Source organism: Poromitra crassiceps (genome assembly GCF_964638095.1).
Source record: "Poromitra crassiceps genome assembly, chromosome: 4".
NCBI classification, from domain to species: domain Eukaryota; kingdom Metazoa; phylum Chordata; class Actinopteri; order Beryciformes; family Melamphaidae; genus Poromitra; species Poromitra crassiceps.
The window spans coordinates 25033470-25105558 of NC_139626.1; the positions used below are offsets into that span (position 1 = coordinate 25033470).

General features: G+C 42.7%; 4 protein-coding genes across 4 annotated transcripts in view; 1 reads left to right on the forward strand and 3 right to left on the reverse strand.

Moving 5' to 3' along the window:
• Positions 1-9740, reverse strand: part of atp2a1l (ATPase sarcoplasmic/endoplasmic reticulum Ca2+ transporting 1, like) — a 13479-nt gene extending 3739 nt beyond the window's left edge. Inside the window, exons 1-17 of the mRNA XM_083635580.1 lie at positions 9533-9740; positions 8332-8349; positions 7789-7871; positions 6265-6369; positions 5378-5516; positions 3920-4005; positions 3736-3816; positions 3291-3588; positions 2993-3159; positions 2746-2834; positions 2534-2636; positions 2270-2401; positions 1491-1607; positions 1153-1371; positions 921-1032; positions 432-655; positions 2-222 (exon numbers count right to left, since the gene is read on the reverse strand). Of these exons, the coding sequence (XP_083491706.1) occupies positions 2-222; positions 432-655; positions 921-1032; positions 1153-1371; positions 1491-1607; positions 2270-2401; positions 2534-2636; positions 2746-2834; positions 2993-3159; positions 3291-3588; positions 3736-3816; positions 3920-4005; positions 5378-5516; positions 6265-6369; positions 7789-7871; positions 8332-8349; positions 9533-9650 (2312 nt within the window). The 5' untranslated portion in view covers positions 9651-9740. The remainder of the gene's footprint in view (position 1; positions 223-431; positions 656-920; positions 1033-1152; positions 1372-1490; positions 1608-2269; positions 2402-2533; positions 2637-2745; positions 2835-2992; positions 3160-3290; positions 3589-3735; positions 3817-3919; positions 4006-5377; positions 5517-6264; positions 6370-7788; positions 7872-8331; positions 8350-9532) is intronic.
• A 16681-nt stretch (positions 9741-26421) lies between these two features.
• On the reverse strand, positions 26422-40205 carry LOC310775447 (serine/threonine-protein phosphatase PP1-gamma catalytic subunit B). Its single transcript, XM_083635596.1, has 7 exons — positions 39843-40205; positions 36269-36400; positions 35305-35535; positions 34182-34286; positions 31148-31371; positions 28718-28852; positions 26422-27824 (listed from the first exon to the last, which is right to left on the reverse strand). Exons 1-7 carry the CDS (start codon positions 39895-39897, stop codon positions 27729-27731), a joined length of 978 nt encoding a protein of 325 aa, XP_083491722.1. The 5' UTR covers positions 39898-40205; the 3' UTR covers positions 26422-27728.
• Positions 40206-40717: 512 nt separating this feature from the next.
• On the forward strand, positions 40718-55230 carry pelo (pelota mRNA surveillance and ribosome rescue factor). Its single transcript, XM_083635589.1, has 13 exons — positions 40718-40918; positions 41583-41675; positions 46514-46664; positions 47660-47750; positions 50373-50536; positions 51059-51119; positions 52479-52640; positions 52729-52775; positions 52880-52953; positions 53670-53741; positions 54041-54115; positions 54249-54280; positions 54680-55230. Exons 1-13 carry the CDS (start codon positions 40878-40880, stop codon positions 54769-54771), a joined length of 1155 nt encoding a protein of 384 aa, XP_083491715.1. The 5' UTR covers positions 40718-40877; the 3' UTR covers positions 54772-55230.
• A 507-nt stretch (positions 55231-55737) lies between these two features.
• On the reverse strand, positions 55738-58693 carry LOC310775451 (progestin and adipoQ receptor family member 4-like; the record flags this gene model as incomplete). The annotated part of the gene is made up of 3 exons (XM_083635602.1): positions 55738-56171; positions 57027-57245; positions 58528-58693. 3 exons carry the CDS (start codon positions 58691-58693, stop codon positions 55738-55740), a joined length of 819 nt encoding a protein of 272 aa, XP_083491728.1.
• Positions 58694-72089: the final 13396 nt, after the last annotated feature.

Below are 72089 nucleotides of genomic sequence, written 5' to 3' on the forward strand. Positions count from 1 at the left end.
CCAGACGACCTCACCAACGTTGGAGGAGATGAGGTAGCGGATGAACTGCTTCATGTTGTTGTAGATAGCTCTGCCCTCCTCAACAGCGGACACGATGGAAGAGAAGTTGTCGTCAGCCAGGACCATCTCAGAGGCAGACTTGGCAACGGCGGTGCCAGAGCCCATGGCGATGCCAATCTCGGCCTTCTTCAGGGCGGGGGCATCGTTCACTCCATCACCAGTCTGGGTTGGGAGGAGAGGAGGCGTAGGTTCAGCACAGACTTCTTTAACTACACATTTGCACAGCTAACAGTTAATTAGTGAAGAAACACTACTGGGCATAAAAGCAGTGATGGAATTATTGACAAAGACTTCAAAAAGACAGAGCAACGTACAAGTAACACCTGTATGCCAAGTTTACATTTGATCACATGCTGTTGAGTTCTCCTCACCATGGCAGTAATGTCATCATGAGCCTGCAGGAACTCAACAATCTTGGACTTGTGGGCTGGCTCCACACGGGCGAAGCAGCAGGCCCTGACCACAGCATCGGCCTGCTCGTCACTGGGCAGGTCGTCGAATTCACGTCCGGTGTAGGCCTTGCCAGTCACATCCTCATCCACAGTGAAGATGCCAATACGACGGCAGATAGCAATGGCAGTTCCCTTGTTGTCACCTGAGACAATCAGCCATTTAGTGAGTAGCCAGTGAGATGGATGAAACCATTTCTCATGGTATAAAATGAAAATCTCACACTACAAGGGCAAAGACTAAAGGAGCAGATGCAATTGCTGTAAATGTAGATTTAAAGGGTTTTAATGAACATTTAAAAAAATATATTTTCTGTTTCTCAGATAGATTACATACATCAAATATCTAGGCAATACACATCAGCCAGATATAAGAAATTATGTCCCAAAAGGTACAAAAAGGACACTAACCAGTGATCATGATGACACGGATTCCAGCAGCTCTGCACAGCTCAATGGCAGGAGTGACCTCCTTACGAGGGGGATCCAGCATACCAACGACGCCAACGAAGGTCAGGTCAGTCTGGGGAGAGAGAGTGGGGTGAGGATGGGCTCATGGAAACCGTATGTAATTTTACCTATAGTCTATGCATATAGCGTGTATTCAATTTCCCAACAACTTCATGATATCTTTAGTTCTCACCTCGTAGTCAGCGAACTTGGTAGCATCCTCAAGGACCATCTCCTCAGGCTTCAGGGGGGAGTCACGGGTGGCCAGAGCCAGGCAACGCAGTGTGTCAATGCCGCAACCCCAGTCCTTGATCACAGCCAGGATCTTCTCCTTAATGGCGTTGGTCAGGGGGACACGGGTGGCGCCAACACGAACGTATGCGCACCTATCAATCACACCCTCAGGGGCACCCTGTTGGACAAACGGTTAAAGAAATGAATGGTTTGAAGTTGCAACTCGATGATATGCACTTTTGGCAAACTGTATGTATCTGGCCAAAGATTGTGCCGAGAAGGAGAGAGGGAACTAACCTTCACAAACATCTTGGCACCACCATCACCCTTAGCAGGGGTGCAGTACACAGACATGGACTTCCTGTCACGGGAGAACTCAAGGGTGAACTTCTTCTGCATCAGCTGCTTGACAACCTATTGGAAGACACAGAGATCACATGGTTAATCGTCAGACAGATAGACAGGCAACCTGGCTACATGCTGGAGTCTCTTAACTTGTACCACTTTGCCACCCCGCCACCCCCCCCCACACACACACACACACACACACACACACACACACGCTCACACACACACACACACACACACACACACACACACACACACACACACACACACACACACACACACACGGCTGGTTTGATATTATTAAATGGTGATACCATTTCAACTCGTAGTATCTAAATGCTAAGCTTGTTATGTCTTTGTGTAAGTGATTTCCTACAAGAGTAGGGTGGTGTTGGGAACTTGCATACAGTACTTTTTCTGAATATGTAATTCTGAGTCGTTCAATTGGAAGTTTTCAATGACTCACAATGAGATGCATTAAAGGTTACAGTTTAAGGATACATAAGGGTGTGTTAGTTGTATAGGTGTAGCAGGACATAATGAGAATTATATAGATGGTTTTCACAGAATTGTGTTGCTAGGGAACAGTTTGGAACCTAGCTTATGTCCTGTCATTGTACTAGCAAACACTGCAACAGGAATGGCAAGCTGGGGGAAATGTAGAATGTTTAAGTTGTCGAGTTGAAACCGTCTATAAATTATGTCGCAGATGGTAAGAAGGATCTTACAGTGCAGCAAGCATTGGCTCTGTCAATCTTGCTCAGATTCTTCACGTTGCTGTTGAACACGTTCATCTTCTCAACCAGGCAGCTCAGGGCGGTCTCAGTAGCCTCACCGACCTTCTCATAGATCTTCTTGGTCTGGAGAAAGGGAAGACAGGGTTAAATGGTGAACGGTAAAGAGGCTGAGCTCTAGCAAATATACTGTACATTAAGAATGAGACGATGGATGTCATTGTTGTTCAGAAAGTAATTTCAAAACAATGATTTTACCTCATTGTAGTCCAGAGAGGAGTCATTACACAGGGCGCAGATGGTAGAAAGCTCAACAAGGCCGTCGTATGCACTGCAGTTGGTCTTGGCACCTGCCTGGGAACTGAAATATGGAGAGCGAATAGCAAATGAATGAAAGATGGAAAGTGCACTTCAATGTATGCCTGAGATTGGCTTTGAATGATAATACACGGTATTAAAATCAAACATACACTTCGCCCTCAGGGGTGTACTTGGAGCCAGAGATGTCGAAAGCATCAAGGTCAACATGGTTGCCATCAACGTTCTTGATGATGAACATCTTTGGAGCAAGAAATAAATAATGTTTCCATTGTGTCATAAGTACAGATCTTTACATCTGTAGATGTACAGGCCACACATATATGAGGATATACATTTGCCTATATGATGCAATGAGGGATACAATGTGTTTTCTTTTTGTATAAAATGGGTACCCACCTTGGTCACACACATCTGGTTGGTGGTGAGTGTGCCAGTCTTGTCGGAGCAGATGACGGAGGTGCAGCCCAGGGTCTCCACGGAGGGCAGGCTCCTGACAATAGCGTTCTTCTTGGCCATACGGCGGGTGCCCAGGGCCAGGCAGGTGGTGATGACAGCGGGCAGACCTGAGAGACATTGATGAAAACTGTGAGTGTAGTGAACCAGCAATGGAGGAGAAAATTGAGACGGCACACACATTCAGAACTGTCCTAATCTATCTGCCCATCCACTATCTCTCGGATGTCCCCCTCCTCACCCTCAGGGATGGCAGCCACAGCCAGGGCGACAGCAATCTTGAAGTAGTAGACGGCGCCACGGATCCATGAGCCTCCATGAACGGGGTCGTTGAAGTGGCCAATGTTGATGGCCCAGACGGCAATACAGATCAGGGTGATAACCTTGGACAGCTGCTCGCCGAACTCGTCCATCTTGGCCTGCAGAGGGGTCTTCTCCTGCTCGGTGGCAGCCATCTGGTCACGGATCTTGCCAATCTCAGTGCCGCCTCCGGTAGCCACAGCCACACCAATGGCCTTGCCAGCGGCGATGTTGGTGCCCTATGGATGAGAGAGGTAGATCGGGATAAGAAAACAGGTAATGGTCAACTTCAGGAAGGGTGGAGCAATGTGAGGAAACTAGCGATGAAGCAGGGCAAGAACGGCAAACAAGGAGGACAGAAGAAAATATCGTGGTATGGCACTTACAGAGAAAAGCATGTTCTTCTTGTCCTGGTTGACGGCTCTGGGGTCGGGGACAGCGTCAGTGTGCTTGATGACACTGACGGACTCACCTGAGATGGAAAACAGAAAGTTATCTGACATGTGGCGATGGACAGCGGACGGAAACACACCGATCGGCAGACCTAAAACAGTTCCGCTTTCTAGTAACCTCACCAGTAAGGATGGACTGGTCAACACGGATGGTGGTGGACTTGATGGAAACAAGCCTGATGTCAGCAGGGACTTTGTCACCAACTGTGGGAATCACACAGAGACAGAGATGCCATCATTAAAATACATACATAAAAAAACAAAAAACAATGATAATAAAATACATAAACATTATTGAACATAAACATAAAACCAGCATAGCTACTGTGACTACTTCAATTTGAGGGCTTATTTCTTCCTAAATCAGAATGTTGCACCTCCATAACACCTAAGTGATTCTAATAGCTGCAAATAGTACAATTCTGGTCATTTATCTCTGAAAACACAAACATTCCGAATAATAGTAGAAATTATTCCCAATGTTAGAGTCAAATGCACAGAGGAGTAGTTAACTTCCTGTAGATAATCCAAAGATTCCAAAGAGGGGCAGAGCCTCAACTGGCACATGCTTGCAAGTTGGCGCAATCAGAATGAATCAAATGGGAGGGGGGGAGGGTCTGAAATGAGAGCAGCCAGCCTGAGGGGGCAACAGGCGTACATTGATCAATGAACAGGACTGGGCAATGGGAGAGAGGGGAAGAAGAAGTGTGGCAGGTGCTAGTGGGGGTATTTATACCCATGATTTTGTTTTCCTTCACTCAGCATGTTTTCACAGCAGTGCTACTCCACTCTCCCTCCCTCTTGTCGCTTTATAAAGACAGGAGGCTTCCCCGTCAGTCTGCCTTCTTCACGCACAGACTCTCTGAATTTCCAGAGGATTTGTGGATTTCACTGATATTCACATCTATCTTTTCATTCTTTTGCTACCAATAGGCATCAGAATCAGAACAACTTTATTGATCCCTGAAGGGAAATTGAGTAATGCTACAGTTGCTCACACTTGGGTAGGGAAAATTATAAACATAGAGACATTATAAGAAGAATAGGAATAGACCACAAAATAATAAAACCGAAGTTTACACTATGTAGCCTATATACAATACAGTGTCAGAAATATGTGCCTTCTCCTACAACGCTTATTAAAGTACCATTGAGTAAGAAATTAGATATATGAGGTACATAATATTAGATTATATACAGCAGTGTGAGTAATAATAATAGTAATTATAATAAGAGTAATTAAGTAAGATAATTAGGTTCCAGTTAGTAAAACGAACATCCGTAACAGTGTGGATTATTTTATTATTGCGCAAATTGCAGTATTCAGCAACAGTTATAGCACATTGAGTTTTTATTGCGCAATCAGATATACCTTATCAAAAGTGGGTTTTTGATTTGTAGACGAGTGGAGTGAGTCCAAGGCTATATTATTGACTGACTTCTTGACTGATTGTTGTCAGTCATCTACCCTGACTGAACATTTACCTATCAGATTGAGTGATTGGGTTCCGCTTTTAAGAAATAACCATTATAAATAGAGAGCGAGAGGGGGGAGGACAGTCTTGACATTTCTTACCGGACACCTCCACAATATCTCCAGGGACAATTTCTCTGGCCTTGATAATCTGCACACTCTTTCTGTCAGAACGGTAAACCTTGCCCATCTCAGGCTCGTACTCCTTGAGAGCCTCGATGGCATCCTCAGCATTGCGCTCCTGTGGCAACACACACACAAATACTTGGCATGGACAGTACAACACAGCACATTCAAGCATGATGACAAAGGGTCTGTTCCCCTCACTGGCTAAAGCCTGACAGCAATGCCAAGTGCCTAATGGCATGACACACATAATCTGAGTCATCCAAAACCTGCAGTCAAAACAGAAACCCAGACGAAACATCAACTATACAGATAGGGACTACAAAGATTAATTGAAGTCATAGAATGATAAAAAAAAAAAAATCACTGATTGGTAAAAATTGTAATCCCTAACAAAACAGTCATTACTGTAAGTGTATGGTCGTGGTAGTGTCATGGTAATTAAATGTTTAATTAATTTGCCCTAATGAAAAATCCCCATACTATTTATATAACACTTGTATAGGGCCATACACAGTGTCTGTGGTACTCAATAATGACTTTGTAACATACTGTGTTTATCTCCACAGCATTCATTCATATCGTAAAGAGCTGATAATGTGCTGTGATATTTGCATAGAATGTACTATATTTGCTGTATTATCAATGAAGGACTGTGTTCAATGGAAGATTACATTTTACAACAGCCCCAAAGTAGCTGACACGGCCTATTTTGAGCTCAAGCTCTAAACGTGATAGTGTTCCCATTGAGCAACTGCTTCTGGGTGGAAAACATGGCAGTAACTCTAAGCCGTGTCCTGTTCTGTCACCCCTGCAATGGATATGTCCCATTGCTCAACAACATGCAGGGCATCATCACTGACCTGCCACACTCCAACAACAGCGTTAGCGATGAGGATAAGCAGAATGACGAAGGGTTCCACAAAGGCGGTGACGGTCTCCTCACCTTCCTCAAACCAGGCCAGCACCTGGGGTCAGGAAGCAGAGCGGTTAACAGCAAATTAGTGCTAGCATTAGCACAGAATGAGTTCCCACAAAGTTTCCAACACTGACTGAACCCTAAGAAACTTGACACATTGCTACCAAGGACCGCTGTGTAATTATTATTGTATGTCTGTGTGTATGTATTATGGATGCAGATTAGACTATTAACATGGTCTAAATATTTACATCGTGCCATAATGAAAGGAATCCCTCCAGCTTCAAAACCTGAAATGTGATGACATAATGGTAAAAGGGTCCATTTTCGAGGTTGTCGTGAAGAGGCAAGGTTATGAAAGGTAATTTATAGTTATGTGTGTGACAGGTGCTTCTGCACTTTTGTTTGTGCTAAACCAATACAAACAACTTCCACACAGTGTTTGGATATGATCAAATAACCTGGAAAAACAAAAGAAAAAGATCGATTTGTGGTCATCTTATGGGCTAGATTATGAAGGTCTTTTCAATTACAATGTATCAGCTCTCTGCAATGTGTTTTTCTCATGCCGTTGTCCAACCTCTGATCAGCTATTCTGATAACTGATATGATAATATTCTTTGAACGCCATAGTGTGATTACATAATCCCTATTAATTTGATCTCAGTGTCCCATAACTCTGTGCTGCGATCCACTTCAACCCTCTCTACATCTTTCTGTGGAAGCTCCTCGTTCCCTCCTTCAGTCCTGACCTTTCCCGAAGGATTCAGTTTCTCTCCTTGGCTTGAAGCTTTCTTAAAATAAACCCTTGCCCCTCAACCCCCCTATACTACCCTGACCCCCGTCTCTCACTCGCTCCTCAATATTCGCCTTCTAAGGCCATCATGACAGCTGCCCGAAGGGGTGGAAAGCTAGGGATAGGGTTTAAAACACCACCTACAAGCCCTCTCAATCTACCTCCCCCTTCCGAAATTCTCCTCCTCAAAAACACAGAGGGGTGGGCGGGCAACAAGCTGTTTGACAAAGTGACAAGACAGCGATGATCAACTACTGCCATGCTGGGCCCATTTGATGAGTTTGTGTTTGGTTGTTACAGCACGGTGGCTTTTAAAGTCAAAAGTCAATTGTAATGAATTGGCCGTTTCAAGATGGCGCTCAAGAATGTCAGAGAGGATTATGGCAAAAGAAGAAAAAAATAGCTTGTTCTGGTAAATAAGAATTGTAAAAGGAGGGCGGAAGTTGTTTCTTCATGTAGGTATTGAAAAGAAAAGTGAAATAGGAATTTCACTATAATGACACTTAGTGGAGAACTGGTCCCGCATAATGAGGGTGTCTTGTGGATGCCAAGGGATTTGTTACAACAAATCCTACTACTATAAGTTTAAAATGATCATGAGAGGAATAAGCACCGACAATGTAGAAACCACTGTCACGATAAAAGGCAATACTAGCAAAAAAAAATACTCACAAAGGAGATGCAGGCAGCCAGCAGCAGAATCCTGACAAGCAAGTCCTCGAACTGCTCACCAATCAGCTCCCAGATGCTCTTACCTGGGCGAGAGAGGGCGACACAGAGAAAGTTACTACATTTAGGTCAATGGATAACAATTAATAAAAAAAGAAATGCTGAAATTTGCATGTGTGGAAATTCCTATAGTACTGTATCTGTCTCTATGATCTCTGTTGCCAAAGATGAGTAAATAATTACTTATCAACTGTCTCTGTGACAAGAGGAATAGTTGATGTCCAATTACAAGTAGGATTAAGCTAGCCTATGGGGAGTGTGCAATACTGTGCCAGACATTTCACAATAAAAATGTTGCATGCATGTTTTTATGACCTCCCTAATTAGATTGATTGTGCTAAGGACAAGGATCAGTTTAGAGTGCTGGATGATGGCTATCCCATCTGCTTGATGTATTTGTAAAGCAGGTACCCTGGGACCGCTAGCAACAATCTTCTGTTTGAATTCTTGGATGCATTTTGTCATTGTGGCCGGATAAACACTTACCCTCCTCAGCAGGCAACTCTGGAGTTGGACACAAAGGTGGAGGGTGGGAGAGGAAGGGGGGCAAAGAGATGGGGGGGGGGGGGTGGTTAGCAAACAGGGTCACTGTTCAGCATGACACAACAATAAACATTTTCAAATCAGATTAGATTAGATTATGGGAGAAAGCATTCTTGGTTCCATTCCCTAAAATTGTTTTTCAACAGTAATTTAAACCCCTTAATATGAGATGATAAATCTGACGACCAGATTATTGGTTACACAAGGTCCATCTCTTCCACATTATTGAACGTTCCTGTGTGCTTAATATTTGATAACTTAAAGCCATACGTATAGAAACATGAACTTAAAAAAGCCACTGTATTGTATTGACTTATTTGAAGTATTCATTGCCATGACCATGTTGCAGACCCTTGGTTTCTCACCTGTCTAGGCCAAATTAAAATTCCTCTAAAGGCTGGTCACTCCACAAATACCTACACACAGCAGTACTGACCTCTCTCTGTCTTTACAACAAAATAACATGTTAGTATTTGTAACATGAGTATGGTCAATGGTAGCTAACTAAATTGTTTGATGCCCACAAAAGGCCAGTGAGGCAAAGAACAGTGTGGAAATAACAAAAATGCAGCAGCTTTTGAGCTATCGCAGCATATTACAATGTCTTTGGTATGTAATTTACCATTCCATTGGCTATTGATTAGCAACTGTATTCCAGATCATTTAGCCACAAGCCATCTAAGGACCTCCCCTTTTTACCCAGCCTAAAATTACCCACCTCTCCTGTTAACGCCCGCCCCATATATCACCCAGGAAGGTTCTTGAGCCATCACCTGTCTCTCTCGCTCTCCAGCCATCTTCTTTTGCTATCTTTAAATAGCTCTTCAAAGCCCTCAAAGTCTCTGCTTCTCAGTGTCTCTGTATTTCTACCAGCTGTTGCAACTCCTCTCGAAAAAAGCATCCAATGCAAAATCACAACCCGTCTGTGTGATATCTCTGAAAACTCCAATGCTGTTGACTACAATCAGGCAGGATAACACTCGGCTATTTCAGATACTAGCTCAGCAACAAGCATTCAACTTTATGCAATATTCTGAATAATTATTATGAAGTGTTCTAGGCAGTCATAGTTAGCAAACAGTGACTATGTCTCACTCTTCCTTCACATGTCCTCCCACCCCAACCTGCATGCCCACACTCTCACCATTGTAGCCAAACTTGGCCAAGTTCTTCTTGAATTGGTCGGGAGTGAGGCCACTTGTCTCGTTCACCCCGAAGTGAGCCAGGCATTCTGCCGGCTCCTTCATGTGTGCGTTCTCCATCCTTGCTGGATAGAGATGTTGCTGTCTGCAGTTTTCACCCTTGGTCCACCACCCTTTCCTTAAAGTGTGGCACCCTCCAATTCAGGAGTCCTGGACTGACAGAAAGAGCGAATAAACACACACACTCTCAGGGTTTTATACCAGCAAAGGGTGTGCGATTGGTGGACACCCACTGACCCACGCCTCCAAATTCCAGCATGGGAGACATGGGGGGTGAGGGTGGGGCCTCGAGGTGGAGCAATGGGGAGGTGAGACGGTGGACGTAGACAGGAACTGTGGACAAGGCTTGGATTTGGGAAGGAGGTGATGCGGGGCAGTTGGTGGGTCAAGGAGTGTGTGTGTGTGTGTGTGGGGGGGGGGGGTTGGGGGTGAGCACAGGAAGGAGGGGGTGTACCCTGGATGAAAATGAGATCTGTTTTTGGAACATGCATAGTCAGTGGAATAAGGAGAAGGGAGAAGGTGAGAGAGCGAGACAGAAGATCATCCAGAGGGGAGGAGGTGGGGGATCATTGATTGACGGCTCAACTGGTTTCTGCTGAGGAAGGGGCCGAGCCAGAGAGAGAGAGAGAGAACTACAGTTAGAGTGAGAGAATGAAGAAGGGAGAAGGAGTAGAAGGTTCATTTCATACAAGTAGTTGGCCGCCGTTCCATGGATAGTCTGGGTTAACCAAGGTGGTACACTGACGTTCATAAGCAAAGACAATGGGACCATTGTGCAACAGTATTGCATAATCTAATATCAACAACAACATGATATGTACATTTATATCTGAAGTTTTCCAGAACCAACGAATGCTCCAGGCCTTTCCAAAGAGCCACGTGGAGACAAACACAGTTGGGGAACCCAGTTAAATGAACTGAAAATAGTAGAAGAGACAGAGGTAGACACTAGAGACAGAGATAGACTGGGGGAAGAAAGTGAGTGTGTCGGAGAGGAATGACTGTGGGGCAACAGGAATGCCAAGAGGAGAGCCAGCGTGTCATACTATCGCACCACAGAGGAGAAACCCCGGCTGCAGATACAGGAGGATCAAGTTTTATTTCTCCTTTTTTTTTTTTTTTTTACAACGAAGGGAAGGCAGTTGGGAGATATGGCATGGCTTAAGTCGATGAGCGACAGATGATCCGGCCACAGTCTGCCATTCAGCGAGGCACAATGGCCTCTTGTGGTGGTTCCAGAGCATTGATTCAGTTACTGGCAAAGTGAAGATACACGATTTAACTGTGAATGAAATGTAGAGATGAAATTGAAGATCACTGCCACATTTACGCCAATACGTGATTATAGCTCTGTTTTAAATGTGCATGTTCCCACCCATTATTCTTGTGCCTTCGATACTGTGTATCACAGAGCGTCAAGGTTTATTATCTCCGCCAAGGAGGTCATGTATTCGGTACCGTTTGTTTGTCAGCAGGAAAGCTACAAACCCGATTTTCGAGAAACTCCGTGGAAGGGTGTAACATGGGCCAAGGAAGAACCAATCAAGTTTTGGAGGGGATCCGGATCCGACTCACGAACAAGCAATAATAGCATGAACATTGGCCTTGGTGAAGGTCTGCGTTCTCCGAGTGCCCTCCTGGAAAGCCCTCCTTTATTATACCTTGTATAATAAATAATAATAATATAATATATATATATATAATAATAATAATAATAATATAATACCTTGTATACTCATTGATGGCTTCACCTGCCCCCTCATAGTCTTATTTGTTTGTACAATTTATACGATTTTCAAGATCCTTATTCCTCCCACCAAGGAGGTTATATTTTCGGTGCCGTTTGTTTGTCAACAGGATTACAGAAAAACTACCGGCCCGATTTTCATGAACCTTCGTGAGTGCATGGAGCAAGGAAGAACCCATTACATTTTGGAGCAGATCTGGATCCGACTCACGACAAGCAATAATAGCACAAACAAGCAATAATAGCGAATCTGACAATCTGACAAACAATTGGTAGAACACTAGACTATTGGCCTTGGCGGAGGTCTGCGCTATACAAGTGTCCCGGAATTGCTTTTGCTATCTGTTCCTAAAGTTCAAACTGGATTACACAAAGTCACTTTTATGTACTTGCTCAGTATAAAGATGATTCTGTTACAAGTACTAATAGGCACGGTGGCTCAGTGGTTAGCACTGTCGCCTCACAGTGAGAAGGCCGTGGGTTCAAATCTCCACCCCGGTCCTTTCTGTGTGGAGTTTGCATGTTCTCCCCGTGTTTGCGTGGGTTTCCGTCAGGTGCTCCGGTTTCCTCCCACAGTCCAAAGACATGCTGTGTTTGTGTAGGATCGTAATGTAATCTAATAAAATGTGTAGTATGTATATGATGTATGTAACCTATGTTGTGTGTAGTAGATATATGATGTAGTATACTGTGATGATGCTATGTAAAGCCCTTTGAGACATGCTTGTGTCATGTGATAAGTGGCTATAAACATAACTGAACTGAACTAACAGCCTACTAATAAAATAGTTCACAATATTACCGTAATCGTTATATTAATACAAATGATGATGCTTGACAATGATTGATGATTAAACGCCTGATATCCAAAGCAACATGGTTTTACTTTTGAAAAGGTTTTGACATAAAACATGTTTTATTTACCATTTTCTGCATGTCAACTGTAAATAGGAATGTAGTAGAGAAGTTTTGATCGTTGCAAAACCCCTTGGAACAATATTATGACAAGTCAACAAATAAGGTACACAACTTTCCCTGTCAACTCTTCCGGCACAGGATTCCCCAAAATCACAAAGCTAGTCACTGACTAATCACTGACAACAACACATCAATAAGTAGTGTTACTGTAAAAAACACGGATGCAAGCTTGAATATTGACTATAACGTTTGATTTACTACTTGTTTTAACAGCAGTAAACAACCTGTCGGGTGGTGCAGATTGTTTTAACAGCAGTAAACGGGGTGCCCCCAACCTGCCGGGTGGTGCAGAATCCTCTGTGGACAGGAATTCAAGTTGCTGTTGCTAATCAATAGGCTGACACGTGTTCCTCAAAGCACCTGTGGTCACTGCTCACTACGTCCGAGAAACAACTGTAGTCTACACAAGTACACAAGCAGTGTTTGCTGGTATCTATTCACTGCATTATGTATGTAATATTATAAGTGTCACAGGATATGAAAATTGATGTGAAATGTATTGATATGAAATTAATGTGAAAATTACTAACACGGTTTTTGAAGAAATAGGCCTACAGGCTAATAACCCTTTGTTGGCAATCACCTTTACTCTCAAAATGCATTTATTGGCATATTTAGTGCACAACTAATTCAAATCCTTGCCAATTTGTTTTGGGGCAAATTCCACATTGAAAAATGATACTGTAACTTGTGACTTCAAGAATGATCCATCTTGATCATCACCCATGATGGATATTGTTGACTGATTTTTACTGTGGTCTGTTTTAATGAATGCATCTCAATTTCAATACATCTATTATGTTGTTTTATTATTTTTCACTCAGTGTGGACAGCAAGTATAGACTGGATATATGGTAACCAAATGCAAGATAGATGCTTTCAGGTAATAGAACGTGCTATCACCCTGTCATGTCAACATGGAAAGGCTACATATTTTTTGACAGTTGCAAAATTCCCCTAGAGGTCAACAGATAAACAGCCAGAGGAAGCCTTGTCCAGCTCATTTGTGTCTGTGTGAAAGGTGGTAATACAGTTAATATTCAAAGCTAATTTACTCATTTGACTCTCAGTGACATAATTTATTAAATCATGTAGTCAACATTAAATAAGGATAAAAGACCAGACAGAAACTCCATAGAGATGTGTTCAAAAGCAAGAAGCTGCAGCATCTGAAGGTAATTTGAACAACCGCCAATAAAAAGAGATGTATAATTGTGCATAATAACAATTAGCAACTTAACCCCTTGCATCCCGAGTTCCCCTTTAAATTAGAATGTCACCTTGAAGCAGATTCAGTAGCTTGCTCAAGGACACTTCAGCAGGGCAGCTGCTTGTAGTCATGAAGACTTGAACCCAGGTCGTCCAGTTGAAGGACAGTCTCTCTAATCACTGGGTTCAGTGAGCCAAACAAATGAAGAGTAATGTTTGGTGGTAAAAGACCAATTCCTTGAAGGTCCAAACACACATTGCGATTCTTGCTAAGCACCAAAGTTGTTGTCCCTGTTTGCTTTCCTGGAATAACTCTGATTATAGGAAATGAGGTACTAGGACAGTTGAGTTTTCCCTCAGATTTTACAATAATCTTGAACAGCTCATTGGGACACAGGTTTAGCCTCAAACAAGCTGTCTCGTGAAATTCTAAAGGATCAGTAAAATCCTGTGTTGCTTTTCTCAACAAATTCATCTATATATAAGCTGATCAACTTCATCAATATATCTTAATACAGCTGATCAACATTCTCAACAAAACCTAATATATATGATTAAATGTGTATGTTACTGTTGGTCAATAGAAAAGACAGGATGTACTTTGTTTTGTTGAGCTTGTCCAACATTATGCTATTTATCTGAACCTCAGACACCTCACAGGAACTACAATACACTATTATATAGGATAGATACAGTATAGATATACATGGCTATGTGAAAAGAAAATATAGATAAATTATATTGATCTATGATAAGAACATGAGCTACCGCCACGTCAAAGGACCTCAGATGAGGCTCATCTGCCCCTCTACATTGCATTACTAAAATGGGACGTTTTTCTGCAGCACAGGCCTTGAAGTATCCAATCAGCTGCTGGTGTAGGTGACCTACTGACCTAACCCCACCCCCACCCCCCCCTGCCTGTTGGTCAGGGGAAATACAATATCCAAAAGGTACAGTAGATCACCCTGAAGTGAAGTGCATCCAAAACGAGGAGAGAATATGTATGTGCTATTCATATTTTGAGTGGTGGCAGCAATGTGCTCAAAAAAGCATCGGACGCAGAATAATCTGAATATCGAAATCCAGAAAAATCCTTCTATGAAGTTATGGCCAATCTATTCCTGTTGCAAAGGAGTCCTAGCATATTTAATTTGATTTAGAATATATTTTGACCCCTTTAGATTACAACTGGCCCTTGATTAGTGTGAATACTTGTGCAAGTTCAGGTAAGCCCACTGTATCCTCTGTACACACTAATAGCAAGGCATCTACAATCCATCAAAATGTTGCTTAGCTTCTACCAGTTAAAGGGAACAGCTTTATATTAATTTACTTTTTGTGTGTGTTCCTGGACATTTAAATGAAACATTCCACACTTATTTTGCTCAGCTACTGCCCCCCCCCCTTCCCTTCCTCCGGCCCTCAGCTGTTGTACAGCCGTTCTGACCTGTGAGATTTGGGGGCTGTGAAAGGGGTCGGCCTGTCAGTGTCTCCCTCAGGGCAGAGCACTGACATTTAACGCAATATCCCAGAAGGATAGGGTTTCTCCCTCGCTCCCCTCCCCGTCGTCCCTCTCTGTCTATGGGTGAAGTGTCAGTAGCCTCTGCGTACAGACTACTACGGTGTAACCCGGCCGGGCCCGGGACACCCGTCAGACCCAACCCCCACCCCCTTGCCGCCACTCTGAGAGTGGTGCTAACGTGCCACACCCTCGTGCCAGGCTGCGGGACCGCCATGTGCCGCCTTAAGCCGTCAAACCCTGCCCCCTGCATGTCTTGAACCCTATGCGTGTTCCCAGTTCTGTAAGTGATAAGTACTGAGGCGGCGCAGCTGTACGCGCAGCTAACTTATGCAACTAAGTCTGTTCCTGCTGACTTGCGAGCAAAGTGAGAGAGGCACAGGGCGATACAGTGGATATTCATCACTCAGAATAGAGGGGCCAGGTTATACTGACATACTTCTCTAAGGAAATCCTTGAAGAAGGTCACTGTCAAACCCAATACATGCTGCATGGAAGCATGAAAGTGTGGGGATATGCTGAAGTGGAGGAACCTCCACTTGTTTGGTCATTGCATTAAAAAAGGGGAAACAGAAGAAGAAGCTCTCACCGATCCAGCCTTATGAAATACAACCCAGGTTGCTCCAAATGGAATTCCTATTCTTCAGTAACACAGATATAACACCCACTGAAATGCCAATGGCTACAAAAGTTGCTTACAGCGTTGTTCAACCAAAGGGCTTGAAGGCCTCTGCAAGGAACGCAGCAGTATCATCCGTTTGCACCGATAGGCATTCGTTTCTTGGGATTTACAACCTTTAAGTACACGCAACATAATTTATTTATTTTTTTCTAAAAATCCCACTAATCAGCCAAACACTTATTAGCGAAGAACCTCTGTGGTATTGACAGTGATGCAGTAGTGGCCAGTAAAGGCAATGGATAAAGAAGCTATAGTGTTGGTGTTAGCAACGTACTTGTTACAGCATTAGCTAATAGTAATAATAGAAGTAGCAGCTGAGTCTATGAATCCAGAATTACTCGCGAGATATAAATAGACCAGGTGAAACTATGCAGCTGGGTATAGCACCACGACAGCTTTGTGGCTTTTTTATTTCAGAATGCCGGACCATTAGTTCAGCCTCGTAAGTCTTACTTTCATCTATAGGTGAGAGAAAGTAAGATAGGTGGACATTTTAGGACACATTTGACTCCACCATGTCATCGATATCCATGTGTTACAGTGGGTTGAAGGGCTCCTCGTTGTTCACACCATTCCATCGACTTAGGGCTATCCTACATACAAGCCACATGGGACCCAACAGGAAAATGAGCCTTGTAGTTGATCAAAAGTTGCTTTCATTTTTGCAGACATACAGTATGTGTCATTAATGTGGCTGGCTCTGCACTTTTAGATGCCTCGCTTCCTAATAACTGGTGACGACTTTTCACCACATTCAATTCTTAAAGGAACACTCTGCCCATTTTCAACCAGCTTTGTATCATTAGAACATCAGTAGTATATCAGAAAACTATAAACGGTTTTGAAGTCTGTCATTTAATTTGACAGTTATTGAGTGTTAAAGTGTGGACCAGTGACATCACTGGTCCACACTAACTCAAATTAATAACTCATTAACTCAAATCAACTCTCAATAACTGTCAAACTAGATGAATGATGAATAGTTTGACAGTTATTGAGAGTTGATTTGAGTTAATGAGTTATTAATTTGAGTTAGTGTGGACCAGTGATGTCACTGGTCCACACTTTAACACTCAATAACTGTCAAATTAAATGACAGACTTCAAAACCGTTTACAGTTTTCTGATATACTACTGATGTTCTAATGATACAAAGCTGGTTGAAAATGGGCGGAGTGTTCCTTTAAGTTTTGAGGCAACGCTGAGATTTGTGATGATCAGGCAGCAGCCTCCTGTTAGCTTGACTGTCTCAGATGAGTTATTAGCACTATACAATGAAGCTCTGTTGGTGTAAAAGGCCACAGAGTAAGTTTCCTAATAGACAGGTTAGAGTTCTGCTTTGGAGAAACTTCTGATTGAAGTGTCCCAGGACAGAGGCTACATGTTACATATACATGTGACTTTGAGAGGTATTCCCCAATTAATTAAGAATAAGGCTAAGGGAAGTCAAATTAGCTGTCATGATGTCCAACAGGTCAATGCAACTAGAGAATTGTCAAGCTCTCATGTGAATAAACAAACCTGCAATTTAGATTACACGGTCAACCTTAGAAATAAATTTGTGGACATGTTCACACTTCACATACACAAAATCCTTCTTGGTTTCATAGTTTACTTTTTCAGACAAGCACCTTATATTGTAGGTTGTAAGCCTGGCATTATTTGAATGTTACAATGTTACAATTTCACTTAGCAGACGCTTTTATCCAAAGCGACGTACATCTGAGCTTCATACAACACAAGCAATTATCTATTTTTTTTTTATTTTTTTATTTTACCTTTATTTATACAGGGAGGGCTCTTGAGAGCGGGCTCTCATTTACAAGGGCGCCCTGGTACAACAATACACATACAGGAAAACAAAATTGCAGACAGACAAGACAAGATTAAATACTGTACTGTACTTAAGTACATTAAATAAAACATGCGCACTCCTCGCGCTTGGTACTCTCGATGTGCGCTTTGAAGGACTCTAGGGGGATGAAGAGTTCCAGTTTCAAAATATCCTGGAGACTGTTCCATTTGTTAGGGGCAAAGAAAGAAAAAGCCGTCTTTCCGAGTTCAGTCCTCGCACGTGGAATGAGTAGTCTGATATGAGACTGTGAGCGGGTATGATGACTTGTGTTGTTCTGAGTAAGGAGTGAAGACAGATAAAGGGGAAGCTTTCCAATTAGTGCTTTGTAAATAAATAAAAGGCAATGTTGCTCTCTTCGAGCCGACAGGGAGGGCCAGCCCACTTTTTCATACAGTATACAGTGGTGTGTACAGAAGCCATCACCTGTTATAAAGCGCAGGGCGCTGTGATACACTGCATCTAACGGCTTCAAGGTGGTGGATGAGGCATGCATGTACAGTACATCTCCATAATCAAAAACAGACATTATTAATGAGTGAACAAGTGATTTTCTCGTATGACACGAAAAACAGGACTTATTCCTATACAGAAAACCAATTTTTCTCCGTAGCTTTTTTGTCAGATTATCAATATGTACATGGAAAGAGAGTTTAGTGTCCAGCCAAATGCCCAAGTATTTATAGGAATCAACATACTGTATTTGTTCACCCTGAAGCGAGTGAATGCCAAAACTGTCTTCGACGACAGGGGATTTAGTGAACAGCATCCACTTAGTTTTTTTTGAATTTAGAACTAATTTGAGTTCAAACAGAGACCTTTGAAATACATCAAATGTAGTCTGCAATCTAGCAGCGGCCTGAGCAGGGGTGGTCCCGAAGCAGTACAAGATGGTATCATCTGCATAATAATGGACGTTACTGTGCTCGAAGGGTAAGGAGATATTATTTATATACAGAGTAAATAGGATTGGGCCGGAGATCGATCCCTGGGGAACGCCCCTGTTGATAGCTGCAAAATTGGATCTGAAGTTGTCGGCAATAACAGCCTGTTTTCTCCCAGACAGGTAATTGGTGAACCATCTGACAGAGAGGTCATCCAGACCGAAGGAAGACAATTTGTTTAACAGGATGGCATGATCTACAGTATCGAAGGCTTTTGATAAGTCTACAAAGACAGTCTATCTAGTCAGAACTCAGAAGATAACAACATGAGTAAGTGCCATGAGGCCAAGTTTGAGTCCGAATGGACCCAGGTGCCACCAGGCAGTGCACAGAGTGAATGGACCCAGGTGCCACCAGGCAGTGCACAGAGTGAATGGACCCAGGTGCCACCAGGCAGTGCACAGAGTGAATGGACCTAGGTGCCACCAGGCAGTGCACAGAGTGAATGGACCCAGGTGCCACCAGGCAGTGCACAGAGTGAATGGACCCAGATGCCACCAGGCAGTGCACAGAGTGAATGGACCTAGGTGCCACCAGGCAGTGCACAGAGTGAATGGACCCAGATGCCACCAGGCAGTGCACAGAGTGAATGGACGCAGATGCCACCAGGCAGTGCACAGAGTGAATGGACCCAGGTGCAACCAGGCAGTGCACAGAGTGAATGGACATACAGTAGGTGCCACCAGGCAGTGCACAGAGTGAATGGACCTAGGTGCCACCAGGCAGTGCACAGAGTGAATGGACCTAGGTGCCACCAGGCAGTGCACAGAGTGCATAGCAATTTTTTTTTGCATCAATCATGACCCTCATTTATCATCATTCATGCAATTAAAATTCATGCACATGTGTGTGTGTGTGTGTGTGTGTGTGTACACATATTCTCAATTAACCAGGACACCCTTTTTGGGTTGATTTCTAGGTCTGGTGGGAATGTTGGGGGGGGGTTTGATTACAAGTTAGATTTTCACTTATCATTTTCACTGTTATGTCATATAACAGTTATGAGGTAACAGCGACAAATCAATCAGGTAACACGATTGAGTCCATTGAGTCAAGGTTGGAGTCAAGCCATGAAGATTGAGTGATCTACAGAATGTTTAGAAACTCAATCTAGTAGAAGTACAAAATATTTTTTTCATTTAGAGCATAATAAAATAATAATAATAAAACCATAATAGCCAATGAGAAACTGTGTACAGAGGATTCTACTCCTGAAGGGGAACAGCCATGGCTGGGTACTGCCACAGCTCTTGACACCCAGTGGCCGACAGACACATTATCAGTTTAGCACTGAAATGAGAGAGCATGCTTGCACAGTTATGGCCTACTAAAGGCAAATTTATGGAGCTCTGACTTCTTCAACTTCCTTCCGTCTTACCAGATCCCTTTATGTCTAAAAGCTGACTGGGGTTTCAGACGCTTCGATTTTCTACTCATTTATGTGGCGTTAGGGAATTAGTGGGTAACAATTTCTAATAATTGTAATTTCTAATAACTGTACAATTATCTTGCAATACAAACTGATATGTAATATATATCATACGGCAAATTAGTTTATTTTAATCTAAACAATGCCGTCAGCTTTCACCCTATTGGACTTTCTAAAAAGGGTATAATTATTTCTATCAAATGAAGGTTAAAAGTGGCAAAAATGATAGAAAATTAAACTAAGTACTACATACAAAAATTTAAGCAAATTACCCCCCCCCCCCCCCCCCCATACCCTTCAACTTTCACCGTATTATGAAAGGAAGGCAGAATGATGGACAGAGCGTCCTGAAGGAAGGGTGTTGATGACAGGAAGATGAATGAATGAAAACAGAGCCTGAGAGATGCCTTAGCAAGAAATGTGATCTTTTCTTGATAAATATAGAAGGAAGAACATGAAAGAGACATCCAAAGTTTTCAAGAGTTTCTGCATAGCAACAGATGATCAATATAATCCTTAACAAATGAGGCAAGCTGACATCAACTTGTCAGTTAATCTTTTTTTAATCTCTTGCAGACTAAAGCAAGAGTAGAGTACCACCATATCGAATAATTGGTTGACAGTTATATCTCAAGATATTACAAGTTATGTCTTGTGATCTGTTAGACCTCCATAGGGAACGGTAACCAATATTTATCATAGTAAAACTAAATTTATCTCATGAACACGTGGATCGTTCAATTCCAGTCAAGCGTCAAAGGAGCTCAACACCACCCCTCTGTGGATAACAGCTGAAACTTCCACACGTACATAAAAATGAATGACGGCAACCATTACTGTAACCAAAGGTCAGTTTACCTTGTGATTTAAGGCCCCTTCACACTTAGAACTATAACTATAAAAAAGATTTACATAGAATAAAATGGTTAACTATATAGTTACAGTTGTAGTGTGAAGTTCACAGTACTACAAGCCATTCTATTCTATATCAATCTTTTTATAGTTATAGGCTAATGTAGTTATCTTTAAAGTATGAAGGGGCCTTTAGAATGCATAATGTTATGCAGAAATGGACAGCTGAATTAGGGCTGGGCAATATAGATATTATATTAATATCATGATATGAGACTATTTTCTAAGATTTTGGATATTGTTATATTGTGTAGTCTTTTCCTGGTTTTAAAGGCTGCATTATAGTAAGGTGATGTAATTTTTGGAACTTACCAGTTCTAGCTGCTCTATTATTATTATTATTACTGATCTGATCGTGATCGAAATCTGATTGTGTATTCTGTGAAAGAGCCAATAGTCATCCTTACCAACCGATTTTGATATGACAATCCACAGAAGCTAGAAGCTAAATGAGGAATAAGCAAACAAACACTAACTCCCCCCCCCCCCCCCCCCCACACACACACACACACACACACACACACACGCCTACCTATTGAGTTGCACCACTCCAGTTGATTGACAGGTGTCTCGGGGCCTGGGAGCCTGGAGTCCCGCCTGCAGTTGCGAAGGTTGACGAACAGGCCCTTGTTGCCCGGGCAACGGAAGTGACATCTGTTCCAGCAGTCAGCTCCTGGTCCAGGGACATACAGAGGATTTGTATTATACCAGGGCCAATTTGGGCCTCCACAATATTATATTATATCATAAACTGTAAACATAACATCACTGGTCCACACCTTCACTCAAATCAACTCTCAATAACTGTCAAACTAAATGAATGTCTGCAAAACTGTACAGTTTTCGGATATACTACTGATTTTGTAATGATACAAAGCTAGTTGAAAATTGACAGTGTTCCTTTAAGTACTTTACTGAGTAAAGTACAGTAGTCTCCGTCCATCTGTTAGTCACATGTCACAATGTTGACTTTGTGCCGCTAGGGGGCGGAATCAACAATGAATGACTGCAGGGGCGTATTTTCCACTGGGGACAGGGGGGACATGTCCCCCCCACTTTTCAAAACCTAGATTCTGTCCCCCCCACTTTTTAAACTGAAGAAATCGTGGGCAAACTGAAAAAAATCATGCTTAATACGTTACTGTTTGACCAGCCATCATATTCTGGCTGAGAATGTGAATTGAGTTGCTGATTATAAGCTATACGCTACTCCAAAAGATTACGGACAGCTTTTATCATGCTTGGTTCTATGCTTAGACGGGGAGTCGCGGACATCATGCATGTGCATCCACAGGCATGCACTGTGGAATAATAATAATAATTATTATTATAATCAATGGTGCTGCTGTATAAAGCGTTAGGTGATTTTGCTTTCTTGATGAGAGGAAGGGGTGAACATGGTAAGCAGTGAACATGGTTGAGTTTAAAATAAAGTACACTAATAATAATAATAATACAACCAACGTGATTTCAATATGGCTCTGGCTTTCACATCAGTATTGTTCTATGCCTTGTTCATGTCAACAGCATCAGAGCTCTGATGAGTTGGAGGAGGTGGTGTCTAAAAGGCATGTATTTGAGTGATGTGTGTAGTTCTTCATAGATCTAGCCTCTTAATTTTGCCCTCAGAGTGCACCAAATTGATGCATTTTACTTTCAAATGTAAAAAAAAAAAAGAATGACTTGACCCAACAATGGAACTACATCACTGGTGGGCGACATGTTAAGTATTTGCTTGTATAGTTTTTGTATGTGCCAAATAACAGATGGCAAAGGCCTATTAAAGCTGAAACTGTTAACTTTATCTTACCAGCTCAATTCTCGACACCAGTTCTGGAAACCAGCTGATCCTTCCAATCCAGCAAATCACCCAAAAAGGAGCCGGTCGGTTAGCCTGGGTAAACCCATCCCCCACGTGACCTGCTCTCAGACCTGTTCTCGGTCGCTAGTGACTGGGAACTGAGAGAGCAGGTCACGTGGGGGCTGGGTTTACCTAGGCTACCGGTCGGTCACCACAACCATCGACCCCACCTGCAGCTCAACCTCCAATCTCGTGTCTCCGTTCGAGGGCGGGCCGTGGGGTTTGGGAGGCGGGATGGGGGGAGGCAGCAGGGACTTCTGCATGGGTTCAGGTGGGGGCTGCGGAGGGGGTTTGGGCACTTGTTTGACAGGGATGAGGGGGCATCAGGGTGACTTCGGGAGCAGAGGTTGGTGATATTGCTGGGCTTGTTTTATACATGGGGCGGAACAGGTTTCAGGATGGGTTTTGGACGGGTGGGATGTGACGGTGTAACTTGGGCTCTGAGGGAACAGAAATGGCACAAAAAAAGTTAAAGGGCCACTTTGCCAATTTTCAACCAGCTTTGTATCATTATAAAATCAGTAGTATATGCAACAAATATATAAGAATGTTTAACTTCCCTCCATCTTGCCTGGACCAAGAGCTCCCCATTCATTCGCGGAAACTTCCTGGACCAAATTTGTAGACGGAGCAATAATGATAGTGATAGTAATAGCAATAGCAAATTACATCATTTGGTCCAGGAAATTCTGAGTCCAGGCAAGATGGAGGGAAGTTAAACAATGTTCATTTGCATACTACTGATTGTGTAATGATACAAAATGGCCCTTGTACAGGGGCGGACTGGGATCCTAATTCAGGCCGGGCATTAGATACCAAGCAGGCCAGGCCGATACGGGCCGACGCGCGTGCCGGCGTCCGAAGGGCGCTGGCGAAAAATTTGGGCCGTCTGAAGCTCAATTTGGGCCGTTTGAAGCCCAATTTGGGCCGTTTGAAGCCAGATTTGGGCCGTTTGAAGCCCAATTTGGGTCGTTTAAAGCCAGATTTGGGCCGTTTGAAGCCCGATTTGGGCCGTTTGAAGCCCAATTTGGGCTGTTTGAAGCCCACTTTGGGCCAAGTCCAATTTTACAATGAGATGCACCCACTTTAACCCTGAATAAAGTAATAAAACCACTAGTAAACCAGTAGGCGGCGCCTGGCCTGCTGTTCAGTGAGTGGCCTGGCCTGGCCTGCAAAACAAAATAAAAAAAAACATTTTTTTTTTTTTTTTTGCAGGCCAGGCCAGGCCAGGCCACCGGGCATTTGCCCGACGTGCCCGATTATGCAGTCCGCCACTGCCCTTGTATCCTATTGGGGACAAGTTCTGTCCTTTCTAATATTCTTATCATGCAAATTTCTGCATCGTTAGTCCGAACTGTGTAAAATGTGGCCCTTTTTTCTCTTTTTTACAAAAGTGTGACACTCTTCATGTTGGGGAGATTCCCTGTCCCCCTGTAGAAAACACACACCATTGGGGACATTATGTCCTTTTAGGTCTTTTGGGGGTGGGGGGGGGGGGGGGGTGGGGGGCTGGGGAGTTGTTGCTGAGAGACAGGTCTCAAACAAAGTAAATCTTCTCCTGATGAGTCTCAAAAATGTCATTTTAGTGTCAGAATGTTCAGAAGATAGTGGCTTGTGGAAAATGATTGATGACTATGGGGGAAAAAGAATGTCCTAATCTGGGATCACGTTCAATCCTCCCATTGTCTCCAATATTCTCGGGACCTGGTGCAAGTATACTGGGGGGGGGGGGGTGTAGCAGTGGGAAACCATGGGCAAAACCCACATGACAGTTACAGGAAGTGACTGGAAGTTGCAATGTCTCTACTGTATATCGAAGTCTGCTATGGCCCCTTTCCCTCACCATGCCCCTCCCACCACTCACATCCCCTAGCCACTCCCCCTACCCACCCTTTGAATCCCGACTCTCTCTGACCTTCCTATCCCTCACTATGGCCTCTTTCCTTGATGGAACTGACGGACATGTGGTCACAGTGACCTTGAACTTTGACCAACAAAATCTAATGAGTTCATCCTTGAGTCCAAGTGGATGTTTTCTTTTTTTTTCACAAATTTTTTTATCCCATTTTTATCCCCCATTAGGTCTAATTTAATTTGTTTATCCTGGTTGCTGCTCCACCCTCTGCCAATCTGGGGAGAGCCGAAACTGGCTCCATGCTTCCTCCGAGACATGGGCAGTAGCCAGCCACTTCTTTTCACCTGAGGACATAGCACGTGGGAGGATCACGCTATTCCGAGATCCCCTCCCTCCGAACGAGCAGAAGAGGCACCACTTCAGCGACCAGGATATTGCATGTTTTTGGTGAGGGCTTCCTATATGAAGGAAACCACCGCGCGCCCCAATCCAAGTGTGGATGTTTGAGCCAACTTGAAGAAATTCCATCAAGATGTTCCTGAGATACATCATTAACAAGCATGAAGTCACAGTGACATTGAACTCTGACCACCAAAATCTAATCAATTCATCCTCGAGTCCAAGTGGATGTTTAAGCCAAATTGGAAGTGATTCCCTCAAGATGTTCCTGAGATATCGCGCTAACGAGCATCGGATGGACATAGGTACTACGTACGGACAACTTGAAAACATGCCTCTGGCCACGGCTATCACTAGCGGTGGCATGAAAACAGTAGCCTGGTTAAACCCAGCCTCCACATGACCTCTATCTGCTACAGGCATAGCCTGTGACGTCACATTGAAGGGTTTACCCAGGCTATGAAAACAGTGCTATGATGTAAACAAACTGGCATTTAAAGGATTACAATTCTGAGTAAAAATGAAATGTTGGTACCTGAGGGATGGTGGTAAATTACTAATGAAAGTCTCGTTTGCCACCGATCCTAATTTTTTGCACCACTTGGACAGATTCCTTCCTCTAATTGTAAATATAGGAGGTATATAGCGTAGGGTACAAAGGTTAAAAGCTTGTTAGAATATATTTAAAGAGAAAAATCTATCTTGGAGTTTTAACACATACTAGTCTTGTGGGCAGGTATTTCAGTTTCAACTTGGAGGAAACTGTACTGTGAGGGGCTGTTGTTACCAATCTGCCTTTTTCGCAGGAGCCATTTTGTGTCTAAAAGGCAGGGTAAACAGAGGTGCAAGCAAAACATTAATGAGCGTCCTGGCACTGGAACACCTAAATGAACTCTGTTGGAAACCCTCATTAATGTTCTGCTTGCACCTGCGTTACTTCCTGCCATTCAGACACAAAATGTCTGCTGTGAAAAAGGTTAATTACGGTATACAATTGTACAAACAGCTAATGAAGATTAATTACAGATTCTTATGTCTGCATATCAGGGTTCACTTCCCACACCTTCTAAGACATCAAATTCAATTACTTTTCAAGGACTTTCCAGGCCCAATTCCCTCAAATTCAAGGATGCAACAGGGCATGGCTTGAGACAGGGATCAAGGTTAACGACTGTTACAACACTGAGAATTTTATGAGAACTAGCAACTTTACAGAAGATCACAGACAAGTAAAAAAGAGAGGCGTGACTACACTTCTCAACAGTGCTGTGTTAGAGATTACAGACTGTGGTCCCTTGCTGCATATAGATTCAAGCCTGTCCATTTAAAAAAACTTTCAATGCCTTGATTTTTTTTATTTCTCAAATTCACAAACTTTCAAGTATTTCAGAGACCTGTGGGAACCCTGGTATACAGTATAAGACATAAGATTGAGTTACAAATAAATATATATATATCAGAGGACTGTTTAGCTCAGATTCTTGCTTTATTGGTCAACTTGATGAAAGACTACAAAACGATTCACAAAAAATCTCTTTCAAGTAATCAAATCTGTACAAACCTAAACTGTGTGGGGTCTTTACAGCTCTGGCTCGTATGAATCTGTGAAGAGAGTCATCTGTATGCATGTGTGTGTGGGTAAGCATGTGCATCCTCTCATGAGACATGGGGACAGACCTTACTTCCTGTTCAGGGACATCTGATTTGAGCAGGAAAACTGCACGCACGTGCACAGCCGCACGCACGCGTGGTTGAGATTTTACAGTACAGAGGACAGGGAAAACAAAATACCCCCCTCTCCACAAAATACACACACACACACACACACCACCTGCTGGCAGGAGTTTGCTGCTAAATTCATCAGGTCAGCAATTGCCTGCTGTGTCCCAATCTCTGCATTTTCAGTCACAATAGAGAGCCAAAGTGGAACATCGCTTCCTGCTTCAGCACTGTACCAGAGATTTTCATCCGCCATTTATTTTCCCATAGACATTTCGTAAAATGCTTATAAAAATAGTTTTACTTGTTCAAACCAAACTGTACAGATATATTTAGAAACAGGAGAGATCGCATAACATTTCACTCAGATTTAAAGGCCACTCACTGAACAGCAGGCCAGGCGCCGCCTACTGGTTTACTAGTGGTTTTATTACTTTATTCAGGGTTAAAGTGGGTGCATCTCATTGTAAACAGATTTAAAGAAAATATTTAAACTATGTTGTTTTTTGTTTTGGACAGAGTATAATGTTCTATGGTCTCTCCCGTTTGAAATATAGCTTAACCGTTTTGTTTGACCAAGTAAAACTATTTTTACAAGCATTTTACTAAATGTCTATGGGAAAATAAATTACGGAAGAAAATCTCTGGAACAGTGCTGAAACAGGAAGTGACGTTGACTTTGCCCCTCTATTCCTGTACAGACAGACACTGTGGTTTCCACCTTTCAACGGGGGCAAAGTGGTAAGAGAGGGGGGATAGTATAAATCTCTAATACTCTCGCACAAAATGTACACGCGCACACATGATTTTAATGCTCCCTCGCAGACAGACAGACACACACACGTTCCTCTTCTGCGTACGCACTCATTCAGACAATTCATAACATTAAATGTTTTAAGAAGTACAGATAAAAAAAGGAAAAAAAGCCCTGGGTATAGGTTTGATTTGTGGCTGTTTGGTGAAAGAAAGGAGAAGAGAGGTAGAGAGGGCAGGGGGGATGGGGTGGAGGCCGAGGGCGGAGCTACGGCTGTCATTTCTTGGCTTTCCTGGGGGGAGTGACTGGGCGACCGGAGCCCATGCCGCCTCCTCCACCATAGAACAGCTTCTTGTCTGCGGGTTTGAGAATCTAAAAATGGGGAATAAAGGAAAAAACAGACATGAGTAAATGGCAACACTAGATTGCACTCTCCTTAACTCATTCCCCGCCATTGGCGTCTATAGACATCAACACGTCTTTTCACCGCCATGCGATAGATGGCGCTCTTGGCCAACTTATGAAGTCCTCTGCTAGCCAGAGTTATTGCCCTACAAAACCAGCGAGCGTTTTCAGCCTCGATCTCCCTTCATGGAGGGACCGCATAAAACACGCCCAGCCTGGAGCCTCAAAGCGGTGCAAGGACATGTTCACCCTCCGAGCTCGGCGCGTTGTGACACGGGCTCGTGACAGTCACTCAACGCTGGAGGATTTCTTTCATTAAGAGGCATGGTAAACGCACACCAATCAATTCTCCTGTCACTTAGATTAGTCATCGGCTTTGTGAACCCTCACATAGTGTAAATTTCAGCCGTCAAATATGCCCCCACACATCCAGTAACAGGAAGCACCAGACGCATGGACATCATGAGCGCATGACCCCGCCCCGTCCACGCAGGGTGAATTTCTCACTCGCTTCGCTGGACAAACAGGCATACGTCTATCTCAGCTTCCTGGTGAGTGACGGGCGTTTTTGGTGAAAACGACCGACATTCAAATGTTGAAATGTTGATAATAATAAAGAACGGAAGAAGGCAGAAACAAACTTTCCCCCCCATGAAAGTAGGTGCTTTGTTCTGTCTTTTGGGATATTCAGTGTTTATATAGTCATAGAAGAAAATTCTGTGGGTCCCAGAAAATCACTGAAAAAGGTCAGAAACCCTGGCGGGGAATGAGTTACCGTAATTGTTTAAATATTGTAGTCTATCATTTGAAAAAGGCTGTTTAATCAATCTGGATGTTTTGACAGCAAGTCTCTCGTTTACCTGGAAGGAGCACATGAGGGTCTCGTCGACGCTCATCATGGCCCCAGCGTTGTCAAACTCGCCGCAGTAGTTTGGGGCTGAGAACAGTGTCACCAGCTGCCTCTTTGCAAAGAACTCGTAGCCATCTTCAACCACCTGACAGATAGACACACAATAGGTTTCAGTTACTGTACATGGAATCAGGGTAACTTCCTGCATTTGCTTTTGAACTACTAGACAATGGAATCAGCTAGAAAATCAGAACCACACATTGGGCTGCCGCGGTTAGCGCATCACCGCGGTTACGCACTCACGGCACACCCACCGCAGGATCTAGCTGATCACTGCTTCTCCGCATGCAAATGAGGCACAGATTAATTGGAATTGCAACGGCGCTAATACAATGGGCACAATAGCCAATTAGCAGCAACAAAGAAGCGCAAATGTCTCTCCGATGGAAGTGTTACCCGCGCGTAAAAAGTAATTCTGGAACAACATAAAGTGAACGCAGTCGGGCATGGGGAACCACAAGTGCGATTTAGTGGAGGTAAAAACCGCCGGGACGATATGACGAGGTGAATCAAAATGCTTCCCACAGATAAAGCTAATTAAGGGTCCCATTGGAGCCCATTAACCCATTGGAGCAGCGCGTGCAGGAGAGCCTGGCTGATGCAGGTGCCAGGTGTGGGAGAGAGGGCAGACGCAGGTGCCAGGTGTGGGAGAGAGGGCAGACGCAGGTGCCAGGTGTGGGAGAGAGGGCAGACGCAGGTGCCAGGTGTGGGAGAGACGGCAGACGCAGGTGCCAGGTGTGGGAGAGAGGGCAGACGCAGGTGCCAGGTGTGGGAGAGACGCAGACCGAAGGTACGGTTGCATGTCATGAGTTATTGTGTTGAGTTATGTTTTAGCTGCATTGTGTTTTCATCAAGGCAATGTCAAGGCGATATTGAGCTCGTAATAAGTGTCTGCAAATGCAGATAGGAGCGTGCATGTTGTCTGTGTTTTCAAAAACGAATGCGTCCTTGCCGAAATTGACGCGCCTGTTGAATGCCGATCAATATTCATCCTGCTGCAGTCAGCCTCTTAATAACAGAATAAAGATCGAATATAGAGGCTATAAAGAATAGACTACTTAGAGGAATAAATGCATTTGAAACGTTTATTTGCGAACAAATTATTTTATAACATCCGAGTTTGTTTTCGCTTTTTTTATGGCGGTTTCCGCAACGGTTTGGATGGCTTCACAAATTTGTGCAGTAAGGAAAAAGTCAATACCGCGGCAGCTCTAACCACACTTCACGTAATACATGACATGAGGAACACTATTCAGTGAGGATTTGGGAGGCAAGAAAAGACATAATAATGGCATTCCTATCATTCTCCTGCGTACGTGGTTATCAGTAAGAGCTCGCTGTAATCCAATGGATATTCAGTTGGTCCTCCTTCTGCGCTACACTTCAGAAGTGTCGCCTGACTTCTCTTCAAATACTGGACATGGTTTGTTTGGTAATAGTGCTAACCTTGCCTTCACTTCACAATGAGTGTATGAGAAACGGCAACTAAGTTAACGTTTTGTTAAATATATGGTAAAAGGCACCGTATATTTTACAAATCGTGCAGCTCATTTCACTTTCACGAGCCCCGGATATATTCTGAGCCAGTTAGCCTGAAACATGTCTTTGGACTGCTGCTTCCCCTTAGTAACTCTACCGTTGCCTATCCGAGGATCCGTATGATTAAATTAACATCACTGCTAACGTACTGCCATTTGTGCTAAGGGGCAAGCAATAGACTTGTTTTTTAGCCAGCCTTCCATATTTGCATGCCTTCAGGTTCACAACATTGTAACTAGAGCTGCCGAAAATAATCGATTCAGAGATGCATCGCGATGCTTAATAGGACGATTCTGAATCGATTAACAAATATCAAAAATCGATTATTTAATTATTATTATTATTTTTTTTTTAAATAATCAAATAAAATAGAATGTAAGTACATGCAGTTGTTTATTTTAATTATGGATCATAATACAATGCAATTCCAAATGCACTTTTATTTTAAAAGTAGCCACACAGTGAGAAAAAAGAAAGTGAGAAAAAAGAAATCATGTATTGCGGAAAAAGTGATGCATCGATTTAAGATGCATCGCGATGCAGCGAGATGCATCGAGATGCATCGTATAATCGAATCGAATCGTAGACTTGTATAATCGAATCGTATGGAATCGTGAGATCAGTGAAGATGCACAGCTCTAATTGTAACGTCTTTGCTAGCGCCAGATGCTGCCATCACAGCAGTGGGTTCTTGTAGCCTTGTAGAGAGAGAGAAAGGGGAGCACGCCAGGTGTGTTGTCAGCGGAAGTCAGACTCATTTTATTCACATTTTATGTATCTGGTCTACCTTGCATTCCCACTGTAACCAGCCCAACCCCCCCCTTGACTCTTGTGTACTGACCTGGTGGGCCCGACAAATAAGGTCCATGTCGTGTTTGTGGAGGAACTTTGTGACCACGTCGGCACCAAAGGTGAAGGAGACACCACGGTCGTTCTCACCCCAGCCCAGCACATCCTTGTCTGGGTCGGCCCACAGCAGGTCGCACAGCAGGCCCTGGTCAGGCACATCAGTGGGGCGCATTACCCTCCGCACCTGCTCCATAGACTGGAGGTCTGGGGACAGGCCTGGGGAAGAGCACAGGGAATATACGGTAGACACAATTACATTAACATTACAGCAGGTCTTTGAGCTTTCCAGTGTTGTTACTAAGGAACACCAATTGTTATAGTCTTAAACTTTTGGATTCTTAAACAGTTGGAATTAAAGTAGAAACCCCCGAATTGAGCTATACTAGGGGGGGATGCAAACCAGCAAATGATTAAACGGAGCTTGATTCATTGATCGTTAAGGAATCAGGATTTACTCAAGCATGTGAAAATGTACTCGATCAAAAAACAACGTGCTTCTGTAGAACGGCATGTTCAAATCATGTTTCAATGATCCTCCAGAGGGCACGATGATATCACTATAGCCCTTTTCAGACACGTCACGCAGTGAACTCTGACTGAACTCCTGTAAGCCATCTTTGGTCTGAAAGAAGAGGAAAAAACCCCTTTGAAAATATGAAGTGGGCGAAGAGAAGCATTGTGTGGGAACATTTTGAAAAGAAAGGAGAAGATAGTGCCACATGCAAATACTGTGATTCGGTGTACACCTACAACACTTCGACAACAATGCTCTATCACTTGAACAATGTTCATTAATAAATAAATTAATAAATTGCCTGTCTCCTCCTCGTCTCACCTGGAGCAACCAAGGATCAGCTCAGCGTTTTAGAGGAAGAGCTGCGACACACGTCGAGCAGAAAAAATAACCCAATCGTTCTGCGGTAAGTGAGGCACCCGTGGCGCGGATTCTAGGCAAATGTTGACATGTCTAAAAGTTATGCCTCTTAAGTTTTTATGTTTCGCAATGCTGTGAGAAATATGCAATATGTTGCTGCTGTATAAATAAAGGTTTTATTGAGGAAAAAACATTTGGTATTGTTTGGAAAATTTTATATTTTTAATTACAATTAATCGATTGATTGATCGTTAACGTTACCGATGATCTATTCAGGAATTTGCGGACAATTTGCATCCCTAAACTATACCTATTACTCCTATTGTTCAACAGTCCAATCCATATATGTGAAAATGAAGAAAACTCTGAAAAAAGAAGTAAAGCTTGAAACTTGGATGTCATTAAGATGTACAATCAGATGCTGCTTCACAGAGAGCGAACAAGGCGTTAATAATTTTGTACACCTAGATGTTTAACTTCTATCAAAGTTGCCTTAATTGTACATTGGTACTGTCTGTGTTATTAGTTCTGACTTAGAAAATGATACCTTTACCACAAAATGAGAACCTGTGTTCTATCAAGATTAAATATTAGGAGCAAATCTATAGAAAATTAATTAAGAGAAAAGTTATTCATTAAGTTTCAAGTGTTAGTTGGCTTTCTTTCTTTTTTTGGAAGAGACTTGTTCATGTTTACGAATAATACGATTATCCAATATAATATCCATTTAGTCTAGCTCTCCACTTTGTCCAACTATAAGACTATTTTACCTGGTTATTGTGGCTACAGTACATTCTGTCCTCAAGCTAATTTCCAGTCACAAAGTAATGGATCCCCAAACGCCGTACGTAATGTAAGGCTAACGTTGGCAGGTCTGCTAAGTTTTCAACTTTCAACACCCCCCAGTCCATTTAATGTTACCTTTGCAGAGGAGTTAACAGGACTGTTATCACATTGAGGAACCTGCCAGCCTCTTGATATGTGGGTGAAGCAAGGAGGTGCTGTGATTCGCCGAACTCTTCTTCATTTGCTCTTCGGCAGGCTAGACATTGCTGTCTCTTGCTGTTAGACGAGAACTGCACGTGCACAATTGAACTCAGAATGCAGCCTCTCAGCTTTTTGCGTACTTTAGATTGACAAATCGTACCAGCGTACTTTGATGTGAAAATGTGTGCCTGCTATTATTCAGACTCAGACAGAACGAGGCTGCTAACGTTACAGTCGCTACTCAGCGGTCCCAAGTGTTGTTTTGTTGTGATAACGTGTCGTAAACGCAATATTTCACTGTGCGGTGATAACATTTGTGTTTGTGAAACGCATGCGTGTGTCTGCCTCGAGACTCATGTCAGCTGAGCCAGAGATCTTTGTCTCTGGCTGAGCTACAAGAAGCGACCTGTATGCTAATGTATAGCAGCTGGCGCTCCACATCTAATATTATATTTGCCTTCCTCAGAGCCGCATAGAAACAAACACATATGTGTTGTTGCTTCCAGAAGGGGGTGCGCTAACATCAATATAGGATTATGAATGCAGAAACCAATTCATTTGCGAACGGAGCTAAAGCATTGCTGCTGCTGGCACCATCATTCCACGGTAGTAGAATGTCTCACGGTAGTAGCATTGTTTAAAGTGGCTGGTATAGTAGGCACCGTGACGTAGGAACCGGTAAACCGTGCAACACTACTCAGAAGTGCAATGCTTGTTAGAAAATAGTGTTTTCTATGGAAACACCTGTCAGTTTTGTCAAGTGCTGGAGGTGGCCGCCTCATAATTCTCTATGCAGGAAAAACCCTCGGTTCAAACCTTGAAAAGACAATGAGTGAAAAAAGCAGCATCCGCACACAAGAAAATACTAAGTTGAAATTCAAGCATTTTCAAGGATTTCCAGCACCCGTATGAAACCTGAACAAATATGTGCTGTGAAAAGGCGTTCTCCACTACATATGGGAGTCGGGCGCATGGTATGTAAGGAGGTGATTTACTATGGTAAGCCCCTTTCAGACAGATACCGGTAATTTAAATCCACTTAAAAAGGAAATCAAGTTCCCATAGAGTCCTGCGGGTCTCTGACCACAATGTTGACAGTAACAACAATGCAGAAGTGAGCTAGCATGTTTGGTCTGGATCAAAGCCAAATGAACTGTTTCAATACCTCCATGGCAACAGAAGATCTTCTCATCAACGATGGCTGCGACAGGCAAACAGTTGAAGCAGTCTGTGAAGGTCTTCCACAACTTTATGTTGTACCGCCTCTTACCTGTGGGAGGCAAACACAGTTGCTTGGTCACAATCTTATCTGCAGGGCCATAAAATTGTGTGTCAGCAGCTGCCACTATTGCGTCACATGAGATATACTCGACATTTGACATAATCCTGGCTCTGTACAGAGCTGAGAAAGGCATGTGATTCATCTCTACCTAGACAGCTCCACCATGCTCCTTAGCCTGAAGCATGTTTGTCTATATAGCTTCAGCACTGTACCAGAGATTTTCGCCCGCAATTTATTTTCCCATAGACATTTCGTAAAATGCTTATAAAAATAGTTTTACTTGTTCAAACCAAATGGTACAGAAATAGTTATAAACAGGAGAGATCGCATAACATTTCACTCGGACCAAAACGTTTAAAAAAATGCGGGTTTAAAGAAAATGTTTTTTCGATGTTTTCTTAATTTTTGGTCCGAGTGAAATGTTCTATGGTCTCTCCCGATTCTAAATATAGCTGAACCGTTGTTTGACTTGGTTTGACCAAGTAAAACTATTTTTATAAGCATTTTACGGAATGTCTATGGGAAAATAAATTGCGGAAGAACATCTCTGGTACAGTGCTGAAGCAGGAAGTGACGTTCACTTTGCCCCTCTATGATGGCATTTGTTGATACTACAGCAAAAACGAATTTTCCCAGTGGGCCTAAAACAACAGCTGAAATTCAGATGTAAATTATTACAAATTCTTTGCATTGCCTAGTTTTGCATACCAAAATAGCCATATTTATAGGCTCTTTGTTTGATGATGCTAATTAAATCTAAATGAACTGGCATCACTAATAGCTGATACATGCAGGGAGGGATATCAACAGAGTTATGCTGGTTAATGTTTCTGCACTGTAAAGACTCAACATTTGAAAGATTATCACTAACACCAGGACAGAGATGTCCTTCTTGACTGTGTATTTACTTGGAAACCCTCCCCAAACAAAACCTCATTAGAAACTGGAGTGAATGTGGATGCACCTGATCAACAATGTGTCTGTATGCATTCCATGTGTGACTCACACTCATCGTAGAAGCCATATATTCTGTTTATGGAGGCGCACTCATGGTTTCCCCTCAGCAGAAAGAAGTTCTCTGGGTATTTGACCTTGTAAGCCAGCAACAGACAGATAGTCTCCAGGGACTGCTTCCCTCGGTCCACGTAGTCCCCTAGGAACAGGTAGTTGCTCTCTGGGGGGAAGCCCCCATACTCAAACAGCCTCAGCAGATCGTAGTACTGACCATGGACATCACCTGGTGAGAGAGACAGTGTTGGTGAGAGTGGAAGACTATACTGTTCTGTTAGTTGAAGGTGTGACTGACATGCTGTGTTTATGGAGACAATGAAAACAGTCAGGCTGATAGTCTGGGACATGTTGCCCACCGCAAATTACGGTAGTGCTTTCATATTTCATTAACACTAACCAAATGAGAACGTTATTGAGTAACGTTCATTAGGTTCATAGACTGTTAACGTTTATCTGTGATGAGAGCTTCATTATCATGCATTGTAACTTCCACCATCCTGCCTCGCTACGCTACTTAATGGTTGCTGTTATTTTAATGTATATGCAGTGCTGCCACTTGTGGAAAATGAAAGCGTGAGTCAAAGTCATAAATGTCAAAGGGTGTAATTTATCATGGAGAACACGTTGCGGACGCAAAACAACGATGCGCCATGCTGCCAAGTTGCAACCCGTGCCAACTATTTTACAGAGGACTTTACACCTAGTAAGTGGTAGGTCAGGTGTAAGATTTAAGTTGTAACTTATGCCTACATTCGAACTATGTCACTTGGTGCAACTCTAATTCTTTTAGTAGTGCGTAAACTAGGACTTGGTGAGATTTTACGCTTGAACTAGTTTACGTTTGAACTTATGCACAGCTGGTGCAACCAACTGCAGTACTCTAACTTCCAACAGGCATCTAAGAATGTTGTTGAATGTAATAGAATTCCCTCGACCCTAAAGACCACAGTAAACCTCACCACAGATCTTGAGCGGCGCCTCAAGCTCAAGCAGGATTGGCTGGCTAAGGAAGATCTCCCGGGACTTGAGGCAAAGGCCGCGGATCTCATTCTCTGTCAGCTGAACATTTTTACCAGGTCTGGAGCCTTTCACTGAGTAGAAGAAGGGGGGGGGGGGGGGGGCAAGAGTGAAAAATAGCACATTCAATGGTTCACCAACAACATTGTATACTATTAATGACATTGTTTCCCATTTAGGTATTAATAGGAATTAGACCAGTGTTTGTTTCACAAACTTTTTTTTTCTGGGGACCCACTTTTTAAAAATGACAAACCATCGAGACCCATTTCAACAGGTAAACTGACCCATTTCAACAGGTAAACCCATTGAACAGGTAAACTGTGATGGACTTGAGACTTGAGAGAAGAGTGGTCTCTCTTGTATTTACCGTAATTGTTTAAACAATGGCACAAATTGCTTCATTCAGGCCATGTTTAGACGACAACCATCTCTGCATAAAACAGCAAACTAGCGTTGCGTCCTCACCTTTTATTTCGCATTTACACACAGCTGGTGTGATAACGATTTGCGTGCAGACTATCAGGCTGACTGAAGCCGCAAAAGTGTCAAGTGAGCCAGAATAACATTGAAACTACTGGTTAAAACCTTCACAATAATGGTAATTAAATAAACGAATAGTCCTATTGATGCATGATGATGTCGCAACGTTTTTTGTGTGTGATCCGAAATACACAGAAGACATATAGAACACAGACAACTAAAAGTCAATTTTAACACACAGTGAGTTGGCGACCCTGATTTTTATTTACCCTGTTATAAAATACTGCTTTTATTTTGAAGGTAAAAACATCTAGCTTCCCCTATTCTGTCTGTTTCTAACGGGCTTGATTTAGCTTTGTGATTAAAGTTTTTAAATGCATTTTCCACACATCTGACAAAGAAGTCACAAATGGTAGCCTGCTCCAGATCATGCTCCAAATTGGATTACCGAATAAAAACCCAGTAAAGCAACATAAAAAAGACCTGACAATTGGGACTTCACTTGAGGAAATGCATCGCAGACAGTGAGTTGTTGTCAATTATTCAATGCGGGAGACAGTGATTAATAGGCTATGTGCGACGTTAGATGGGGGGACTTAACGCAGATTGTGTTTTTAGCAAATCGTTATCACGTTTGTTGAATGTCAATGCGACTCATTATGCCTGTGCCATAAGGCTGTATTGGGCTATTTCAATGTTCCTATTGCCTACCATTGTCTAACATGGGGGCTGTGTCATCACTTGAATTGCGTTTCTCCACTTTACACGGCGAGAGTAATAGCTTTTGCACACCAAGTCAGTATTTTCGTCCGAAATTGACGCACGAAAAAAAGAAAGAATACGACCTAATTTGTGTCAATCATCATTGACACACCGAGTCCGGCAATTACATCCGTCATTTAAGTTTTCGCACGAGCTTCGATTTTCTGTGTTTTTCGCATCAGTCAATAGATTTTTGCGAGCTGGGACCCATCTGTGTTTTCAGATGACGGATTAAAAAACACGCATATGAAAACAATCGGACTGTGTGTGCAAAGACCTTAAGGCCTTGGCCACACTGATCCGTCAGAAAATGGACAGAACGGATAGACGGATAGATTTATGTCCGTTGCATGTACAAGTAACCTACTTGTACAGCAGGTGGCGGTAAGCACCTTGAAGGTGTCAGCGACCCGCCTATAAACCGAGAGAAGAAGAAAGCTGGCGTCAGCTACCGCCTATAAACTGAGAGAAGAAGAAAGCTGGCGTCAGCTAGCTGTTAGCTCTGTGCGCTACGTTACTTATGTGGCAATAAAATGCCACCGAATTACCAGATTAGATGGTGAAATCAGACGGTGACACTGACTATCACGTTGTACAACAGCGGGATGGTGTACACAGCATTAATTATAGCGTCCTTCACTGCCTCGGCCACCATCTTTGAAAAGTTGAAACGTTGAAAGTTGAAACGCCTCCTCTCGAGACCTCGACTCTGATTGGCTAAACGGACAGTGACTATCCGACCATCCGATACGTCCATCCAGAAAAAGTTCATCCCTCTTCAACTTTCTGTCCATCAAAACGTATGCAACTTTGCTGGACACGTACGCTTCTGAGTTCTCCACGGAGAGTCGGACCGCTGTCATTGAAAATGAATGGAAGTTAACAGAGAAATGAACGCACACGGACAGACACCACGGATCAGTGTGGCCAAGGCCTAAGGGGCACAGCGTATTCAAGAATTCCACTCTGGGACCTGTTTTCAGATTTTGGTGTTTTCACCCCCCAATAACGCCGTCACCGTGTAAAAGGAAGGCACTAACGCTAAAAAAGTTTGCCGTTTTATGCAGGGAGCGACGCCGTGTAAACAGGGCCTCAGTCTCATGTCTTTATACTGAAACATTGCAAGGTCAGGTCAGGTAACATTTGTTTGTCTTAGAATGAAAACAATACAAATCTGGAATTCTTATTCAAACATGTTACAATGATAGATACATGAGGAACATTTATTGATACATCGGGAACAACAGGATGGTTCTTCGTGCTTATCTCTCTGGGAAGAGAAAGTATTTTCTCCGCAAGAAACCAGATTCTTTCCCACACAGACAGAATTGTCAGTTAAATCCAAGAAATGTGCTTTACTGGCATAGGCAATTAATGATGATTTCTACCACATAAACGACACAATTCGAAGAGATATAGTTTGCTAAATCACAACTTCATTTTATACACGTCATTGAAAAAACATACATGTGAAATACCTGATAAGTGAGACAAAAATGCATTTAGGCAGAGTTAACAGGTTATCATTGTTTTGATTTCCCCTCATCATAACCTATATAAATGAGACAAATTAAGTGCATTATGATGATTAAGATTTTAAATAAAAGACTATGGAAGAAAATAATTTATTTGGCGACCAAAATAAAATCTCCTGCAACCCACCTGTGGGTCGACTCAGTCTTTGGGAATTACTGAATTAGACAATACAAATAATACAAAGTAAGAATTATCTACGGTAGGTATGTTTTGGGTTTAATTGTTAATGAAAATAAGCCAAATGAGAGAGCTTGCATCATGTTATGCCTTTAACATACGCATGGAGGACAAAACCAATGCTAGAGAACATCGTGTGCCATTTAAAAAAACACAAGTAACTGTTAATGTTATTGCTACAGTATATTATTTTTAAACAAGAATATCTATGTTGGTTTCTGACACTTTTTCAGGAAAGGAAATGGATTATTTATCGGGCAAACTATTGCACCCTACTGGTATTTCAGGTGGCGTTACAAAGGCGAGTGGGAACGTTATTCATGAAGGAACGTCAACTAATTTGTTAGCTTATGAAGTAAACAGCTGTGAATCTGGCACTAACGCTAGTAACCAAACATAACGGAGACAACAGACTGCCTATTCAAACGGCGCTCTGGATCTTGGCACTGAGCAAGAATTGATATGAACGTAGCTACCGGTTATCCAGGTTGAGCCAAGTGAGCTAAAATGGCTACCTCCGGGAGTAGCCTGAATATGAAGCAAAATAGTTCATCTTACCTTCCAGAAGACGCTGTATAATGGAGTCAATGTTCAATTTATCGGCTTCAGCCATAGTATTCCTGTATTTAGGCTGGTCTCAAACAATCCCTTCGATTTCAAAACGTAACGCGCTAGCTAACTAGCTACCGAGTTAGCTAAACTAGTTCGGCTACCGTTAGCCAGCTAGCTAACCTTGGGCGGAATTAGCAAACTCAGAAATTTATGTTGGGTATTGAATTGTTAAAGATGTGATGACATGTATTTTTATGGAAGAAAAAACGCATCAGTCAACTATCCTCGTCTAGACGTTCCAATTCACTGCCAATATTTTATTTTCTCGTGACTCTAGCAGTGTCCCCCCCACTGGTTAGCACCCAGCCCTCGGACCTCGACAAAAGTAGCTAGCTTGGACGTGTTAGCTCGGTTAGCTCAAAGCGAGGTTGAGCGGAAGTGGGGAAACAGCTCCCGCGTTGCCATTGGTCACGTTTGACGTATGGCGGCGCGTGTGACCGAATGTTCTCGCGGATTGGCTTCCTGGAACGTCTGTCATGTCGCTCTGGCTCCACTCCTCTACCACTCCTCTGGAGCTCCAGGGGGAGGAGCCAAGAAGCTTGAGTACTGCCAGAGCAATCTAGAGAAGAGACACCCCACTCCAGGCTCCGCCTATTGTAAGAAATGCAACTCTTCCGGTCTCTGAAATAGGCGTGGTTCTCGGCTTGTGATTGGCTGTCTGTCAATGGTATGAAACTTCATTGGCTGACCAGTCTCATAAGGGGGCGTGGCAGTGGCGAAACCTCCCCGCACAGATACAGGAAGTGACTGCAAGTTGCGATGTCTCTATCCAGTATAAAGGTCTCTGGCACTGCATCGAGCAGAACCTCAGAACACTTGCTCATTTTTCGCATGACGCAATGTCCAAGCGACTAACATGCACCGAGCGATTAATTCTGAAGTTGAGAAAAGGCTAATAAACATGGCTCTAACTCGGATTGCCGCCGGTACCCCATCTCATATACGCAAGTAATATTGTTTACATTACACGACTGTACGGCCATGAAGCTGCTCCATAAAGATATCGAAAAAGATAATGCCGGGTGAGTGGCTAACGTTAGCTAGCAAGCTAATCATTGTTTGCACGTTATTTTGCAGCTTACCGACAACCTAGCCGTGATACGTGTCCATATTTTGTTTTTAAGTTTCTATCAGCGGAGAGACGTGGCGAATGGGCGTTCACAGCGTGCCATATATGGACTTTGTAACGCTCCATATGGACGTTAACACATGTCCACTAACTTACATAATTATTAAGGTTGCCATACAAACATCCAACCAATATTTTATCTTCCTGAATATTGGATCTACAGTCCTATAGTGGCCGATGCGATGTCGGGTCAGATCCCTACCACAGGAAAGGAAAAAATAATGACTATGTTAAGTGTAAATTATTTCGACTTTTCACAGTTGTAATAATGACAGGCCAGACGACCCAAGCAAAACAAAAGCAGATTGTCACTGGATTATGTGTCATGGTTAACGCTAGTGTTCTATCCATGATTGCTGCACACATGCATGGATGCTTCTGGATCATTGCACCGCTTGCCCAATTCGTTTCCCTCAACAACAGCTTGATGCCTTCAGTAAAGAACACTACTGATATCCACACTAAAAATCTCATGTTGCTATACCAACAACCGACTTGCTAGCGAGTACCGACTCACACAGACTCAGAGGCTGATCTGTATGTACACACCTTTCTAGACAGGTGACTCTGATGCCGGAGGAGGCGGAGGACATGTGGCACACCTACAACCTGCTGCAGGTGGGAGACAGCCTAAGAGCCTCCACCATCAGGTAACCTCTACCACCATCATGCATCACACTGTAAAGGCGACTGAAACAGGTGTATAACTGATGGCAAACCCCCTTGCAATAGACCCCTTGATGGCCTACGTCATGATTATATCACAGTGTTTGCTGCAAAACACAGGGAAATTGGAGGCAAACACAAATCACCTCAGAACAGAGTAGTAGGCTAACATTACCGAAAATGTCATCTTGCTCTGTCGTTGGCTGCCAGAATCGAAGGAGTAATGGCTCCAACTTGAAATTGTATTGCATACCAGCTGCCACTGCCAGTCAAAAACAAACAAACAAAAAACAAAAATAAACCAAATCGAAAACAACTATGGTTAACTGCAATAAGACGGATATCACAGAGGACGCGTTTCAGGCTGTGTGCTTTAACTGCGATCATAACACTCACATAGCCTAGAAAACACTTGTGTAAATTTAATGGTTGACAAACACCTTCAAATATCAGAATCAGAATCAGAAAGACTTTAATGATCCCCGGGGGGAAATTGGGACAAGTTACAGTAGCTCGCTCACAGAACACACATAGCATAAAATAGACAGTAGTAAATGCAATATAAGCAAATAAGCAGAAAAACACAACATAGCATAGAATAACTAGTAAATGCGATAGAAGCAAAAAATAAGTAGAATGTCAGTAGCAAAATACAATTCGTAGAGTAAGTATACGTTCCGTGTCAATTATCATTATTGCACCCTGGCCTTATATTAAGTCGGCTTGCCCTATACGTTACACGTGGCTCAGCCATGCTCAGTTAACCTATCGGCTGGCTCAGTCTCACGGAGACTGAGCGTCTCCGAGGTGCTCTTTTAACTCATTGAGTGCCATGGACGAACATGTTCGTCATTTCAAATAGTAACGTAGAGTGCCAAGGACGGACATGTTCGTCAATTGCGTTTTTTGACGGGGGGGTGTCGATCTAAGCCTCTTACATCGCCTCTTACGATATGGGAGCTATTGAATGTGTCTAACCTATTTTACAGAACCCTTAGGTGGCGACAGTGCTCTCCACATAACAGAAAGGCAAGGAAAAAACAAAGAAGAAGTCGTAATGGAAACGGAAATCGCATCGCATCCGTATGCATCGATATGCTGAAGCATAACGTTACTGCAGCTGTGCCTGCAGCAGCCAATCCAGCCAATCCAGGCCACCAGGGGGGCATCCACTCGCATCGCTGTCAGCTTCTCACCCAGTAGAGTCGGCCTGATGGTGTTGAAAGCACTGGAGAAGTCAAAGAACATGACTCTCACAGTGCTGCTGGCCGGGTTGTCAAGGTGGGCGTAGGCGCGGTATGATGTAGGATAATTAGCCAGCCATGCAAGATGTAGCTGTTTGTTCTGTTTACAGTAGCCTAGTCTCTCCACAGATTCAAATATTACTACATAAATGAGTCTGTGCCACTTCAGAGCCACTGCTGGTTTTTGAAGGCGGGTTGAAATTGAATGAGTGACAGGTCGTAGCACCGATGAGAGAGCGGTTCGAAAAATGGGCTGCGCCTCCCGTGTCGTCTGATCGCAAAGTCGTTACTGAGTGGGGAGGACTGAATCTATCACTGGCATATCACTGGCCAAGCGAACCAGCCGGCTGAGAGAAAGTGTCCCAGACCCAGAGAGAGCTCTGCAGCATGCAGTAACGTAGTGTATCTGTATCAGCGTAATAACTCTCATGGGTCTGGTGTAGGGATGTTCATTTTGAAAATTTTCCAAAATCGATAATCGGTGAGAATTAACGATCAATTATCGATTATCGATTTTATTAATACTTAGAAAATTTTCAATTTTTTCAATTTTTTTTTTTTTTTTTTTTTTTTTTTTTTTAACAAAATGAATGCCTATGGCAGAAAATACGAAAGACAACGTGTTCTCCTCAATGAACTCTTTATTTCAATGTGTCTCCTCTCCAACACTGCTGTCCCCGGCGCATGCCGGTGTGAATTTCTCATGTTTAAAACAGTTTTGTTGGCACAAAGGCCCGTGCCCAGCCAGAAAACTAGAGACTATATGAAGCTCCACCTCACGTTAGTCGGCTGTGCAATGGAGTGGGGCGAGGAGGAACGATTTCCACCCAAACCTAGTCCAAAAAAAAAAAAAAAAAAAAATTTTTTTTTTTTTTTTTTTTTTTTTTTAATAATTAAAAAATCGATCCAAATGCCACAGGATCGATTCCAATCCTTAACGATCGATTATCGATTTTCGATAATTGATGAACATCCCTAGTCTGGTGTTGAGACTAACAGTAGCCTAACCGAAGGGGTGCAAACACACCAGATGCTGAAGCAACACGGATGGGTTGCAATTAGTGTCTGGAGGAAGCGCAGCTACGGTAGTCTCCTTTCGGCGCCCTTGTTAATAGATTAGACCGTTCAGACCGGCGGGGATAGTTTTGGTGTTTGCCTGGTATATTTTTTGCACGAGCTGTGAGCGATTGTGTTAAGCCAGGCAGGAAATCAATACAAGTTGTGGAGCAAAACAGAGCGCTTCTGGTGTGAACAGCCAGGCTCCTGCTCGAGCTGAATTTACGCACAGCGGCGCTTTCGGATCCAGTGTGTTTGTGTGGCATGATACATGGTTGTCTGCCGCTGGCTAGGCAGAACTTTGGATCGCACAACACAAAACCTACCTGTTAAATCTTTTTATTTCAAGTCTTGTACATCATGATCATAGTTAATAGGCATCTACAGATTTCTACGCCCTCAATTGTACTATACATGTTTCTCTATCAGCTGGCCATTCATCCACAGTAGGTAATCCTCTCAGACCATCCATTAACTCATTCATGGCCAAAGACGTCTTTAACGTCTTATCAGGAATGTGCCTCCCCGCCAAAGACGTGTTTGACGTGTTTTTGTTTTTATTAGTGCAGCGCGTAGTTCAAAGACTTCCCCAGCCTGTGACATGGTATCAGGTCCCTGGCCTCAAAGACAAGCCGACAACACGTGAACAAACAACTACCACAGCTGTTGTTTTGAAATCGAGCAGGAGGAAAGAACAGAAAACGGAGAAACGCGCTTCCTTGTTGCAGAGAGGAGAAACGCCATTGAAACGCCCCTCGGCGCGCTGCACGAGCTGGTCGCCTTGCTGCAGGGCAGAGTGAACATGGATGAGTTGTTCGCGGTAGTCAAACCCGTGACCAACATGATCGATCCTGGTCCCGGACCCCGTTCCTGTGTGCCAGCCCGAAAGAGACGAGACGGAGTCACACGCAGCGGGTCGGTCATGGAGGGGCGAAGCAGAAGGAGTCCAGGCAGTGAGAGGGAATGATAAATCCAACGGGAGAAAGTAATCCAGAGATGTGTTGATCAGCGGAGGAATGAGGAAATGATCGATCAGTTTGACGGGTAATCCAGAGGGTGGTGAGGACGTGTTGAATAGCCGAGGGGAAAACGGGAACGATCAAACAGCAGGGAGGATAGGACAGGGAGACATGGACGAGGACGGGTGGACCAGAACAAAACAAAATAAACACACGAACAGCTAACAATAACGAAAAGTAAGGACGCGGGCAGAAGCGGCAGTCACAGCAGCAGACGCCAGCAGTACTCAGACCCGGAAACAACGTAACGAAGATAAAAGGGGGATCTTGTGTGTGTGTGTGTGTCTGTCTGTGTGTCTGTCTGTGTGTCTGTGTGTCTGTCTGTCTGTCTGTCTGTGTCTGTCTGTCTGTCTGTCTGTCTGTGTGTCTGTCTGCACACTCACTCACACTGAGTAAACTGTATTGTTGAATGTAAAAAAAGCACTTCATGTATATATATATATATATATATTTTTTTTGTCATTTGTGTCATAACGAATAATATTTACATGTCTGATGTCAATACAGTTCAAAATAAAAGAATTGAGAGTTCTGCCTGAGATTGTGTCCTTTACAAAAATGGCCTTTTCTCCTGTTTCTCTTCTCAGAGAGACCTTTTTGGTGAAAACAGGGTGTATATAAATGGCTATAAGTAGAGTACAGAACATGCTAAAAGCTCACTTTTTTTTCCCTGGTGAACCCAGAGACGTACATCTTCATTTTGAGGTATTGCAAATCACTTTGGTGCTAATAGATAATTTACTGTGGGTCTTGAAAGATGACCAACATTTATGAAAATCTTTGGCCTGAGCTAAATATTGGCAGTCCTAAACTGGCCATGAATGAGTTAAGTAAATGTGTAGGGGTCGGCCAATCTGGTTAATGTTAACTTTTTCAAGTCAAGTCAAGTTTTTTTGTATAGCACATTTCATACACAGAGGCAATTCAAAGTGCTTCACATAAAATAAGTAACAAGTAACAAGTAACACTCATGGCCGGCCCGCGGAGAGTGAGTGACTGTACATATTCAGAGAAATATTTTCTTATTTTCTTCGGCTGTTGTTAAAAAAGACGGCAATAAAACTAGCTAGCCAGCGTTTGCTAACGTGTTCCGGAGATTTTCTACCTCAAGTTACACTCTGCCCCCCAAAAACCTAATCTGTTGCTTACTAACATTGAAAGGGCACAGTTTCCAAAACGGTGAGAGACATTTGGCAGGATGGGGGATCGTGTCAGACTTGGGAGGCCAGCATCTTTCTGCATCTTTTTCAGTGCTCAAAGCCTTGTTCTTCGTTCCATTCATGGATAGTTGTTAAAATCTGCGTTGTCTGTGGAATCATGTATATACTGTAGGTAAATCATCCTGCGATTTGTGAAATAATTGTTTGTTTTTCAGTTTTCCAGCTTGCTCTCTCACTCCCCCGAGGCGCCTCCTTTGCTCTGTGTCTGTGTTACACTGTTTGTCTTGGTCTCACAAATACACACACAACACAAGTCACCGCAACTTGCCCCCTGGTCCCACAGGAAGGTGACTACAGAGTCCTCCACTGGCAGTGTGGGCAGCTCCAGGGTGCGGACTACTCTGACGCTTAGTGTGGAAACCATCGACTTCGACTCCCAGGCCTGTCAGCTGAGGGTTAAGGGCACCAACCTCGAAGAGAACCAGTATGTCAAGGTCTGAGAATGTTACAGAATTATTATATTTACAGCCGTTTTACAGCAGAGTAGAGTGATACAACGAGGGAAGACCGACGTGATCTTAATAGTGGGGCAGTTAAGTATAACAATTGTGCATTTTTGAGATAAAAGCATATAATTTGGTACACTTATAACCAATATTTTGATAGGGGCGTCATGAATTTAGGAGGGGGAAATGCAGCCACAGACTGGCAGCCTATGGAAAGTGGAACTAAAATGAAGTTGTGTAGACTAATCTGATATGGATGATCTTGGTGTTAAATCATACATTTCTGATGAGAATTCAAATTTGGAACTCTAGAATTGCTCAGAAGACTCAATCAATCACTTGATTGCCATAACTGCCCAAACCTAACCTCTTGAATTGCCTTCAGACAGACCAGTTTTATGTATTTGGTGTAGACTCTGAAGTATGCAATATCAGGCTATCTTCGCTCAATTGTTAAGTGTGTATAGAATAAAATAACAATTATGTTCCCATAGGCATCCAAGAATGCCTTTTTCCAAGCTTTGTCTCAGGGGAGGCCCACAGTCTCACACACCAGCTGCGACGATATCGCATGTAGACGGCGCTTGTAGTCGTGTCGCTGGTCGCTTGGTGCTGCAGCTTGATTGGCTGTCTTGCTTTGGCCCCTCCTCTCCTCGCTGTCGCCCGCCGCCAGGTATCTTAGCCTGCTTGGAAGGCGATGAGCGGCGGACAACAACGACAAGAGGGGCCAAATTCAACTAAACCAATTAAAAACGGAAAGACAGCAAGAGAGCCAATCAAGCTGCAGCACCAAGCGACCAGCGAGCGGCTACATGCAATAGCATCACAGCTGGTGTGCATCAGCCGTAAGACTTTGAAGGCCCCTGCTCTATATCATTATTTCTTCACAATATGAATGCATTGGAAGACGATAAATGATAATGTTGAATTATTAACTGCTATTATTAGTGGTAAGTGATTGTGTTGTGTTCTTCGCTCCTCAGATGGGGGCCTACCACACCATTGAGCTTGAGCTCAACAGGAAGTTCACTCTTGCTAAAAAGATCTGGGACAGCGTTGTGCTGGATAGGATCGGTAAGCCGGTGTTATTAGGCTCTTTCACACACAGATCATGCAAAATTGTAGTTCGGGAAGCCCGTAAAGCCTGGCAGCCTCGCCACAGAAATTGCTTTCACACAGAGCCAAGCAGCACGGCCACATTCCCGTGCTGCTGTGTACTTTCAGGTGAAATCCCCTGCTCCCGGATTGAAAGGCGAGCGGAGGGATTTCCAGCTCCTCCTAGCCCAAATGAATATTTTCATAGGTTAGTGTAGCCTAGGCCCTAGGCTACTGTATGAACGAATTCATTCAACAACAAGACAACAACAAGACCAAGACTCACCAAAACGGGCTCCGCCGCGGAGTGCATCTGCCAATTTTCTGGCAGCGAAGTGTTGCATGAATTGCATTCAAGGAAAGCCAACTTTATTTATACAACACATTTCATAGAAGTAAATTCACCTACTAAGCACTGCAGATCGATATGGTGTCACCTTGTGTAATTCATTCAACAACCAAACAGTAGGGAATGCACAAGTCAGATTGCCGTTCTGGAGCTGGTTTCCAGAGGGAATATCGTCAGACCAACTCGCCACAGACAGCTATATAACCTACTACACAGGCACGAAGCATTCCTCCTGGCGCATGATTGTATAGGCTACTTTTTTTTACTTTCACTGTCCTTGCTGCATGAGGTGATTGATTTCCCCTGTATTTTTTTATGAAACATTCACACTGTTCCGCCTTGCTGCTCCAACGCTTTCAGGTGGAGGCGGGTTGTCCGCTAATACGGCGCTGTGACAACCTTTGCTCCTGGGACAAAAGGCGTACAAGAATTATCCACCAACGCGCGTTCATGACTTTCACGTCGGAGGCGCGAATCCTATTTTCCGTGCATTTTTCGGCTTTCAAGGTCGGTGTGAAAGAGCCTATTGTTTTAGAGTGCAATCACACCCACAGTTTATTTCTTTGGTGTTATTGTTTTAGAGTGCGATCACACCCACAGTTTGTTTTCTTTGCGCTGGACCAGCTCAGCATGATGGACTTGTCCGCCATGAATTGACCTTCTCTAGTGTTCATACCAGCTCAGAAGAACACATGGAGAAATAGGCAAGGCTTTCCAAGTCATGCTATCCGTTGTCAACATCCATCTCCCCATGCCCATAAAACTGCACATTGTGGGGGTTGTTTTCTAATCTGTACTGTAGTTGATATCAGGTTACTTATGTTCTCACCCCTAACAAACTGCACCACAGTTTGGAAGAGGATCATTTTCAGGCACTCTCACGCAAGTTTAAATGGCATCTTGCTCTCCTGCCCAAACAAACCAACCTAAACATAGTGTTCAAATAAATGTGCCTTTGGATGATGACTTTTTGTCAAATTCCTCATAGACTGGCCCCTGGCAATCCTCCTGACTTTACACTCTGACAAAATACAGACCATTAGTGGTTAATGGTTTGCTTCATTCTGTCAAACAAGTAATTGTAAAGTCAGCAAACACGGTTAAACGACACACAGTGTCCAGATATAAAACATTACCTTCAGAAGTGTATAGGGAGTGAAAAAAATCCACGGTGGCAAACAAGGCTACGTTTTGAAATTTCCTGCAAAATTGTGGTCTATGAAATTTTTTATTGACCTAGGGGCCCTTTACACGAGGACGGTTTCCTATGGTGACGGGGAATTATTTTATCGTTAGTGCCTCCCTTTTAGACGGCGACGGTGAATTCGCGCTTAGGAAACGACACATTTTGAAACCACCCTCCAGAGTGAAATTCTTGGTGACACTCCCCGCTGATCGCTCCATGTAATCGCTTTGAGACGGCTCATTTCAGAAACTCTGATGTGCCTGCACACGCGACACACGCGATTACGTCATAGCCGTAGACGTTGCTATGTTACAATTTCGGCTCCGAAATTATAAAATGGTAATCCACGGAGCAGATAGTAAGTGAATACAATTTCATTCAAGTCTAGAAGTGAGTTGCCTTAAAGTTAATATCCCAGTCTTCTTCTGTTTACCACGGCGGGTATTGTGCTGCGCGTACCATTATTTACCGTGTGTAGCCCTATTGTGTGGAGGCTACACACGGCATGTCATGTTTTGCAGTGATCAAGGCAAACTGTGTTGTTTTTGAATGGAGAGACACCTAACGTTAGTCTGGCTGACTGTGACAGAGGAGAGGACAGTAACCTAACCTTAGTCTGGCTGACTGTGAGAGAGGAGAGGACTGTAACCTAACGTTAGTCTGACTGACTGTGAGAGAGGAGAGGACTGTAACCTAACGTTAGTCCGGAAGCAAACCGGAAGTGCCCAGGAAACTTGTCCAAGTTGTGGAGCGACGAGCAACGCCCCGTTGACCATCACACTGCCACCTAGCGACCTGGCATGTACATTACGGTGTTTTAAAAATTCAACAGCGCTCATGTAAACAGGGAGAAGGTGTGAAGGAAAATGTGTGAAGGAAACGCTATTGTGTCGTTTCTTCCAGAAACTGTCCTCGTGTAAAGGGCCCCCTAGTAGCAGATTTCCAAACCAGTCAGCTAACAAGCTAATTTGCTAACAATAATTCTCAAAGACACATTTATTAGGCAACTTTTCATGAAGTACACAGCATCTCAGTTGATCCCTGTATCCTCTTCTCCACCGTCCAGAACAGGCGTGTGATGTCGCCCAGAAGGCCGACGTGGCAGCTGTGGTGATGCAAGAGGGCCTGGCCAACCTGGTCTTGGTGACACCTGCCATGACTCTGCTGCGTGCAAAGGTGGAAGTGACTATTCCTCGCAAGAGAAGGGGTAGCTGCACTCAGCACGAGAAGGTAGGGCACCAATCAATCAATGGAGGAAATGGATAGTGGTATATAATGGTCCGTTCCATTAAAACTGGGAAACGGGAATGTGACGGTTGAATGACGTCACACCCGAGTTGTTGACGTTCCATTTAAACAGTTGGGAAACCAGCCAGGGTTAGCTCTAGCCAGGCTAGCCATTGTTAGCAATAACAGTTGATAATGCATTTCACGGTATTTTGTGCATACAAACACTGCAGCAACATGTCCACACAGATAGAAGTTAGACAGTGCTGTGTGTACAGATGATTTAATGAGACACAAACAAGACAGAAGTGCTAATAATGGAACAGCCCATAGGTGTGATAACTGCCACAGATGATTGAAAGTTGAAGATGGATAACTGACTGGATGCAGAGATGGATTGATGTTTTTCATTGAGTGAAGTGACCAAGATGGCCGAGTCTCTTTGGATTGAGGATTGGGTGTATTTGTTGTGTAGTGGCTGTTTTACATCATACTGTTTTTGGAAATGTGTCTCTTTGTGTACAGGCACTCGAGAGGTTCTACGAGGCAGTGATGCAGGGCATTCTCCGCCACATCAATTTCGATGGTGGGATTGCTATGTAGCCACACACACACACACACACACACACACACACACACATTTGAAATATTTATTTATGTCCACATAAATACAAGTATGCAAAGGACATAAACAGTAATAGTGCAGTCAAATGCTGGGAGTCAGTCAATTATATGAGTGCCCAGACGGCAAACACAATAATGCATACACATAAGAAACACACAGGATGATAACATGGCAGGTTGATATATACAGGTATACTGTAATGCAAGATAGCGGTCAGTATCCACTTCATGGGTACAAAAAGCAGCGCCTCCTCCATATTGAGCGGCTGCCGATAATGGTAGATATTGAACAATATCTCGCTAACTGCTTGGCCCTTCTCTTTGGGAGACCAGCCATCTGAAGGCCTCTCACAACCAGCTTATGGACATGACCTAGGCTACCAAATATGAAAACTAGAAGTTTACACCTGTAGCCCAGCTGTGAAATGGTCTGTTCTAGCTGTTGGTATTTCATCATCTTGGTTAGAAAGGCCTCCTCTAGGCTGTGGTCAAAGGTACAGCCAACCTCTAGAACAAACACCTCTCTACGATTTTCATTGACAACAACAACATCAGGAGTGTTAGCTGGAATATTCAAGAACACATCTGAATCGTCACTACACAGACTGAACATGCTCAGCTTCACAATAGAAAGTTTAAAAAGCGATATTGAAGACCCGAAAATAGAAGAGATATCTTTTGATATCAGATCCACTAATCTGTCATGCCTACATATGTAAAGCCCTTTGTATGCATGGCAACCATTTAAGATGTGAGCTATGGTTTCAGTTATCTGTTCATTACCATGATGTATACAGTGAGGAGCATGACTGTCAGGAAGCCAGATGGAAAGATTGAGCTTGGTTGGTAAAACTTGCAGTCTTGCTTTTAAACACGATTTTCACGATTTCCAGTCTTGCTTTTAGAGTGAAGATGATAATGCTCTCATCCAGAGCGACACTTTTAAACACTGCATGAGAAACAGAGTGATCTGCTGCAGGGAGACATGCAAGTTTCCCTTGGAGTTTTAACTCAGTCCAGTGTTGTCGTTGTCTTTGTTGTTGCGCCCTCATGAGGTGACCTCATCACACACACACACAGACGCACGCACGCACACACACACACACACACACACACACACACACACACGTACTGTAAATTCCTGTTATGTTTTACAAATGCATGCACACTTGAACACACAAACACCTCTCCACTTTCTTGGTCCCCCCCCTCTTTGCTTCTTCTCAATGTTTGCTTGAAGTGTACAGTGACACTTCTGTGTGATTGGCACACATAGTGGACAAATGTAATTTTGATCTCTTGTCCTTGCCTTCCCCCACAGTGGTGAAGTGTATGCTGGTGGCCAGTCCAGGGTTTGTAAAGGACCAGTTTATGACATACCTCTTTAAGGAAGCTGTCCGACAGGACAACAAGGTCCTACTGGAGAACAGACCCAAATTCATACTGGTCCATTCTTCATCAGGTCACAAGTACTCCCTCACAGGTAGGAGCTGTTAGAATCTGAGAACAACGCAATGGTATCTTTCCCTTCTGCCAGGCAAAAACTTATTGAAATGCTTGGTGTTTTGCAGAAATCCTTTCTGATCCCACTGTCACAAGTAGGCTTTCTGACACCAAGGTGATTATTCTCATCCTATCGTATTCTTTGTCGGTTTGTTTTGAAATGTGACAATCTGGATTATATCTGTGTGTTAAATGCTAACGTGTATGTGTAACTTTTAGGCAGCAGCAGAGGTGAGAGCCCTGGAGGATTTCTACAAGATGCTCCAGCATGAGCCTGACAGAGCCTTCTATGGGTGAGAGATGGACCACACCAGTCCGAAGTCATCTGGATTATTGCTGGGTGGTGTGGTCATCAGCTGCTAATGGTCTACTCAGAAAGTTACGAGTAGCACAAAACAAGGCAGCTACTCCTGGGCTGCTCCCCTAGGTCTAGCATAGCAGATATGCATGCACTCTCACATGGTTCAGTGTTGAGGAAAGACTATTGGCCAACGTACTTATATATTTTCATAGAGTTATTCAAAATCAGACTCCTAAATTTCTTTACGATAACATAATTTATAGTTCAAATATTCATACATACTCCACCAGAGGGGCAAGTGGTGGACAGATAACTTTACCGACATGAAGAAGGCTGTAATATAAAGGGCTATAGTGTCGTGCAACAGTCTTCCAGGTGCTGTCCGTTCCTTCACAAGAAAGGCATGTTTTAAAAGGAAACTTAGATTTTACCTACATTCACACAAACTATCCTGATTTATACTTTATGCTTTTAACTCTTTCTTTTTCTTTCATCCTTATGTGATGCATGTTTTTCTTTTTCTTTTTGTATTCTATTTCATTGTTTGTCTGTCATGTAAATGTATATTGTTGTCTTGGACCCCAGGAAGACTAGCTGTCATCTAGGCGTCAGCTAATGGGGATCCTTTTAATAAACAAAGAAACGGTAAAGTGTCCTCATGCATTACCGCTGCTAATCAATAGCCTTTGTATCTTTGTGTTGTTGTAGATTGGCTCATGTGGAGAAAGCTGCTGACGCCCTGGGCATTGACACCCTGTTGATAAGTGATAAGCTGTTCAGGTATGTACTGAGAATATGATTTGGTTATCTATTACAAATCCAGAGAACAATGAGAATCTTCTGGTAATCTTATATTATATAGGTATCATGGTATCATAAAAAAAACTGTTTGTCACGGTTACCTCATCTCATTTTGCCTTACTAATGTTTCTACCTGTTCCTCCAACACTATTGATGTTACAGCTATTAGTCAGCGAGCTCAAACCAACCACTGGACAGATGTGAATGCACATTTATGGATAACATTCAAATTGTAAAAAAAGAAGTGTGTGTTTGTGCGTGTGTGTGTGTGTGTGTAGACACCAGGAAGTGGCCACCAGGAGTCGGTATGTGCGGTTGGTGGACAGCGTGAGGGACAATGGTGGCACTGTCAGGTACATGTTGTCACAGAAAACACAGTGACCATGTAAACATACACATCGTCACAAATGTCAGTCAAAACATCCTTATTCAACCATCCAAATCATCACATCTCTCCCTCTCTCTCTCTTCTCTCTCTCTCCCCAGAATATTCTCAAGCCTTCACGTGTCTGGTGAACGTAAGTGCAGTGTACTATTTTGATGAACACTATGTTGAAAAGTTTAGGTTTTCATAAAAGCTTTGCATTGTGCCCCACAACGCCTCTTGGCTGTTCTAAAATCACTTTAACGCTTCTAGTGGCTTATTGCGGAATAAGTATGTGTATTGCGGAATAAGTATGTGTGTAGGATGTAGGGTTTTGTCACATCAGTCTAACACGTAATATACTGTACATGTATGGGTAAAATAATGAAAACACCAACATGTGTTGTAAGTTCTTACCACTGTAAATGCTAGATGACACTCAGTCTATGCAATTTTTGCACCTAGAAATAAAAGTCTATATGTTGCTGAGAGGTGTCCAGGCTCTCTGCTACCAAGTATTGATGTATGTATCTTTGACCGTCTTTCTCCTCAGAGCTGACTCAGCTGAGCGGAGTGGCAGCCTGCTTGCGGTTTCCCATCGCTGACCTATCAGAGCCCGAAGACAGCAGCTCAGACGAAGACTAATCCACGGTAACGGACCAGAGCGCTCTTACTGGCCGAAACGAGAGGAACGCTGTCCAGTGTTGCAGATAGCAATAGAACGCATAGACTCAAAAACACAACACTACTGTGCCAGGCTCTATGTATTCAACTTCTGCAACACCCTGACCTCTCTCAAAGCTAACTGATTGACACATCTGTCCTCTTCAAGAGCCCATGATCACACTCATCATTTTCACACTATTTGACGCTTTTAGGGGTGTGCGTGTTGAAGGTTGCAGTATCTTTTAAAGGTGCAGGTTACGCTAAGAATGCCAATGCAAAGGGATGTAATTTGAGTTGCCAAATCTACATGAAAACACAGATAAAAGTTTGAGTGACATACAAGCAATGCTACAGTAATGGAGCAATGTGGAAAACATTGATTATTGGATTTTCTTTTCAAGTGTACAGTAAATATCTTTCTTGCAATTAAACAGTGAAAGCATACATGCTATCTTGGTGTCATTAAACATTTCACTCTTTTATGAAGCGTGCCCATCACACACAAATGCAATATAAACTGATGACAAGATATAAAATATATACAATTTATTGCATAATGTAATTTTCCATGAAAAACGTATACTGGTTATAGGCATGAAAAGCTACTGCATTTGATAAACTAAGGATCAAGTATACTCAGGATTTTGAATTCAGTATGGTGATATTTGAGTTTCCGCAGTTATAACACTGTAACTCCCTTTCATTCCCTTGGAGAAATGTCAAATGAGGAATCAATCCCTTATGAAGGGCTAATAATAATGAAAACAATCTCACTGCCAGCAGCTAAGACTAAAGTGCATTTCAAAACACAGCTCGCCTCCTCCTTACTTTACTCCTCCATCTCACCTTATTAAATCCTACATCTTGATTCTATCAGGGATCAACGTGGCCTTCAAAGTGTGTGTGTGTGTGTGTGTGAGAGAGAGAGTGAGTGACATGTTGGCTTCACTCCCCGGGACACTGGTAGCTTTTAATCCAGGCCAAATCCTCCAGGGTGCCCCAGTGCAGGTAGATGATGGAGCAAATGACCATGACATGCATAATCTGGTGGCTGTTCCCCCAGTTGTCAAACAGCCCCGGGCTGAAGCGCTCGGGGATCTGGATGATGTTGACCAGCCCCCCCGCCACAGCCAGCGAGTCCATGATGACGAAGAGGCGCAGCGAGTGCGGGCTGCCCACGCCGCTGCCGTACACCCGGAACAGGAAGAGGCTGAAGCGGAACAGGGCCTGCCAGAGGAACGCCCGCAGGCGCAGGACGTTGCTGCGGGCCGTGGTGGCGCAGTAGATGCCGTAGGCCGACAACAGGACGTAGGCCAGCAAGGCCAGCTGTTGCACGGTGGGGTAGCACAGAAGGGTGATGTGGATGATAGGTAACGCCCCTGGTGATAAATGGGAATGAATGAATGGCAATAACACTGCACCTACAGTATATGCGACCATATTGTCTGTTTATAGGTTTTCAATTAGTGATCAATTTAGAAATGGTAGCGATTAGAGCCAATGTGCATCAAGCATCTTTGATTCTGTGGCCAGTTTGCCTCATAAGTTATAGTGAGGAGTAGGAATGGGACGATACATTTATCTCAGGATACGGTTTGATACGTCATGGTATTCACGATTCAATACAAACATGATACGATATGTAATAAATAAAGGCTCAATCACAACAAAGTATGACTGCAGAATTGTGTTTATTTATTTTTCTTTCTGATCTCCCCCCATTTTCTCACCAATTGTATTTGGCAAAAGCTTGGCCCTGCTGCCCCGGTCGCTGCTCCACCCTCTGCTGATCTGGGGAGAGCCATAGACTAGCACCATGCTTCCTCCGACACATGCGCAGTTGCCAGTAGCTTCTTTTCACCTAACAGCGGGGAGCTTCACCGGGAGAATGTAGCGTGTGGGAGGATCACGCTATTCCCACCAGTTCCCTTCCGCCCCGACCAGGCGCACCGACCGACCAGAGGCGCTAGTGCAGAATTGTGTTTATTTTTTAGCCACAAATCTTTCGAGCAATGTCCCTGGCTTGCTTAAAGATGTCATTACGAATTTCGATGAAGAGCTTGTGAAATTGTGAATAGAATAAAATGTGGCTGATGATTTATTTTTCTGCCCCAAGATACATTGTCACATTTTTGTATCGTGATATTGAATTTGGATATCGTCCCATCCCTCTATGTTTGTGTAAGTAACAGAGTGATAATTGTGGTTGTCTTCACTCAGTGTCAAGGACCTACCCAGGGTGTTAACCAGGCAGACCCCGAACATGTCCAGGGAGAGCAGGGTGTCATAGATGTGCTCTCCGCCCACATGGTTCATGAAGATGTGGTAAAGGACTGACCCCACGGTGGGGGAGAGGCAGGCCAGGTAATGGACCACACAGATCCAGATGTTCTCCACCTCCGCCCAGGGGATACTGAAAGGCAGCAGCACCAGGAAGAGGAAGAATGGGATGCCTGGAGTGAGCGGAGGTGAGGTGAGGAAAGGGGAAGAGACAACAGAGCAGTGGAGATGAGATGATAGAATAGGGAGGAAAAGAACGAAGATAGATTAATCAAATTCTGATTTTAAATCTGTGCAGGGACTGAGTGTCCTTTAGACGTTTACTAATCATGAATCATCGGCATGTTTTGACTATGTTAGTGTTACAATAGGCAAAACTGACCCTCGCTTTAAATTGCTCTCCTCTTCTGTTCCTCTAACCAAAGCTTTTCTTCAACATCAAACTCCAAATGTCTAAATAGGTTTGTAAGATTGATGCCTGTATTGTAGGTGAATGGCAGTTTTGCTCATGGTGATATTTTAAGTCCAATTTCCTAACCAGAGCAAGAGCCACAAAAACACCTTTTGCAGAACAATAATGAGGAATTTAGCCATTTATGAATGGTTCCTCAACTATTTTATTTGTTTGCAGTAGGTACATTTGTCTGTTACTCTACATGTGCACTGAAAGCTAGTGAGCAACTCTCTAATGCTAATACCCTTCAGTTCCCCTCAGTAAGAGTGTTAGTCTTAATGAACTTATAGGATAGTGAAGGAAGCACAGCAGCACAGAGAAGATGCCTTTGGAAGTTCAAGGGTGTGCAGTGCAGGCTTTAGCTCACGCACAATTAGCATAGCCTACTGTAATTGCTCACGTTTGTGCAACGTTGACTGCATTAGAGACGATGTGCAAGTCGTTCACCAACTGCATCAATTTTTTTAGTATTTCAACACATTTCTGCAGCTATTTCTCATCTGTGCAATTTAACGTTTTTCTTTGAGACCCTTGGCTCAAGAGATATGAACAATGTTTTTTATTGTTTATGCACACCCTTGTAAGCCCCAGTTAACAGTAGGATATTTCCAGGACAGGGATTCCCAAGACAGATTACAGTTAAGCCTTGTCCACTGTTTGTAACTGGCCATACTGTAAGTGAGAGCAGTGTCCCTTTGTGACCTCTTTTGTATGCACACCCCCTTTATAGGTCGAGCGGGATGCATGGTCATTTTAGACAATTTGATGTAATTTTAATCATTTGCAACCAGTTTTCCCCTGCTCTTTCTATGTTGAGACAAAATTATAATGAAAAAGCCTTTTGAAATGGCTAATACAGTATATATAATTTGAAATGGCAAATCAGTTGCATTCATTAAGATTATTTCTCAGATTTTTTATTTTACTAAATCATATTGGATTCTCAAGGCAAAGAATAGCATTTTAAGTACAGGCAATGCAAAGCTGATTTCTGCACTTACCATGGGTGTAAATGTTCCCCAGCTCATTGTGCACATAGAAGAGGCTTCTCATGCACTCGTGAGCAGAGGACACTGGCCGGTACCCGGTGAGGACATATCTGTTGAACTGAAGGTGTGGAGGGGTCGTTCTAAAGTCCAACAGCCGCGGTCCTTTGCAAAATACCATAACGACTTCCTGCAGCCAACGCCCCCCCCCAAAAGCTTACATCAGCTGACAATGCAATTTCCTCACAATTTACATCCTAAATGAGACCCCACTTAGGACGTCCAGGCACGGTCATGATAAAGACTGGGAAGAGATTCTGGCCCTTGAAACCCATCATTAGACAGGTACGATTCCAAGCAGGCAACCTGTTGAGCTGGCCAAGTGGCATGCTTTCAGTAGGACCAATCAGCAAGCGGCTGTTATTCCTAGGGATAAAGCTGGGGTAATCCTCACAAAATGCCATGTGCACTGCTGGAGCTGCTCCTTTGCTGTCATGGCTAGTAACTGTCATGGCTAGTAACGGACACACAGACCTCAGCTTCACTCTGCACATACATGTGTTTCCCTGATGCAGTTATTCTAGGTTGCAGGCCGGTTCCTATTCTTCAAGCTCTTCTGCAACCGTGGTGTAGTTACGATAAGGGGATTACAACGCCTCAATTGGTATATACAGTATGGGAGGGAATACAGCATTTGAGATAATTTATGAAGAGGTGAAGTTTTATACCTTAAGCCCATCTGGGTTCCTGCTTCCATTTCCATTGACATTAATTTGTTTATTGATAATTCATTATCATGTTAATGTAAACAAATATTTAAGATGGTAGGCATGTCATGTAGAAAAGAATTATAGAAACGTACATACAGATAAATTAAGCAACATTTCCCTCTGGTAAGGTTTCTGGATGGTTTTAATCAATGGAAAAAAAAACTGTCCAAAAATTGACAGGTGCTTGCCACAGGTAGTAAAAAAAAAAACTTTCCCATGCAAAATAAATTAGACTGAATTTAGGTTTACAGAAATTGACAGAATGTAGGCAAAACTGACAAAATGTTGAACAAACTCAGCAGACAAACTATCAAGCAGTTCTTTGCATGAATGATGACCAATAAGTGCAGGACAGAGAAATCAAGCAAGAAATAGAACATCAAATGCATACAAAAATACACAATACACTAAAACAAAATGTTAACAACAAAAAATATCAAGTGTTGTTTTAGCTCTAAAAATACTTAACAAAGATAGACAAAAAAGATCATTGTCAGGAATATTACACAGAGGAGAAAATCAAAATAATACAAAACTAGGAAACAATCAAAAATAATATACAATGCAAAACAAATGTTTGCATGTCAACCTGTGAAGAAAGTAGTAGTATAGAGGTGAGTGGGATGAGAACACACTTAAAATGAAAGGTAATAGCTTAGTCTGAGCGGCACTGTTCTTACCTTGGTATCCACCGTTCCCAAAGAAGCCATTCAAATCATGTTTGCTGTCCTTTCCTCCTGAAAAGAGAAAAATGTAACATAAAGAAGAATCAGTTGTAATTATTTTTTTTTTTATTTTTTTTTTTTTACTTCTATACTGGTATGTTATGTGCATTGAGTACCGTACATAATTCAAAGCAAGCATATAGCCTCTGCTGCTGTATACTAAATAAATGGGTTGGCAAACAAACTCAAAGCTATATGTAATCTGTGTGCAAGTTAGTTTTGGGGTAGCAAGGCATACATGTAAGAAACAAATAAGATTAAGACAGTGGTTCTCAAACTTTTTTGGCTTCAGTACCTCCTTTACCTGATTTCTGAATCCAACCACAACATTTTGCTTAGAAAACAGCAAGAGAAAACTACAGCATTATTATGCAATGAATGATAACCCACCTTTTGAAGAATATAACATTATAGAATAAGAAATGGTGTGAAAGAGTGAGCGTTTTCTTTTTTTATATAATTTATTTTTCCATTTTCCTTTTTCTCTCAAGTACCCCCTGTAGTACCTCCACGTGCCCCTAGGGGTACCCCAATTTGGGAAGCACTGCAATAAGGTATTTAAAGCTAGCAAGCCTGCAAAGCTGTTCAGTCTGAATTTTCATCTAATTGAACAACATACTGTGCTTACCACAGTACAACACGGTGGAAATTATGCCTAAATGTTCACCCATCACCCTGCCAGGGAAGCCAATCTATTTTCAGACTTTGCAACTATTCCGGATATTCTCAACCTCTACTACTCTACTCTGCTTCTACTCTAGCCAACCTCCTTTCCTGCTGGGCTCTGGATGTACCTAGCAGTGTTCGTACCTCTCCATGACTTGCCCTGTGGGTGAAAGTGCAGCTTGATGTGGTGCTGAATGCGTATCTGGCGCGGCTGCGGTTGCTGCGGCAGCAAGCCTTGGGTTTGCTCAGGCAGCTGGGGCGGGGCTTGCGTTTGGGCGGCAGGCTCGGATGCGAGGGAGAGGCTGGCGGTGGCCACAGGGTCGGGCAGGGCGTCGGCACCTGCCACCGGCCCCACCTCAGACAGGAGGGAGGGGACTACAGGCACGTAGGAGGGGCCAGGGGGGTAGGCCAGGCCGGGGCTGCGGGTGGGAGCTGCAGGGAATGCAACGACTAAAGGAAGAGAGGAAAGGATAGGGGAAGTACAGATAGGCAGGCAGGATGGAGGACTGAAGGGTGAGCTTTGCAAACATACCAAGCTTTGCCCAATTGGAATGAATAGAATAGACGCTGGATAGACAGTAACGGCCAAATAACACCCAGAAAGCACAGGGATTGGCAATAGAATACAAGATATATGTAACACTATATCCAATTCATGCCATGCCTAATATCACAGGTAAACTTGTGTATGTACTATCTGGAGTGGATTTATAGTAGGTGTAAATGGTGCAAAGGGTTGTGGGATGGGTGTGTTTATTCAGTTATCTGACTTGACTGTAAATTCAAAATCCAGTGTTATTTTTATTGTATAAACACAATGCATATAATTTATTTATTATGTTCTTATGTTGGAATGGAACCAGTGTCCCTGTTACCTTCAGGCTGGACATGTCCATTTATGTAAGCGCCATTTTCTGAAAGTGACAAATACAGTTCCACATTAACTGAATGCACAGGAGACAGCAGATGAGGAGCGTGCAGAGGAGACAGCAGATGAGGAGCGTGCACAGGAGACAGCAGATGAGGAGCGTGCACAGGAGACAGCAGATGAGCGCACACAGGCAGCCGTTCGTACCGTATCTATCAATAGACGTCCCGTCGCCTTCGACTGCCATAGCTGGAGTTGGTAGCTCTCCCTTCACTAAGAGATCAGGGGGAAAAGAGCAAAATGAGAAGGGCAGATAGAGGTGTGTGATTGTACAGTGAGTCATTCAAAAAGGAAACCTCTACTTCTGATGGGACACACACCGTAGGAGTTTCCAGTCTCTGGCTCGAGAGGCAGGGGCTCATAAGGCAAGCCAGCCGTTTCTGTTTAAAGCAGAAAAGAGAGGGACGTTTACACTTTGCACTTGTATGCTTTAAACCAGATCAGAAAACACAACAGTGATAAGGACACGGTACCATATTCTCCAGCTGGTCTGCTTTCAGCTACAGATTCAAGCGGCAGCGACCCATAAGGTCCCTGGATACCTGTTGAGAGATTGGAGTAAAATGACCACGTAAACACCAGAACCATTTTAAAAACATAGAGGAAACTGGGTGGAGGAAGTAAATAATGGCACATCGTACATACACAATCCAAGGCTCCACTCAAAAGTTCATAAATATCTGGCAACCATTTCTATCCTATTTTGAGCTAGAATTCCCCCCTGTTCAACAGGGTTTTTGTACAGATGGGTATAGGTTACAAGGGTGTTTGTGTGAGTAAATTGCCTAAAGTGAATTGGCGGTTACGTGGTTTCATTGTATAACAGCTGTAAAACTTGTTAAAAATATTTGAATAATAAAAACTTAGGTCTGAAATGGAAAGTGACAGCAAAGGTGACAGCAAAAAGAACAAATATATGAAAGGATATGTACCATATTTCCCCGCAGATCTTGCCTCACTCTCAAGGCCAAGTGGTTGTGGTGCATAGGGAACTTCACCACCACCTTAGCGATTAGCAAACCACACACAGATGAAAAGATAAACACAAAGAATAAACAAATGACATTTAGGAGGCCGTTAGCACGTTTGCTAAATCTCACCGTATTTGCCTGTTGACTTTCCATTATGTCCAAGCCCAAGAGACTGAGATTCATATGGTAACCCAGACAGACCTGGAGAAAAATACATCTGTACTGTGAGCTCACTGTATTTCACTACCTATTTAGACTATGCCTGCACAAATGTATAATGCATGAATACACCATGTAGTGTGCCTACAAAAGCAGACGGCTCAGTATGTGGTCAATCAGACACAAATACAAATAATATGTTCATCTGGAAATATGTTTTTATTTTCCTCTTTGAGCACAAGAGTAATATTCTGCCAATATATCCAGCAAAGTAAATACACAATAGTGGAGTATATAGGACGAATCAGCGTGACGTCACTTGCCACCCAGAAATGCGGAACCCCGCGGCAGTTAATAGTATGAGTTGTGCCAAACAAACGTTAGTATCTCAAAAACTATACATGACATCGCTTATATTTTGACATTCTGAGTGAGAGCAGAAGTAGCTCAAGAGTTTAATGTATAATAGATGCATGTCGTGTTAAAGTTGTGTGAACTGTTGCAGTTTTTAAAATGTAAACAGAGTTAGCTGGCTAGAGTCAGACACAAAAGCCTTGCGCCACTTGGGCTCCATAGGGTTCCATTGCCGTTGCCACCCAGTTTGTTTACCAAAATGCAGCTCGGCTGATCCCTCGTATTGTGGGTGTACAGAATTTCGAAAATGCTACTTTGTGTGTGTATGCGCTTGTCTCTTAACCTTGCTTGCAAGATGGATAACCTCGCGAACGTAATGTGAAGCTAAACCGTCCATTATTTGGTTACTTGTCTCTGCAGTACAAAGAAATTACTGTGCCGACTTTTTTGCGACAAGAAAACTTGCAAAAAGTCAAGAGGCTGAATATTTCTCAGGGCTTTGCTTTGTAGGGTACATGTAAGTAAGTAAGTACCTGACTAAATTAAAGAAAATATTCAGAAAGAATATATAAAGTTTGTTTTACCGTATTTGCCAGCAGATTCAGGGCCAAGTCCGACAGGCTGAGCATCATAAGGCAATCTTCCATAACCTGTGGGAGAGACGGGAGAGGAAGGAAGAATGAGTGTGTAGGGGAGAAGCTGAATGAGAACTGTAGTTTTATGTGGCACAGAACAGAACAGAGTATTCACCATATTTGCCTGGTGATTTTCCGTCACTGCCAAGACCAAGTTGCCCACCATTAGAGACCTCGCCATATCCTGAGAGAGGCACAGAAAGAGTGTGGGAGGGAGGGGGGAAACAGTACAGACTAAATGACAAGCCACAGGAGAAACTGCAGCAAAACACTATGTGGAACTGTTTCTAAATGGCCATTACCATTTTTCCAAAACACTGACCATATTTTCCAGGTGCAAGATCCCCTCCCATGCCAGCACCAAGACCACCTAAATTATGATCTACTGTCTACTACAATACCTGTACAGTAACTTGGCAGTGGTTCCCAACCTTGGGGTCATGACCCCAAGTGGGGTCGCCTGGAATTCAAATGGAGTCGCCTGAATTTTTTTTTTCCTTTTCTTTTTTTACACCACACACAATTTAAAACTACCGAAGAGGATTGTATTTGAGTTCGGAGTTTAAGTCAGGATTCTGACAATAAAGTCAGAATTCTGAAATTAAAGTCAGATTTCTCAGATTAAAGTCAGAATTCTGAGGGGGGGGGGGGGGGGGGGGTCACCATACTGTTACATGTGACATCGATGATGTCACTGATATTACCAATGTACCGAAATTTGAATGTCTGGGGTCCCTAGATCTTACTGACTCTCAAAGTGGGGTCACGAGCCACAAAGATTTGGGAACCCCTGATCACAGGAGATGACTAGGAGGTAGGAGATACACTCACCATACATTCCAGATAATTTGCCGTCACCTCCAGGCCCATAGGGGCTTCCACCGTATCCTGGGTGAGACCAAAAGTTCAGAAGCAAAGTACATACTGGACACATAATATGTAATGATGCATATCAATCACAGCCATGCAAACAGATACTTTGGTGCATGCATTCAATGCACATGGATACAAAAATGGATAGACATGCATTTTTGACCAAGATCCACATGTGGAATCCACACAAAGAGACTGAACAGCAGGCATGAGAAAAAAATGATGACATACCATATTTCCCTGCACCGTTAGACCCTGTGGGTGTACCAGCAAACGGCAATCCCCCAATACCTGAATCAGACAAAGAGAATATATGAGGACAAAGCAGTAGGAAAGCAAAGAATAATGTAACAGTATAACTGTTAACTTCCTTTGATGAGTTTAATTAATTATGTGAAAGTTCTGTGCATCAAGTTGTTTCTCCTTTTCCTCTAAAGATGCATTTTGGTGAATTGATAGAATCTGACTTAAAGGGACTCACCATACTTTGTTTGCGATTTATCTGCTCCTATTCCAAGGGTTTGACCACCAAAAGGCAAGCTGCCCATTCCTGTAACATTGGAAAATTCTAGCATGCTAGACAATAACGTGCCTACCAAATCACATCAAAAATATTTAGACTTAGTTATACTTACCAGCATATGTGCTGCCTAATTTCCCATTGGGACCTAAACCAGCTGGTTGAGGCTCAAACTGACTGGTTCCTGCATGTAAATACAGGAAATTATTTTGTCACTACTGGCTCTTACAGCTAGAGATGGAAATGCTACTAGTAAGTAGTTTTCAGACCAGGTCATTGAACAATTGACATACTGTAAGAATTTGATCTATTTGACATAGTAGGTGACAAAATAAATAGCCCATGCTAGTTCTTAAAATCCTCAAGTTCATGCATGCTTAAACCCTATTTTTATAGGATGGTATTCTTACCATCTAATCCAGCAGGAACGATTGGGGCTCCGTTGTAAGGAAGCTGTCTGGCTCCACCTGTAGAATCAACAGCAAGTGGTGTGATGATGGATTATTATTATTATTACAAGATTATCTAATTTATTTAATTCAGATTCACTTCATAAGATTAGTTCAGCTCTGACACTAACTGACCAATCGAAAAATGCTAGTTTTCAACATACAAAGGTCTCACCATATTTGCCATTTGTCGTCTCACTTCCATATCCAGCGGCACCAAGCTGCCCTGCAAAACATTAGCATTAGCATGAACATTATTACTGAAATGACATACAGTGTGTGTGTGTGGTGATCATGTCAGTACTGAGTGTAACTAGCTTTATATAGAGTACCGCAGGGATGACGTATTTACAGTGTTGGGGGTAACTCATTGCAAAAGTAATTATTACATGTAATATATTACTTTTAGCAGTAACTCAGTAATATAACTTAATACAAATAGGATTTCAGTAATATTATACCAGTTACTTTGTCAAGTAACACAAGTTACAAATTGAGTTACTTTAAAAAATAAAAATAAAAGCACATATTTAAATAAAGGTACAATCATTTCCTAATAGAATTGTGTGTTTTTATGCAAATAACCATTATAGATGACAATAACAAAGCTGTTATTTTGCTTAAGCTGTTATTTTGGTGAAAGTAATCCAAAAGTAGTGTAATAAGTAACGAGTTACTCTACACATACAATAATATTGTAAAGTAACATTACTTTCAAATGAAAGTAACTAGTAATATGTACTATATTACATTTTGAAAGTAACTTGCCCAACACTGCATATTTATAGGCTTAACCAGAAATCGCTGCCATGTTGGTTCTTATGGGGAAAAGGCTATGGGATTTTAGAATGGGGATTTCGGTTAAATGCATGAAATAAGGTGTGTGGTTAACACAGGCTTATAGGAGTGGAAATTTGTGTTCAGCAGGATAATCTTCACAAACCAGGACAACTTTTATGACTTTTTAAACGTTTTCTGAAAACCGTGTTTAAAAAAACTACACGCATTTACGCTTCAAAAGTCATAAAAGTGGTCCATGTTTGTGAAGATTATAACCTGACTCTGCCAGATGGGGGCGGTATTGTTTTCACAACACCACACAGGTGGTGTCTTGTTGTGAAAACAATGCCGCCCCCATCTGGCAGAGTCAGGATATGAAGATTATCCTGCTGAACACACATTTCCACTCCCATAAACCCCACAGACCTTATTTCACGCATTTAACCGAAATTCCCAAACTAAAAGCCCATTCACTTTTCCCCTTACGAACCGAAGTGCTACTTCCTGACTCATTCCTGCTGTACTCTATTAACTTCTTCCTCACTCCCCACCCATACTTTATGATACCTGATTTGCCATCAACAGCAGGCACACCTTGGCCAAGATCTGGAAAAGAAGAAAGAAATGTTGGCTTTTGCTGTAATTCACGGGCATTGATTCTATATTCGGGTCATTTACTTCACTTTTTCAGATAAGAGAGGAATTGAAAAAGTATAATAGATAATTCTACTTACTTGCATAGTCAGGCTGTATACCAGCACCATAGCCATTTCCATAACCTGCATAAAAAGTGAGCATAAACAATCTCACTCACTCCACAGATCTTATTCACCTTATGTAGCCCCGCCCACTTGACCCAGTTGTGTTACGACTTCCTGTTAAAAACACCGTCTGTTTTACCTGCTCACTAGTACTGTACTGTGACAGGAAGTGTAAACACAATAGACCAAATCACCGTGACGTCACCATGTAAACAAATTTACTTCCGGGTACCACTTGGGAAAGGCGGCAGGTTTAAATGTGCGTGTTGTCATATAAATGCTGTCAAACCCTCTCGTTGTTTTCGGCCGACTACTTTCAATTTAAATGGTTAAACGGTTGGTAAACATGCTTGTCCGACGTATCTAGCCTTTCTTCTGTGTTTGTTTTATGTAGTGTTAGCTAGCTAATAAAGTTTGTTTGTCTGTCAAACTCGCTGTTTTTTTACGTTACAGACAGAGTAACCTCGCGTCACCAGGCTCTTCTCGGCGAGAAAGAGCCTGGTACAGACAGAGCTACTGACGCCAGGTCAATTTAATTTAGCTTCAAGTCTACTCTAGTCTGGTCCAACAGGTAAATTAGCTAGTCTGGTCTCCACTAACGTTAGTGAAAGTGTTGTTATGAATGATATTAAACAACAACACAACACGGACGAACCATTTTTGTCTTCTTTGTCTGTTTTTGTCTTCAACATGTCAGTTTGTGCCGTCCACCGCCATTATAATGTGTGGACCTCAGGGGTACCCGGAAGTAAATGTAAACATCCCGCTGATTTGGTCTATAGGAAGCAACTGGCTGACCCTGTGTTGGAACATAAGGTGAATACTAGGAGATTTTCGAGGAGACATTAAGGAAGCAGGGCCTTGCAGGGTCTGACCCGCGACCCAAACCACATCCTTCATACAGAGTATGAGCTGTTGCCGTCAGGCAGAAGGTACAGGTCACCAAACCACATCCTTCATACAGAGTATGAGCTGTTGCCGTCATGTTACCAAACTGTAAGCTGAACAGGTATACATTTTCTTTTGTTCCACTGTCAATAAAACTGTACAGTAAGATATGATGTATTAGAGCATCTGTACAATACCTAACACTCCAGTTTATTATGCAATATCTTCTAGGCAGCGGTGCAATATTTAACTTTTCATTTCATCATCAAACCTGTTTCTTGGGGGCCTTTAACATTTCTTTTGGACAGGGCATTGTGCAATATTAGATAATTCTCTTGGTGTGTGTATGTTTTTTGATGTATAGGGATATTGGTATTGAATGGTAATTGTAGTTTGATTGTACATGCACAGTGTGTGTGTGTGTGTGTGTGTGTGTGTGTGTGTGTGTGTGTGTGTGTGTGTGTGTGTGTGTGTGTGTGTGTGTGTGTGTGCTATGACGCCACCTACTGTATGTTCTCTCGAATGCCCAAAACAAATGTATCCTAAGGGAGACAATAAAGTCTAATCTAATCTACGAGGACATCAGAAAAACAACTATGACCTGCAATGATCTCACGTTTTAATTCAAATGTTTTATTATCTTACCGTTCAAAGGTACGCCTCGATTTCCATTCCCAGCACCAAGGTAGGCACCTTGTCCATAAGCTGAAGCCATACACGAAACATTAACACAACATTTGCACAAAAGCAGGATTTCTTCCAAAATAATAACCATTCCATCCATGCGGAATGACAACCAGACCTGGCCATATGTCCTTAATTATTTGTAAACTAAAAGTCTAGCATTAGACAAATTATAATGTTAGAGAACCTCCATATAGATTACCTTTATTCTTATATAGAAGGGAGTAAGTGGGTTCTGTCTGTCTGTTTCTCTGTCTGCAATTTTTGTCCCACAGTGACACGTTGAGGTCACTGATGACATCATCGAGTCCTCGAGTGATGTCACTTCATCGAGTGCTCATCATCAAGTGCTCGAGTGACGTTACTGAAAAAATTGAGAAAGTGGGTTCTATCTCTCTGCGATTTTTGACCCACATTGTGAGATTTGTGACATGTCACTGATGACATCATCGAGTGCCCAGATGTCATCAGTCATGGTCACTCGAGCAATTGTGATGTCACTGTGATGTCCTAGGCAAACAATACCACCCCATCTAGCAGTGTCAGGTTAGGCACGTAGCACAATGTTAAGCAAACCGACTAGAGTATTTTTCACAATAACTCAGATATCTGAAGAAGAAAACAGCCAGTAAGTATATGAGAGAGGGTAATCAAATGGCTCACCAGGTTGTTGGGGTTTCATTGAATGAGGATATCCCAGGCCTGCACAGAGCAATACAAAGGCAACGAATGATGTACTGTAGAGCATTTTCTGCTTCTACGGTATTTGCATTCCATTAGTCTTGAAAATTAAATCACATTTTCCTTGGAGTCTCAGCTTAAACCTAAAGCCCCAGACACACCAAGCCGACAGATCTCAGCTTTGGTGGGAACAAATCGCACCAAATTCGACACTGCACTGTGAGCATCCTAGTTAGACACCTGGAAAGTTTGATCGATCTGACGAACAGTTCACCAGATATGCGAAAGACAACATACACGCACATACATACATACATACATACATACATATATAGCCTACAGACAGACAGACAAACACATTCTCCACTGTTTGTATGAGGGCAATTTACCAGCGCCATATCCGTTGCCATGCCCAGGGACCATATAGCCTCCTGCTCCAGCACCAAAACCTTGGGGTAAACAAAGAATCATTGAAAATAATGTTATATATTATTAGAACATTTTGTTTAGAAAGTGTTTTGTTGTTTGAGCAATATGTCTTGTGACTTAGTTGTACCACTATAGCGCTGGTTTATGTTGTATTGTGTATTGTGTGTCTTGTAAGCCCATGTAGGCTGGGCACCGTAGGGTGCATGACACAAAAATAAAAACAAATCAAATTATTAGTCAATCACAAAGTCTTCAAAGTGCCAGGGATAAGTAAACCAGATATTCCATATCATGATGTCCTCAAGATTTCACCCAAAAACCTTAAAACAATCTGTTCTGAAATTTTTGCAAACAAAAAAAACATGCAAAAAGTTAGGAGGGCATATAAGCAACTACATTTCCTGAATAATAATAATAATTATTAACCATTAATTGTTTTATGAGGTGCTTTACCAGGTTTGGATGTTTTAGCCCCGCCTCCATTTGGATATCTTCCTGCACCAGCTGCCGCAGCACCACCGCCATACCCTAAAACAATTATAATAACAATACAATTGTTTCTTCATTAATATTAGAGGCTGTCTTAAGTAAAACACTCAGTTGTTAACATGATACACAATGAGTATTGACTGTCAAGACCTAAAGTAGATTTACCATATCCATTGGGAACAGCAGCTCCGGTGCCATAGCCTAGTGACAAAGTAAAACACCAGTTTAGCTGTGTGAAGAACTCAAAATACTCAAAATTATCTTAATAAAATTGCAATTTTTTTAATGCAGTACGTTCTATCCAAAATACATTACATTCATTCAAAAATTTGACTATGGATAAGTACCTTTGGATTTAGTACCAGTGGATACTCCAGCTCCTGCACCATAACCTTAAATGACAATAAGAAGACAGCACAAGGTTGATTTTCACCATCTGCTTTGACTCCCATGTCTTTTTTTCCCCAAAGTCATCAAGGTAGTGATCAAGCACAGTCCTTTATTCAATCAGCACTTCTCAACTTGAGGGGTTGGACCCCTCAAGGGGTTGTAAGGTGTAAAAAAAACACACTTGTGACATAAATGTGACATAAAACACATTGTTACCATTCAAGGGAAAAGAAATGAGTCAAAGAGCATGCTCTTAAGCAAAGTGGAAGGAGGTGTGTCTGTTTGTTACACATCCATTAAGAAACATGCCATCATTTAAAAATATCAGAGGTAACGGATCATGTTACAGAGATTTAAAAACTGAACCATATGCAAGACAGTCCATCCAGAATATGTTTACATGTAGTAAAGGCAAAACTATAGACCTTAGCATGCACATACTGTAAGACAGTTGCAGTTATGATGATCACACTTTGCTGTCGAAAGCCAAACTGATCACCAACATTAAAATATAAAACTCGCAGTTTACCCGGTCTGGGTATTTTCACCCATTGCCCATTTGGTACTGCTGATGGTCCACAGTCTAGAATACCCATGCAAAAAATGTACATGTATTACAATCAAAATATTCAAGGCAAAGCAAACACAAATTAACACACATAGAACAAATCAATAACCCACACCAAAGTAACAGAGACTCACTTTCGTCTAGTTTTGGATGTACAGGTTTGGACAAATTAGGGAAACCACTGGCAAAACCCTCGCCATAATTATACTTTCTTGATGGTTCGGTGAGATGTCATTCCTAATTACTCCCAAAAGAATACAATTGAGGGATTGTCTGATCACAAAATTTCAAATATCCCCTAGAGATCAGATGACCAAAATGCTCAATAGGTATAAAATAAGCTGATTGAGAAAGTTTTCGTTTTGATAATCTTCACACTATCAGATGATTGACATTTACCAGGTTTGGCAGGTTTAGCTCCCTGTCCCTTGGGGTTTGAAGCTCCTCCTCCATTTTCTGAGGGTCATAAAGACAGACTGACAGGTAAGGGCTTAATTGGAAAGGCTTAATCTACTCCCTCCTTCAAACCTTATAGTTGAAACACATGACAACGAAAAAAAAAATTAGTAAATACAACTCCAAAATCTTCTCATGCCCTAGAAACCTGAATACAACATATAGACCACATCAACACTGACTTGTGAGCAGAGTATCAAGATTAACACACATTTAAAAATAACTATCAACATAACTATAAATCAAAATAACAATTCATTTTAGGCCAACAAATGACATTTTTGAGCTTATACTCAAAATGCTTACCTGCTCTAAATATAAAATATAATTATATACCGTATTTTGATTATGTAAACATGATGTTCAAAGAGTTTCATCAGGAAACATTAGTGATGAACACG

Bases quoted from the DNA above. Each gene is read 5' to 3' on its own strand.
- pelo (XM_083635589.1), top strand. From the start codon at position 40,878: ATGAAGCTGCTCCATAAAGATATCGAAAAAGATAATGCCGG. The intron at 51,120-52,478 runs GTGGGATTGCTA...CTTCCCCCACAG, and splicing joins CCGCCACATCAATTTCGATG to TGGTGAAGTGTATGCTGGTG. The intron at 52,641-52,728 runs GTAGGAGCTGTT...GGTGTTTTGCAG, and splicing joins TCACAAGTACTCCCTCACAG to AAATCCTTTCTGATCCCACT.
- LOC310775447 (XM_083635596.1), bottom strand. From the start codon at position 39,897: ATGGCTGAAGCCGATAAATTGAACATTGACTCCATTATACAGCGTCTT. The intron at 36,401-39,842 runs GTAAGATGAACT...TCTTCTACTCAG, and splicing joins TATACAGCGTCTTCTGGAAG to TGAAAGGCTCCAGACCTGGT. The intron at 35,536-36,268 runs GTGAGGTTTACT...CTCTCTCACCAG, and splicing joins GGCGCCGCTCAAGATCTGTG to GTGATGTCCATGGTCAGTAC.